The sequence below is a fragment of the Grampus griseus genome (assembly GCF_964374135.1).
Source record: "Grampus griseus genome assembly, chromosome: 16".
Taxonomy (NCBI): Eukaryota; Metazoa; Chordata; class Mammalia; order Artiodactyla; family Delphinidae; genus Grampus; species Grampus griseus.
The window spans coordinates 53,524,607-53,596,695 of NC_139010.1; the positions used below are offsets into that span (position 1 = coordinate 53,524,607).

General features: G+C 39.0%; 1 protein-coding gene across 2 annotated transcripts; it reads right to left on the reverse strand.

The window, feature by feature from the left end:
* Positions 1-614: 614 nt before the first annotated feature.
* LOC309834875 (protein FRA10AC1) lies at positions 615-40,611 on the reverse strand. 2 transcript variants are annotated; one of them, XM_082674055.1, is made up of 14 exons: positions 40,375-40,611; positions 40,202-40,271; positions 38,522-38,598; positions 37,089-37,184; positions 36,931-36,976; positions 33,338-33,414; positions 32,207-32,290; positions 31,530-31,614; positions 19,323-19,368; positions 17,159-17,272; positions 16,014-16,056; positions 14,077-14,207; positions 3,075-3,153; positions 615-784 (listed from the first exon to the last, which is right to left on the reverse strand). In XM_082674055.1, exons 3-14 carry the CDS (start codon positions 38,596-38,598, stop codon positions 742-744), a joined length of 921 nt encoding a protein of 306 aa, XP_082530181.1. In that variant the 5' UTR covers positions 40,202-40,271; positions 40,375-40,611; the 3' UTR covers positions 615-741. The 2 variants fall into 2 exon arrangements, with proteins under 2 accessions (XP_082530181.1, XP_082530182.1); XM_082674056.1 differs by having other exon boundaries at positions 40,569-40,587.
* Between the last annotated feature and the right edge of the window lie 31,478 nt (positions 40,612-72,089).

Genomic DNA, 72,089 nt, shown 5'->3' on the forward strand with positions numbered 1-72,089 from the left:
AAAAAAAAGTTACATTTTACAATATATCTCTGCATATAAATATATCCATATCTGTATGACTGTATCTGAGACAAGCTCTATGCACACAGTATTCAGTTAAATTATGTTACTGTATAATCTCTGCTAAGAGTCAAGTTTCATGAACACATCTGCTGTTTTAGACTACTGGAATCTCATTTGGCCCCCTGTGGTATTAATTTAGTTTATAATAAATTACCCATACACTGGGGAATCAAATTTGATTAATAACAAACTCCGTTAAGTGGTAGAGGTGAGATGGAAGCAAGAGAAATGTAAGGAAAAAAGGAAAAGGCAGCTAATGACAAACTAGGTACTCAAAAGAGGGGTACTCGAAGACATACTTAATCTACTTTGTAATTTTGTGAAACCCCAATAATCCTAAAAGTTTAAGCTGAGGCAAGGGAACATAAATGTGAATCAGTGGGGGAAAAAAAAACCCTACAAAAATATAGGCACAATGGATCTCTGTACTAGAGGATGTACTAGGTCCATACTTTAGGAGCTACAGATGGAACAGAGTTGTAGATAAACAACTGAAAAGATATACAGGGAAAAGTGCCTCCAATAAAACTGAAAAACTTCCAAAGCATCTGACATCCTGAGAGTAGCTGGATTTTTATTTCCAAAGACAAACCACTCAAGTTGCAACTTGTAGACAAAATTTTGTGAAGTTTCAAAGTACACTTTCACATTAAGGAATGTACGCATCCCTCTTCCATCTCACAGAAATAAACCTTGAAAATATTCATCAAATTCTTCTTCCCTATTTAAAAGAAAAAGTATACAATTTGATTAAAATCAACAATTAGAGAAGAAAATTACTAGGTGACACATTATATGAGATTAATAAAAATATTTTAATCCAACATATTTGCTGATTCTTTTGTATAGCAATATATTTCATGATTCAGGTATCAAATAATTCTTGGTTACCCCAAAGATGTTAAAAAAAATAAATAATAATGCAAAAAAAATAATAATTCTTGGCTTCTAAAATAATCATAACTATACCAAGACTGATTAAATTGAAAATGCTGTATATGTTGGCACGTCTCCCTAAATGTACTTATTACCTAAGATTTTACTTTGAAGTACTTTGTGAAATGTCATTGCTTCTCTTTACTTTTTGGTTAACTTTATAACTTACTCTGTTCATTCTCATTTCAAATTATAGCCTGATCAAAAAATGAATGAAAAAAACTATTTTAAGGAAAAATACAAGTCTTACTCCTAGGAATAGGGACAATCTGCTTAGGCTGCAGATTTTATTACTCTGAGAAGAGTAAATACGTATCTGTAGCAGTGAAGATTACGTCTAAAACAAAGAACAGAACTCTGAAAGGAGATATTACACTATAATGTGTTAAAATATTATGAAAATTGTAAAGTACTAAATAAACATTAGTGCTAGGAGCCACAGTAGTAATAGCACAGGTTTTCAAGTCAGTGTTTTTTAAGTCCTAGCTCTGTCAGTTATTTGCTGAGCAAGCAAGTTATTTAACTTCTCTGGGCTCAGTTTCCTTATCTGTAAAATAAAGAACATCACATTTCCTCATAGAGCTGTTCTAAAGATTAAATGTATGTACAATTGCTTTTCTCCCTTCTGGGAACAGAGAATCAAGCTGGACAAATTCTGTGCACCAGTCTCTTCAGAAAATGTTCTTTTAGATCAGAGATTCACAATGGGACTCCATCATTTGGCTTTAAATAATTGTGAATGCACAGAGCCACCACAACCATGTTCAAATTTTTAAAAAATTAATTCCAGAATCAGATAAAGTTGATTTAAAATTACCTACAATTTGTTATTCTCCTGGCTACTGTCCCTTTTTCCAAGCATGACAGCAAAATGCAGTAGAATTTTTTAAATTGTAGTAAGAACTTAAATATATGAAATTAGCTGAATTTCTGTGTGAACTTAGATGTCAGTACCTGATGTCAAGTTTTTATAAGGTCACAAAGAGCTTTGGATTATGAAACCCCTCTTAGGCTTTATTCATGTATCTTTACTGCCAAAAAGGTGAGTTGACTCCAAGACCTGTTCTGTCATTTTCAGCTCTTCAAGGGAAAGTTATATGGTCAAAGTTCAGTTGATAGTTTTACTAGGATAGTGATACCTTTTTTATAATCTGATCTATAATGACGACTCATTTGGGAATTCTTTACTTGGCTGACAAAAATAAAGGTTAAGGTCATAGAAAAAAACTAATCTTTTTAAAAAAAAAAAAAAAAAAAAAAAACACTCTTTCCAACACACCTGAATTCTATTACACTGAGAACATATTATATAATTAGCAATATGTTTTATAATCAGCTTAAATTAGCGAATTATGATTGATTCAACAGGTCTCTTATTATGAACCAATATGCCTAGAGTAACAAAATGGGACTAAAATTTATTGAGCACTTACTATATTGGTAGGTATTGTGCCAGACCAGGTGCTTTACATTCTTTATTCTATTAAATCTTCACAATAAACTCTATGTAGTAGGTATTATTTTATCCCCTTTCAACAGATAAAGCTCAAGTGGTGAACATCCCAGTATATGAGAAGAACTGATAATATTCCAGCCTATATGCAGATAGCTCTTCCAACCAATAGCAGAGAACAATGCATGTGTTGACTTGTGTATCTCTGGGGTGTAAGGTGGCTGTTGGCAAGAAAACGTTTACACCTGTATATATCTTCAAGGGGCTCCCCTGTATAGGTTTATGATAATAAGAATATCATGGATAGGCTGCTCTGGAAGCTAGTAAACAGTATCTCTCTGAAACAATAAAAGCAAAGACTAGGGGGTCATCTGTCAATGTGAGCTGAGGAAAGATTTACTCACCAAGAGGGAGCTGGACAAGTTGGCTGTTTATGGCCATAAACAATGGCTGGGAATACACTCTGACCTTAGCAGGCTAGGTGTTCCTTGGCTTTAAAAAGACATTCATGATGCTAAGTTTTTCATTAACTGTTATCAAAAATGGCTGTGGTCAGAGCTTCCTAGACTGATGTAGAAGGTATGCATTATCATTGTCTATTAATACTATTATCAGGACTTACTGTGATTTTTCATCTGTCTCTGGTAGTGGGCCCTTCCAAAGTTCAGATTCTGAAGTACTTCCTTCCTCATCAGAGCTTCCTGTTCATTTAAAAGAGATTTTTTAAATGTGCACATTACATTTAAAACACATTTTGAACTACCCACCAATGCAATTAAATAAATTCCAGATTTACCTGTGGTTTAGCTTCAACTTTTATGGCTCTCTGAAAATTTAATGCACTTTTCCAGACCAATAAATTCTTTTGAAAAATAATAAGCTGATATATACCAAAGAGCCTCAGCAAATAGACCAAGGATTTAAAGTCTCATGGGAAACTTCTATAAATTATACTGAGTTAAAGTAACAATTCCAATATTAACTCTATATTATAAAGGAATTATCTCTTGTAATACAGTTGTCTTTAATTTAGTTTCTTATTTTTATTGATCATACAAAAGACATGCAGGGTAAGATTTTTGTAGAGTATTTACATTAGGATCAAGACCTTAAGAACTGAACTAGTATATAGGACTAGCTAGTTAAATTATGAAAAAAAATTTGTCAGACTTAAAAAAAAATTAATGCTGATTACATTAACTAGAAGAAGTCCATTTCAACGAAGAAACAGATGTTCTCATACATTGTTAGGAGTAAATACCATTTTCTTGAGGAAAATCTGGCAATATAGATCACTTTAAAATACAGATACCCTTTGACCAGCAATGCTTTTAGGAATTTAATTATTTACTTAGAATAAACGAGCACTCAGATATATATACAAAGATGTCCATTGTATAACAACAGCAAAAGAAAACAAGTTAAATCCCCACCAATTAGGGATTAAGGCTTGGTTAAAAAATACTATACAGCTATTTAAAAAAACCCCATAGCACACCTGAATTACCATAGAAAAATGTGTATGCTATATCAAAATTTTTAAAAGTTACAGAAAGCAGGCATAGTATAATACAATTTGTATTAAAACATATCTACATATAGATATATATTATTATTTATATATGCGTGTGTGTGTATATAAATACATACACACACACACACACACACACACACACACAAGTTTGTAAGGACCAACCAAACTTAACAGTGATTATATTACCTATGGGCCTGGGATAGTTTTACTCTTTAAAAGCATTTCCAAATTTTTTTGTATTTTAAACAATAATCATGTATTACCTTTAAACATCAGTAAAAACAATAAATTTTATTTTTAAAACATAAAATAGACATGTTTCAAATGAATCACCCTATATTAGTCAACTAAAAATTATCAAATACTGAAACATGTATTATGAGACAATAAAATTATATGCCACAAAGTAATTATGTTAGCAAATAATTCCTCTCCAATAATGACCATTAGTCTGGAAAAGAAGTGACACAAATTTGGCCTGTCAATACAGAATGCACCTTAGTTAAACACAACACAAAAATAAAACAGTACTGATTTGCCATGATGGTTCTAGCCTTTTTTCCTGTTGGACTTTGATCCTTGAATCAACATGTTATGTCTGAACTTTGGTCCTAACTGAATCTATTCTAGCACAAATTCTAACAAAAACAGCAAAAAAATAAAAAAGGGAATGAGGGTTGTGCTTCTAATGATCTACACACAAAGATGATAAAATTATAAAGCTCTGGGAATAAGATTCCCACTCAACGACAGCCAGCACTGGAACTGCCAGTGTCCCAAACTGAATATGCGTAAAGACAAAAGTACTCTGTTTGGGACTTCCCTGATGGCACAGTGGTTAAGAATCCATCTGCAGGGCTTCCCTTGTGGCACAGTGGTTAAGAATCTGCCTGCCAATGCAGGGGACACGGGTTCGAGCCCTGGTCCGGGAAGATCCCACATGCCGCGGAGCGGCTGGGCCCGTGAGCCATGGCCGCTGAGCCTGCACGTCCGGAGCCTCTGCTCCGCAACGGGAGAGGCCACAACAGTGAGAGGCCCGCATACCGCAAAAAAAAAAAAAAAAGAATCCACCTGCAATGCTGGGGACACGGGTTCAAGCCCTGGTCCGGGAAGATCCCAAATGCCGCAGAGTAAGCCCGTGTGCCACAACTACTGAGCCTGCGCTCCAGAGCCCGTGAGCCACAACTACTGAGCCCGCATGCTGCAACTACTGAAGCCTGTGCACCTAGAGCCCATGCTCTGCAACAAGAGAAGCTCATCGCAATGAGAAGCACACAACGAAGAGTAGACTCCTGCTTGCCACAACTAGAGAAAGCCCGTGCGCAGCAACGAAGACCAAAGACCCAATGCAGCCAAAAAACAAAAACAAAACAAAAAAGTCTTCTGCTCTTATTTTTATGAAAATTCACTAACTGAGATAAAGAAAGCACAGAAAAACTAATTAGGCCTAGTAAAGTTATCACCATGGTGTTATCCTGTCAATGATGTCAGAGAACAAACCTACAAGGCCTTTGAAAGTGGGCAGCTAATTTCAAAAGGCCTTACAACCACCTGTTTTCTTGTTCCCTCTCAAGAGTACTGCCCACATGCCAGCTTTCCTACACCAGTTTTCTGATAACAGACGATCCAGTTTTACTAAAAAGTACAATTAGTTTAGAATAACATTATAAAATAACTCTCTTTGAAAGAGGACATGCTGAAAAAGTGATCAAACATCCTTAGAGAATCAAATCTACAAGACTGGATTATATGACCTTTAAGGTCCCTTACAACCCTATGAATCTATTAATATTTAACTACGAATCTATAATACCTAAATCCATGAGGTTGACAGTAACTACAAATCATTTTTTTGATAACTGCTACAATCTGCCAGAGGTGGAAAGGGTACTGCATTTAGAAAAATGGGCAACACAAAATGATGCTTGCATTTGTATCAGTGTCAAATCTACACAGTAATTATTGACAAGCGGGGATCAGAATTTAAGTCACTGACTCTGTACTGGAAGGGGAGCTTGGAGGTCCAGCCCTTATCCAATAAATGAACATCTTACTGTAATACTTCCAATAACAACTGGCTGTCCAATCTAAACACCTCACTACTTCCTGAAGCAGCCCATTCCTTTCTTCAGATAGTTCTAACTGACAAATTTTTCCTTAAATTAAGGCAAAAATCTGTCCTTGGGCTATTTTTATCCATAGACTCTAGTTATGCCAACCAGCCACCAAAAATAAGTCTCCTACATAGTAGCAGTCTTGAAAATATCTACAGTTTCCATGTCTACCTCCTTACCCCTTCCCTCTTCACTTTTTCCTAAGCTGAACATCTACGGTTCCTTCAACCTTCCTCCTATAACAACATTTCAAGTTCTGACAACACTTTGGTTCTTCTATTCTTGACCTGCTTTAAGTTTTCAATGTTCCTTTTAGAATGTAATGCAAACTGCATATAATTTTCCCTATATGCTTTGAATAATGCAAGTAGGTCCATCATCTTGGTTTTTCTGGATATTACATACCTAAATAACTTGGCCTACTGAAGAAGCGGCAAGTCGCCAATTATGAAAACAATGGACAGGTCAGACTTTTACAGACTTAACTTTTGATCTGACCCATTGTGAAGAACAAACACAAAATCTAATGTCTAGTATTTTCCTTTTCTCTGATATAACAATAATAGCTACAGATTATCAAAGATTACTTCATATAAGACACATGCTTTACATGTTTATTATTTCACTTGACTCTGATAATAATCCAATGAAGTCTCTTTATACCCATTTTACAGATAGAACTGAGACACAGATCAAATCATTTAATGTGGATTTGTGTAAAATATCTGCCCAAACTGAGGTATAAAGAGTAGACTAGGGGCTTCCCTGGTGGCGCAGTGGTTGAGAGTCCGCCTGCTGATGCAGGGGACACGGGTTCGTGCCCCGTACCGAGAGGATCCCACATGCCGCAGAGCGGCTGGGCCTGTGAGCCATGGCCGCTGAGCCTGCGCGTCCGGAGCCTGTGCTCCACAACGGGAGAGGCCACAACAGTGAGAGACCCGCATATCGCAAAAAAAAAAAAAAAAAAAAAAAGAGTAGACTAACTTTTGATTCACTGATGAACAGTTATTGATGATATAAGTAAAAGAGCAGACTCTGGAGTTATACACCTGTGTTTAATCGTAGCTCTGCCATTAACCAACTATTTGACCTTAGGCAATTTATGTAAATTCTCTGGTCTTGGTTCTCTTATCTGCAAAATGGGATATTATATGCCCATTACTACGATTAAATGAGGTATACAACTAAACCACTTGCGATTATGGCTGACAATCAACAAAAGCAAGTTAAAATTCTTTTTCCCCACAGAAATTGGGTTTTTCTTTATGGATCTGGTGTAAATAATCCATATGTTAAATGAGGGTAAAAGGGTAACTGAATATTATCCAAATGGAAATGAAATATATAATAGAAACAGCAGAATTTGAGTTGTAAAATTGTCAAGACCACCTAAGACAGGTCACTGACCACCTGAGAAGATATCTGGGTTTGGCAAACTATAACAAGGTACATGTCCCCTGCTTGAAATGGTTCTATTTCAAGAACCAATCTAAGCTAGAGATTCTTCAGGTTGGCTACAGTATTGTCCTCTCCCTACCACCAGAAGTTTGACCTAGCTGAAGAGGGTGAAGAGACTTAAGATTATTTCCGGGAAATGAGGGAGGTTTGAGAGGGCTGGGGGAAGAACAGTGGGAGGGAGAAGGAAGGAAGAGCAAATGAAAGAATTAATATAAACAAGTCAGTCAAGCCCTTTCCCCAAAAGATTTTTTAATAAAAATTGGAGAAGGGCAATGGTTTTTTTTAACATTAAATAGGCCTTCACACTTCTCACTGCAACATATAGTTGGAAATTGGCAAAAACTATAAAATTTCCCATTTTAACCTGTGTATGCTTTCTAAAACTATATATACTTACTACCCCATCCTCAGATAGCTTAAGTCTATCGTCTCATGCCTGGCTATGTTCTATAAACTGTCAGGAAACTTAACCTAATGTAGAAGAAGGAGCTACTGATAGATTAGGATTCACATGGAGAGAAAGGAAGTGTCAGTGCTTTAAGGACACTTCAAATATGTTGAAAACAAAATGGTATGAGTAAAGTAATTCATAAAGAATACGTTGTATTCCTAAAGTAGAGGAATACCTCCACTGATATCTCCCTCTTCATTAAATTTTTAAAGAGTAAATATCTTGAAAATTCTATTTCTCTAAAATTTCTGATTACTGAACACTTAAAAATTTTCCTTAAGAATTATATACTAAAATGCTAATAAAAGTTTAAATTGAATGGTGATTTAGAGCAATTACTAAATATTTTCCTGAGTTTGCCACATAAATATATATTACTTTAAAATCAGAAAAAAATTAACTCTTAAGTTTATAAATTTACAAGTAAGGCTAGAAGTCTCAAATCTCTAAATTTCTATAAATAAGTCCAGATATTATAACATAAATTAAGTATGTTACTGAACTACACTTTGTTAGACCCTATTTATTGCAAGTTCTTTAAGAAATTCTACATCATATTACTGTTGAGATACAAGGTTACTGTTTGTTATATCACAAATGGATACCCCCTTTTATGAATCCACAGTAGATTCTGCTCTCAAAACTGCCTGGAAAAACTGAACATCCTGCGAGTTCTCTTTAATATTGTATGGGTACAATTAATCATTCTACTGGTGGTTTCCTTTCTTTGGTTTGGTTGTTAGGAAGGACAGTGACAAATCTATGATCTACTTTTGCAATTATGCAACACTTTTTGGTAAATATTTGTCTGTATTAATTTTACCTCTAGCTTTACTTTCCTATTCTATCTTATTTTTCCATTATTTTGATTTCACCTTTAAAAAAATCTTATAGTATATATTTTTGTAAGTCATTGTGAATACTTTTTGGAATGTTGCAGGGAAAAAAACAATAAAATTTGTAGCAAATATTCAATGAAATCCAATCTGATGAAAACTACAGGACTTATTAAAAACTGACCAGTAACAACCGTTGCTAACATTTGCTTTCTATGTACAAACCATATATTTAATTTGATCGATCAAAATCACCAAATGACAAGAGATCACTTAGTCTTGTGCAATATAAGCAACATTTCTTAAATTTTAATCCACCTCCCCAATTCTTTTTCTATCCCAACTTCATCCCTCTTGTTCTCTTCCTTCACACTTCATGATGTGAAGTTAAAATGTTTATCCACTGTATTTACTGAAAAAAAAAAATTTATGCTCTTCTATACTTGACATAAGAAACTTTTAAATGTTCTAATATGGGGAAGAAATACACTTTTGCTCTTTTTTCTATGATTTTTCTCACACAGTACAAAAACAACAACAAAAATTTACATCAGAACAAGTTACAGTTTGTGGGAAACCTAAACTGTAAATAACTTGAATCTGTATACTTTTATTAAATAAAAACTTGATACTGTTGATAGAATTTTCTGATTTCACTGAGAGTGAATGTGATGAAAAACAAAAACAAAAAACCCAGCACTGTTTTGTCAAGAATCATCTTGCAGTGGTGTAACAGCTATAGCTATAACTGGAATTCTTCCCAATAGTCTAGTGTATAGACTTGCAGGAAAGCACTTCACTGTCTTCTAATCTTTCCTGTTCCTTAGACTTATCTCCCTAATTAAAATGTTAGATTCTTTTAGGGAGGGGTGTTTTATGCTCTTGTACAGCCTGGAATACCTAGCACAAAACATAAAAAATAATGAACACCTATAAAAAAAAAAAATCTCATGTTGCTAGGACAAAAAAACCCAAAAAAACCCAAAAAAACCCTCATAGATTAGCTGCAATACAAACAATATTTTATCTACAGATGTTCAACATCTGAAAGCAGTTTACAAATAAATGCCTATTCTTAATCTTTTAAGAAAAAAAAATTTTAAAAATCTTTTAACCTTTCTTAATCTTTTTTGAAGATCATATACAGGTGAGAATTTTCTGTAATTGAAAATCACACAAAAAATTATGTCATAAAACAAACATTTTCAATTCTACAATGGTTTACCCAGTGAGGGAAACAGAAAAAGTACTGAAGATCTATTAAAGTAATCTAAAAAAATCATCATTATACAATCTCCTGCAGTAAGACCTCAGGGGAAATATTTCTGAAGGCTGCTAACTCAAAAAAGAACAGAAAACAGATGGAGAGTAACAATTCCTCCAACCTCACTGGACAGGTCTCATAATTAGCCCAAGTTGTAGCATGAATGGCCCCTTAAGGCCAGACAAGAGGGTGTGAGTACTACAGGGTCAAGATTCCAAAGGAAGCCAAGGCCTGGACTGCAACAACTGCTTTATGTTGTTTCTTCACTCCTACTTATTTCCTAGTCATCAGAGAGCAAATAAAAACATAGCTAAACTTCCAATGGCAAAAGAAATGTATTCTTCTCTGTCATCTTCTCTGTCATGTAAGGAACAATGATACCTGCTTCCAAGTGTCTATAGCTTAAAAAAAGGACACAACTGGAACCAGAAGGAAGAAGTTGTACGTTTGGGCTAAATGTTAAGAGAAACCTGCTAGCAATTACAGCTGTCTGAAATGTAAAGGAGTATTTTGGATAATGGGTACCTTTTCCCTGGAGGTGTTGAAGCTAAAGCAGAACAAATACATGATAAAGAGCAGTGCATCTTAACCTTTATTGTACATATGAATCATTCTGGGAACTTAAAGTGCAACTCTGATTTAGGAGGTCTGGAGGGTCTGAAATTATGCATTTCTAACAAGCTCCCAAGTGATGACAATGCAAAGGACCATATTTTGAAAGGTGAAACCACAGAAAATCTTTTTGATCATGATTCCAGGGCTGATCTCTGATGTTCCTTTCAACATTGAGAAATTGGTTGATTTCACTGACTCACTCACCTAACATTTACTGAATGCCTACTATGTGGGGCAAGCACTGTGCTTAGGAACTGGGGATAGAGAATTAAACAAGTCACACAGTCCCTTCCTTCACAGAAAAATTATTCCAAGAGTGATATGTATTTCTAAAGGAGAGTGCAGGATGCTATCAGAATGTGCTAAGAGGGACCTAATCTTGCCTGGAGGAGTGGGGTGAAGGGTGTCAGAAAATGCCTACCCAAGGAACTGAGCTTGGGAGCAGGGTGGAGGTGGGAGGGGTAAGATCTTGAACTTCCTGCCAAGACAATTTACCTAAATACCCTGTTCTGTTCACACCTGCTAAAGCAGACTGGTCCTCAAAGTCAAGCTTTGATCTTTCTTACATTTCCTCTCTATCCATTCAGCTATCTAGCCATCCAATTATCCATCCATCCATCCACTTATTTAACATTTTGTATGATGGTAACCTAAGGCTATCGGGGTTCATGAGATCACACAGGGAGAACAGAGAGAATAAAGAGAAGCTCTGTAAGAGCCTTGAGCAATTCCAACAAGGGTAAGATGGAGGAGGAATTATAGTCAAGAGGCTGCGGAGAGGCTGAAAAGATAGGAAAAAGATCAAGAAAGTAATTGTTCTGAGGAATGCCAACAGTCCAAATGCAGCTGCGATATTAAGCATTTACTAATTACTATTCAAGTCTGGGCCAAATTAAGGTGGCCTGGCAAGAAAGTATCATATCAAGATCAACCTAATTCCAGATGATCGATCCCAGATGAGAAGATATTAAAGAGGTCTACATGGTTTTCCTAAAAGTTTGCTAAGATGTTGTCATTTTCTGCTTTATACCAAAGAAGCTGAAAAAAAGAACTATATCCTGTGCTCTCTGCTATGAAAGGTGCTCTGAATAAAGAGTATATAAGACACAGATGTCTCAATTCCACTCTGCTTTGGTTTTCTATCTCTGAAGTTGCCCTGAAACAATCTTCAAGTCTTTCATTTTCTTATTCTTTATTATTTATGCCTTACCTGTGCTAGTGGGGTGCTAGGGATAAAGCAATGAACACAGCAGACAGAATCCCTGTTCTCCTTGTGTTTTATGTAACTGTCATATGTGTAATGAAGGAAAAGTTCCAAGGTTGTGAAAGCATTATAAATGGGAGTCCTAATTTAGATTCATGGTCAGGAAAGGATCCCTGAGGAAGTGACATTTAAGCTTAAATCTGAAGGATGAGTTAGGATGGGACTGGAGGTTTTAGAGAGGAAGCAGCACCTATACAGTCCTTAAAGAGAAAGAAGTTTGGCATTTTCTAGAAACTGAAAGGCTATGTGGGTGGAGTGTGAATGTAAGGTGAAGAGTAGTGATAAACAAGCCTTGTATGCTGGATCATATAGAGCCTTTGGGCTTTGTCCAGATATTGGTTATATCCTAAGAACATAGGAAATCACTACTAGATGGAGAATGGATTAAGGAGAGGGAGGTGGGATGACAAGACAGTGTTAGAATCAGTACGGATAATATAGTAGTAGCCTAGATGAGAAAACATGGTAGTTTGAACTAGACTAGAGAGAACATGAGAAATACATACCCTGGGGGTAAAACTGATAGTATTTACATAAGTAACGAGAAAAAAAGAAGGCATCAAGGATAATTTCCCGATTTCCGATATTAGTTTTTAGGTTGACAGAGGTATCACCTACCGAAATATAGAACACTAAAGGAAAAACATCTATAAGGAAGATCACATGCATATATATATTATAATTTGAGGGGTGCAACCCCATCCCTAGTCATGAGTATCCAGCTACCTAATTATCTGTTTTGGAGGTACTGAATAAACTTTTATAAGGCAGGGATTAGTTCTTCTTTAATTTGGAATATGCAATGATTAACATAGTATCATACTATGATATAAATATATTATATAATAGTAAATGCTACAAAATCCTCAGATATAATACACTAAATATTTTACTGGCATATGAGGATAAATAAAAATTTTTAAAAACTCAAATGAGATTCTCACACTTAATTAAAATTTATTTTGAAATTTGAAACATGATTTAGAGACAAAAAAGGTATTCTGTTTCAAATACCGTTTCTCAATAAACAATAGAATATCAGTATTTTTCCTCTCAACATCTATCGATTTTACCAAGTCAAAAACTTGGCAATACATATACTTGAATGTATCATGACATGTTAGAAGAAAAAAGTGTATGTAAGAACATAACATATCTAATGATCTTCATAGCTGGAGCAAGGCAGCCCTCTCCTGTTCAAGTATTATGTTAACATAGGCTGGAATCTAATTCAATCTACCATTACCTACCTAATTTAAGTCCAATTCACTCTAAGTTATAGTCAATTTGACTCTACTTTATTATGGACTAAAAAAGCAACTAGCAGTAACCTTCGTAATAGCTAACTATGTACCAAGTACTATGCAAACTGCTTACATGCATTATCTCATTTCAACTTCTGAAAAATCCTATGACTTACTAGGTAAGATTATCATGACCATTTTACACATGAGAAAACTAAGGCTTAGCTTAAGGACTGCTGAGGAAGAAGTAGCAGTTGACTTGGATTTGAATTTAACAGTTATTTACTAATTGTATGTGCACAGCACCATGTTAGGTTCTGAGGACACATACATATCAACCTCTATCATTTCAAGAAGCTCATAAGCTAGTGAGAAAAATCACACAGACCATGATAATTGAAATCACAGTGTTACAATGTTAAACTGACTTATAGGTTATATACTGATTTACAGTGTTCAAAGTGCCTTTCACATCCTTATTTGATTCTCCACAATAAGCACCAGCAGTATAGAGAGCAGGTATTCGTATCACCACTATGTACACGAGGAAAGTGAAACTCAAGAAATTCAGTGGCTTGCTCAAGGTAACAAGTCTGTATGTAACAAATCCAGAAATTAGAATGCTGTTGCAATATTACACCATCTGCCAAAAATGAATCAAAACCAACCTTGTTACTGGAACTCCTGTAAGTTACTGTAAATTCATATCTAAATTCTCCAACCAGTTTCCTTTCAACTACTATAAAACAGAATTCTAAATGCATTTACTAATTAAATTCAACATTTGTGACATATGGCAGAAATATGTTCAGAAATATGAGTAAATATTTTAATTCCCTTTTACCTTTATCCTTTTTCTTATCCTTTTTCTTAGAGGACTCTTCTACAGAAGATAATCTGGATTTTTTATGTGATGATTCTTCACAATCTTTTCTGGCTTTATCCTTTCTTTTTTTTGACTTGACTTCTTTTCTCCTTTATGTTGAACAATATAAAGTTAACTTTTTCAACTGAATTTTACAAAAAATAAAAATCAATGGGTAAAAAAGTCAAATCAGTTAAAGTACTCCTTTTTAAAATGTAGTTTACATAATAAGGAACCCTTAAATGAGTCTGTAAATATTTTAGGTTAGTATATTAATTAAAACAATTCTGTAAGATTATGAAGCCTGAACACTCTGACACAAAGGATTATTTTTATAAGTTCTGTGTATAAACCTTAGTAAATGTAAATCACGGTTTTTACTCATTTCTTTTCTATATTCTATCATTTAGCCATTCTAAAAAAATTACAAAATCAAATCTCATTTTCCTCCACATAATTCATATCTACCTACACTTTGAAAAAACACATACAAGAAAAAACCACTCTAACAGTTCTCAACCACCAGTAAATAGAAAATTCTTCTCTTAAGAATAAAGGAATACAGCAAAGGTATAATAGAACGAGGATGGAAAAGCTTACTGTTAACTCATATATCTACTTTAGACCACTTATCCTTTTACTGCTGTAGCTTTATCTCTTCTAGGCCAAGTTTACAAGGTTGTCAGTGCCATAGCTGGCAAACAACTGATTTTAATTGGTTAAGAAAAGAAACACTAAATAGGAAAAGGTGATAATGCTGAAACTGGGACTGGGAAAGAGGATGAAGAGACAACAGAGTGGATTACTTTCAAGAAACTTGCTTATCAGACCTTTCAAATTAAGATACACCAAATACTACAATACTGTTTAAGACAGTAATAACTTCTTGCCTCTTGTAAGAATAATTTCAATCTTGAAATGAAGCTTGAAACTCAAGGTCAAATAAAACTTTGTTATCTTCCAGTATCATTGATAGAGAGGGGAAATCAATTAATCTAAAAACTTTGCTAATTTTAAGAATTTAAAATTTTTTATTTATTTTTAATAGCTAAAATACTAGATAAGGCTCATTTAGAACACAGCTGATTTTAAATTAATATTCTAATATATACATTTTATAAAGTTGCAGAATCTTACTGTTAAGACTTTCAAGTGTTACTCAGGACATGAAACTTGACCACTACAATCATGCCAGGTTACACAGATTTTGTCTGAACACCTGCAACGCCAGGGACTTCATTATGCTTGACTTAACATACGCCAGACACTGTGTCAAGCATTTTATATGCATTTTCATTTAATCCCCACAATAACCTTAGTATACTCATTTTTAGAGATAATAAAATTGAGTCTTACAGAGGTTGCATAGCTTGCCCAAGAAGACTAGCAAGTGGATTAGCTGAGAGGAATATATAGGAAAGCCTACTATCTATATATACTGCACAATGCAGAACAATGATACTCCTCCCCCATTCAGTATGGCAGACACAGTCTAGCTCATTCAATAGGAGCCTGACTTTAACATCTAAAATGAGTATAGAGGTATAATCCTTTGTAAGAATGACAAACTCTAATTAAAACAATGCTTAAATGAGACATAGGAATCACTTTATGAAGACCTGCTTTACAATATAGTTTCTAAGAATATTACAGTATCTGAACACTGATTCCAAACCAAAAATTCTAGCATCTATCTACCACCCTGCACAGGCCTTCACATTTAAAACCGCTTGACTAGAGTTAGGCATGATGAACTTCCAGTTCCCTGGTTTATGTGGTCATATGGTAATGGCGGATTTTATATACAACCAACTAATTAAACCATCAACCACTCAAGTCTACTTTAGACATCCAGTTCAGGTGACTACGTCCAAGAGTACTAAAATTAACAACCACATTTTAAAAGATCATATTACCTGTGATGAAAATTTAATTTAAAGGAACATTCTTGGCATAATCCTAAAAAAAAAAAAAAAAAGAGTAACAGCACAGAATTGCTAAATTTTAATAACTGCACTGCTACTTTACTTTTAATATCATAAATTGTCATTTTTCTTTACATTCCTTTACTGTAAGAGGGGAAACAAATAATCTGAAGAAAACAATCTGATTCTCTCCCACCTCAAAAAATGTATATATATAATAAAAATTGAATCAGAATGCTTGAGAAATTGAAAATATTCTGCCATTGCTTTAGAAAATGGTGCTGTCAAGTTATTCTAAAAGCAAACTGTTTCACAGGCAGAATTGTATCTCACATCAAAGACATCTAATAACAACAGTGTGGGTATAGTCATTTCCTCTGAAGTACTCTAAGTTTTCAAATGTAAAAGAACTTTCAAAAAAGTTCCTCTATTGTGGTCTCTTTTTTGCTTTAATCTCAGTTCACACTAGTTGACTCTTCCTCATAAGCACTTCCAGGAAGAACTCAGACACCAACCTTCATTGGTGTGTACCAAGTAGCATATGGGGAAATCCTTGATTTCTACCCAGAGTGGGCAGACACTCTAAGGGCACACGTATTTAGGAACCAGAGAAGGTTGTTAACATGAGGCAGAGAAGAAGCTGACACATAAAAGACTAGCTTAGGAGAAAAAAAAGAATAAGCAACAGATCCTAAAACATGTATATTAAGAGAAACTTCTGTATTCTGGGTTATAATCCTAAGCTTTTAAGACTAATATCAAGAAAAATCTGCCCTTCTAAAATTTTTTCTTTATTGACAGTCAATAAAGTCTACACCATAACAATATGGCTATCAGCTAATGCGAGATTTTATATTGCCTTTTCTGATACTTTGCATCTCACTCTGCACTGGTGACATTCTCAAATTAATGGAAAAAGGTCTTCACTTCACGAATTACTGGTTTACCTTTGGCATTAGAACTATTTCCCCTAATGTCACTCTTGCAACTTTCAGAAGCTCTGAGAAAAAAAGAGTTCCCAAGAAGATACATTAAAAATTTTTAATTGGATCTTCAATTAGCCTATATATTTTAAAATCTAAATTACTAGATAAACTTTGAAGAAATCAATCATACCCCACCTAAAGTCAACTTACTTAATTTAACAAGCGCATTTCTCTTTTCACCATGCTCAATATAACCAAAATTAACTTCCCAACTCTTTAAGCCTTCTTTTTTATCACAACATTTATTTCCACAGCAAAACTGGCCTGCAAATAAAGGAAGGAATATTAGCTATGATGGTTGGTGACAACATTTATCTATACAATCTGGTATTACCTCTGAAATTTACTCAACATACATACATAACATACATGACATACATATATAAATTCCTAGCTTTATAAAATAATCATTAAAAAACTGACCACAATAATTGTGGTATGTTCAACAATCAAATCAAATTGCTGAATGAACTGTTTAAAAAAAAAACAGTTCCAGAATTCTTTACCTGATAGATAGTTGACTATCTATCAAGTTGACCGTTTATATTAAGATACAGAGTTTTAGTGACTCTGTGTAAGGGAATCTTACACTTTGGAAGATGGAAGTACTAGAAAAGTGTACTCACTAATACCCTAAAAGAATAAGTATATTTTCCAAAGTACATGCACTTATAACTGGGACAATCTTTTTCAATATTTAATAATATTAAAATTGATAAAAATTGAAAATTTTAATATGGCATTTAAGTACCAGCATAAAATGACATTTAAAACACACTTTAACTAGCATTTCGAGATTAAGTAGAATGAGTAATCAAACCTGATGCTCTAAGTTTTAGAATCACTTGACACTAAAATCAATGCCTTATTATCATATCCATTGTATATTAAAACCTATGCAAAAAAGGACTGATATTGATGATCCAAGAGAGAAAAAAAAAATAAACTACTCAACAATTATTAACTTCAACAGAAAAAGACAAGATCAAACTTATTTGCACAAACTAAAAAAAAGCATTTATATCTCAATAATTTGCACAACAGGAACTGCCTTTTTTTCATAAAAAAGAAACTGTCAAAATGAATTTTGAAAATTACCAGTTCAAAGGCTGATAACTTTTCTAAATTGGCATTGTTTCACTCATTCCAAATAAATACTTCATTAAATCTGTATGTGTTTAGCAATGGCTCTATTGTTTAAAAAAGCACCAAGATTCAGTCAGAGCAAATAGCTTTCTTTCCCCTTCTCAATTAAAACTTTTTTCAATTACATGAATTTAGAGAAAGTCCATCAATTTTTTTTTAAAGGCTGCATTACTTACTGTCACTTGAAAATTCCATTCAATAGAAGTATAAAATTTTAAAATTGTGATAGACATTTCAACAGTTCTCATTGTCTTAGGTAAAAGCACAAACTAAAATGTAATGCTAAGAAAAGTTTAAAATAGCTTTAAAATTATTCTTTTTCCTTCTCCTCTATAGTACCTTTAGGGCTGATCTTAATTTATGGAAGATGTATATGAGCCATACTGACAGCATAAATGTTTAATCATTTAAAAATGAAACTTTTATTTTCAAAGATTTTTAAAAGTTTTTAGTTTAAAATTATTTCCTTAATGTTCCTATGTAGTTTTCAGAAGCATTAACACTTAAAATGCAATCACCAATAAAGAGCTAATTTTATAGCGTGAGACAGTATAAAGATTAACACTTAAATGCAATCACCAATAATACAAAGCTAATTTTATAGCATGAGACAGTACAGAAATATTAAATTTTCAGAAAAATTTTATGAATAGATTACAATGCATAGAAAAAGCATTTACTGATTGTCTACCAAATGCTTGTTCTTTTTCTGTAAGACTAAATATTTGGGCTCAAACTCAGTGACTCCCTAAGAACTAGCCTGTCTAAAAATTATTAGGTTCAAAGTAATATTTAATTTCTATCTGCAAAATGTGGATTTGACTGGAATACAGTAATACCAACACGTTATTCCAAAAATTAATAGAGAAAAATTCAAGTATTCATCTGTTGATAGTTTCCTTCCTAGGAAACTTTTAACTCTTTGAACATTTTCTACTTATCTGCAATTGAATATCCTAGAAGCAAAAATTCTAAACGTAAAAACCATTAAAGCATTATATTCTGAACTTTGTTAGCAATATATCATTAATACACCTTCTCTAATTTTACTTTGTATTTTGTAGATAATCACTTATTGTATACATTAGGAATAATCTTACCCAGTGACTTCAATAATATAACAAAATAACCTTATCCGATTAAAAACTAAAATAAAAAAAAGAATTACCTTTCCCTGAAATTACTTCTTTTTCTACTCGCCACCTAAATCCAAACTGACAAGAAAAAAAAAATACATTTATGCCAGAGTAAATTTAAACAATATTTAAATTGTAGATAAATCTTATCATGGAGACAACAATTAACATAATGACGCTTACTAATCTAAAAAGTAAATCTAATTCCCCTCATGATAGTTTTTTCTCTCCTTATAGGATTCCAGGTACTTAAAAGTACATCTGAACAATTACCAACTTCTCTGTTAAGGAATAATCCTCTTTACTTTTTAAAAAAGTTTATTTATTTATTTTTGGCTGTGTTGGGTCTTCATTGCTGTGTGCGGGCTTTCTCTAGTTGCTGCGAGCGGGGCCTACTCTTCATTGCGGTGCACAGGCTTCTCATTGCAGTGGCTTCTCTTGTTGCAGAGCATAGGCTATAGGTGCATGGGCTTCAGTAGTTGTGGCGTGTGGGCTCAGCAGTTGTGGCACACAGGCTTAGCTGCTCCGTGGCATGTGGGATCTTCCTGGTCCAGGGCTTGAACCTGTGTCCCCTGCATTGGCAGGTGGATTCTTAACCACTGCGCCACCAGGGAAGTCTGATCCTCTTTACTTTTAGACTTCTTATTAAAAGTTACAGGTGCCAGGAACAAGGTATGTAAATTAACAAAAAATATATACTGTTCTATGACACTGACAGAAAAAAAAGAAGTTCTAGTACAATAAAGAAGCAGTATACTATAATATGAGAGTACAGTCTTTGGAGTCAGATTGTTTGGGTTTATGTCTTAGCTCCATCGCTTCACAGCTATATAATACTGGACAAGTTATTTAATCTATTTGTGGCTCAGTTGCCTCATATAGAGATAATACGAGTACTACTGCTTTGGGTTAAGACATTTAAATGGAATAATACATATAAAGTACTTATAATAGTATCTGGTGTATAGTACACCAGGGGTTAGCACATAAAGGTCTACAGGCCTGCTGCCTATTTTTATAAATAAAGTTTTAATGGAACACAACCACAACCATTCATTTGTATATAGCTCTTTTCCCACTACAACAGAATAGTAATAAACAGGAATGGTACCAGTCTGGAGCCCTAAAGTGGAAAGTTGTTAAATTTCCCTCCAGATTCCTAAACGTAACTTTATAGTTGACCCTTGAACATGGGGTTTAGGGGCACTGACCACTACGCAGTTGAAAATCTGAGCATAAATTTACACTTAGCCCTCCAAATCCAGGGTTCCACATCTGCAAACTGAACCAACACAGACTGTGTAGTACTATAGTACGTATTTAGTGAAAGAATCCACACAGTTCAAACCCACGTTGTTCAAGGGTCAACTGTTATTTGCTTTTTGGCTAAAAATGATACAGTGTTAAAATGTTTTCTCCACTATCTTATAAGACTCACATTCATATGCTAAATTACTATTTTAGTAAATAGTTTAGTTTTCTATTCAATTTACCATATAGTTAAAAGCTCAGCTCTAGAATCATGCTGACCCAAGGCAAGCTCTATCATTTATTAACTAGCTGTGAGGTTGGGAAAGTTACTTAATTTCTCAGTCTATTTCCTTTTTATGAGTAAAATCCTAATCTCATAGGTTGTTGTAATTAAGAAAGATAATTCAGATGAAGCGTTCAATGCCTGGTTAATTTTGCTTATTTTTATTTTATTTTTTAATCGTCTATTATTTGAATTAGGCAATTCTGTATTTTAAACGCAAATGAGGGCTCGAAATATTTCAAAATATTCTAACTGAAAATAAAATAAAATCCCCCAGTCTAGGAAAAAAAGAAATAAAAAATTCAAAATAACTCTGTATTTAATTCTATTTTTAAGCCCATACATCTATGTGAGGATTGTTTGTCATCCAAGATGTTGGAATGTCTACTGAAGCACAGTCAAATGTGTACAGCAACAGTTCCCAAACTTTTTCTTTCATTCATTAATCTATTCAACAAATAATTATTAAGCAACTACTTACTGGCTTGGCACTCTGCTTAGAGTATAAAGTGATTATTAAAATAAGTGTCTGTCACCAAGAAGGTTATAATCTTATGGCGGATAAGAAATGTAACAACTACAATATGTCCTACTAGTTAAAGATTGCATAGAGGTTTTGCCTCAATGTTTTTCTATTCTTTCCTGACAAATATTCCTGTTGATACATTGGATTAAACACTTGAATTACTCAGGGTGTGGTGCTTAGCCTCCTTTTCTTCTCACTCTACCCTCTAGAACAAGGAGGTCACACATGCAAGCAATAAGAGAGAAGTATCCTGACTTCCTGACAACACAAAGTTCCATGACCATCCACCTGGACTTTTATGGGAAAGGAAAACAAACTTGTAGTTCATTTAAGCCACTGTTATTTGGAACTGCTTGCTGGTCCCTGTAGCTGAATCTTACCCTAACTGATACAATGATCCAACCAAATTCTCAATGATGAAAGGGAAAAAGCAACAAAGAAGGAAATACGGGTATGTAACAAAGGCTGGAATTCACTAAAAATGCCCTAAGTATCTACTATATATATTAGGCACTTAGCTAGGAGCTTGTTAATTAAAAATGAATAAAACACTGCCTTTGTGTAAGTAAAACTATGAGAAAATGCATAGTAGCAAGAAAGTCAACAGCATTACTCTTTCTCCAAAATACTATGCCAAAAAAAACAATCATTATCTTTGCCAAGAAGATCCCCCTGGTATGTGTGGAGCAAGATATGGGAAATCTCTCTACCTTTCCCTCTATTTTGCCGTGAACTTGAAACTGCTCTAAAAAACAGCCTGAAGAAAAAAGATGTCCCTCTCTCCATATTTCCTATTTCTCTAGGATCTATACTCAAAACCTGCAAGTCATATGTGATTTCTTACTTGCACTTACCCTGGTATCTAACTAACTCATCATGTTCTAATAGAAAACACAACTTGTTTCAAGATTATGCATTTTATTTATTTAAATTATTTATTATTTATTTTTGGCTGCATGGGGTCTTTGCTGCTGCACGCGGGCTTCTCTAGTTGTGTCGAGTGGGGGCTACTCTTCGTTGCGGTGCACGGGCTTCTCACTGCGGTGGCTTCTCTTGCTGCGGAACACGGGCTCTAGGCGCACGGGATTCAGTAGTTGTGGCTCATGGTTCAGTAGCTCCATGGCATGTGGGATCTTCCCAGACCTGGGATTGAACCCATGTCCTCTGCACTGGCAGGCGGATTCTTAACCACTGCGCCACCAGGGAAGTCCCTATGCACTATAAAGTATGATTTCCAGTAATATACTGTGTTTTTATAAATGGGGAATACAGGGCTTCCCTGGTGGCACAGTGGTTTAGAGTCCGCCTGCCGATGCAGGGGACATGGGTTCGTGCCCCGATCTGGGAAGATCCCACATGCTGCGGAGCGGCTGGGCCCGTGAGCCATGGCCGCTGAACCTGCGCGTCCGGAGCCTGTGCTCCGCAAGGGGAGAGGCCACAACAGTGAGAGGCCCGCGTACCGCAAAAACAAAAATGAAAACAAAATAAATGGGGAATACAAATATTTAACTATTTATTTATATCCACTTTCTTCCGTCAACTATAGTTATTTTTTGAGGGCAGACACCATGCTTTAACCCACAGCACCCAGCCCAGTCCTATATAAATACTGGAAGACAATCAACAAATGAACCAGGGTTGAAAAAGTTTTGTTATGTGCTCCTTGAAAGACTTATACTTCACCGCAACTTGCAGTATAATACCTTCAAGTAACTCCAACTGCTGTGATGCTTTTTGGATTCAATATGGTCAATAACTATTAGAGATGAGAGCTAGTTTACAAGAAACTGAGGAAGTTTTAGGGATACACCAAGTGCTGGGGTTTGTAAACAGGGTTATAAAAATGCACACTACTACTATCTATAAGAATATTGTGAAGCAACCCACATGTTAAAGGCACTAGTGAAAAATTATTAAACCAATTATGGTTCTGAGATTTAACTATTAAAATGAAAAGAAATCCTTTGGATAAACAAATCTAAGATAGCTTTTTAGGGACTTCCCTGGTGGCGCAGTGGTTAAGAATCCGCCTGCTGATGCAAGGGACACAGGTTGGAGGCCTGGTCCAGGAAGATCCCACATGCCACGGAGCAACTAAGCCCATGTGCACAACTACTGAGCCTGTGCTCTAGAGCCCGAGAGCCACAACTACTGAAGCCCACGCACCTAGAGCCTGTGCTCCGCAACAAGAGAAGCCACTGCAAGGAGAAGCCCACACACCGCAACAAAGAGTAGCTCCCACTCACCCCAACTAGAGAAAGCCTGTGAGCAGCAACGAAGACCCAACGCAGCCAAAAATAAATTAAATTTTTTAAAAAACTTTTAAAATAGGTTGTCTTAATACAATACAGATGTACACTATCCAAAACATACAGATTTATGCAACATTCCTTCCCCTCCCATTTCAAACTGAGATCATTTGTTTCTGGGTCAATTTATCTATCAGTAGCTAAAAATGTGAAAAATGAGATAGGAATAAAAATCATCCTAGAGGAGGCGATCAAAATGGCAGAGAGACATGGAGCTCACCTCCTCCCACAAATACAACAAAAATACATCTACTCGTAGAACAATTCTCAGAGAATACCTACTGAAAGCTTGAAGATCCTATACAACCAGAGCTGAAAGAAAGATCCCCACATAACTGGGGAAGACAAAGGGAACAGGGAGAAGAAGAGGAATTGGGATGAGACCTACGCCCCTGGTAGGGAGCTGTGAAAAAGGAAAGGTCCCCTCACCCTGGGAACCTCCTTCACCAGCTGGGAGGTCTGCTGGGACAGATAGGGAGCTTCAGAGGCTCGGGAGAAGAGCATGGGAGCTGGTCTGCAGCCCTGCAGGGTAAAGGAAGACCAGTATAGACGGTACCCGCCATGTCGCTGCACTTCCTAGCCAGAGACACGTGCCTGAAGTGCGCAGCAACTGGGTAGTGAAACTTGGGCTTCAGTGGACAGACCTGGGAAGAGGACTTGGCTTGGCTGCGTGGAGACAGCCTGAAGGGCCAGGAGTGTGGCTTGGGCCAAAACTGGGGGTGTGCACAGGACAGAGAGTGGTTCTGCCACAGCAGGCTCATTATCAGCATGCTTGCAATGGGGCATAGCTACGGCCACCGCGGGTTTTGCAAACTCTGTGGGTGCGCGCACGCGGAGGCAGGGCTGAAGTCTGAGCCAGTGACTGGAGCTCCCACAGTGCGCACACCTTCAGGAGGTTTTACATCAGTGGCTTTGTAAGCATGCATACGTGCCTAAGGGACCTCCAAGCCCATTACCAGTGCTCCCACAGAGGAACCAGCCACTGAAGGCAGGGCCAACAACACTGATCTTTGTGGGCGCATGCACCAGGTGGCAGGCAGCATCACAGTTGCACGTTCCAGTAGACAGCTCCTGGGGAAGAATACACAGCAGCTCCTTTCCCAGAGAGAGTGCTCCAGTCCCACCTACCTCACACTGCAGCTTAGAACCTGACCTGGGTAGGGGCTTCTACTCCTACAACTGGAGAGCAGACCCTGCCCCTGACAGGGCTGTGACAACCACAGAGCAAAGAGGAGGCCCTACTCAACATCCAGTGCAGGCTCTGATCACACCACCACCAAACACACTGCCATCAAGGGGACAAGGGCCAACACACCCTGAGAAAAGATATGGCAAGAATCCTACCAAAAACAACCCTTGCACCAAGAATACTGGATTCCCACAGTCTACACAGGGTCGCTCTGACATAAGAACAGCCACAGTAGATAACTGTTTCTCCTAAATTCATAGAGTCAAAGAAATATAAGTAAAATGAAAAAACAAAGGAACTATTTCCAATTAAAAGAACAAGAGAAATCCCCTGAAAGAACAATGAAACAGACTTCTCCAGTCTACCCAACCCCAAGCTCAAAAAGGAGGTAATAAAAATGCTGAAGGAATTAAGAAAGACTATTGATAGACATGCAGATCACCATAACAAGGAGCTAGAAACTATAAAGAGGAGCCAATCAAAATTAGACAACCCAACTGCCAAGATGAAAACCAAGCTAAAGGAAATAAATAGCAAACTAAATAAGGTAGAAGAATGAATAAGTGATCTGGAAGACAGAATAATGGAAATCACCCAATCAGAACAGCAGACAGAAAGACAAATGAAAGAAAAAAATGAAAGCAACATATGAGATTATGGGATAATATAAAGCATGCCAATCTATGCATAAAAGGAATCCCAGAAGAAGAAAGAGGAAAGGGAATCAAAAATTTATTCAAAGGAATTATGGCTGAAAACTTCCCAAACCTAAAGAAGGAAACAGATACCCAGATACAGGAAGCACAGAGGGTCCCAAACAGACCTACTCCAAGATATCATAATGAAAATGGCAAAAGTTAGAGAGCATTCTAAAGGCAGCAAGATAAAAACAAAGAGTCAGTTACAAGGGAACCGCCATAAGGGTATCAGTTGATTTCTCTACAGAAACTGTGCATGCCAGAAGGGAGTGGCAAGATACATTTAAAGTCCTGAAAGGGAAAAACCTGCAACCTATGATACCCTACTCAGCAAGATTATCATTAAGCATGGAAGGAGAGAGAAAGAATTTCTCAAAGAAAAAAATAAAAGAATACAGCAACACTAAACCTACTCTATAAGAAATACTGAAAGGTGTTCTCTAAATAGAAAAGAAACAGGAATCTATAAGAAATGGAAAATCACAATAGAAAAAGTAAATATATAAAAAGATTGAAGACTACTTAAATTAGGCAGTACATAGATTAAAGAAACAATCAAAAAATTCTGTGAAAGCGATTATAATTACAATGAACAGCAAAAAGATAAACATGAAGATGAGAAACAGGACATCGAAACTACAAAATGTGGAGGAGGGGAGTAAGAAAATGTAGATCTTTTAGAAAGTGTTTGAGCTGTTATGACCACCAGTCTAAAGCAAGTAGATAGAGTTATGGGTTAACATACTTGAAAATCAGGGTAACCACAAATCAAAAACATACAACAGATTCACAAAAACCAAAATGAAAGGAACTCAAGCATAATACAAAAGAAAACCATCAAAGCACAAAAGGAAAAACAAAAAGAAAGGAACAAAGAATACAAAATCAACAGGAAAACAAGGTTTAAAATGGCAATAAATACACTTATCAATAATTACTTTAAGTGTCAATGGACTAAAAACATCAATCAAAGGACACAGAGTGGCAGATTGGATAATAAAACAAGAACCTATAATATGCTGCCTACAGGAGACCCACTTTAGGGCTAAAGACACATATAGATTGAAAGTGAGGAGATGGAGAAAGATATTTCATGCAAATGGAAATGACAAGAAAGCGAGGGTAGCAATACTCATACCAGACTTTAAAACAAAGGCCATAAAGAAAGACGAAGAAGGACACTATATAATGATAAAAGGATCAATACAAGAAGAGGATATCACACTGGTTAACATATACACACACAGTACAGGAGCACCTAGATACATGAAACAAATACTAACAGACATAAAGGGAGAAACTGATGGGAATACAATAATAGTAGGAGACTTTTAACACCTCACTCACATCAATGGACAGATCTTCCAGACAGAACAGCAATAAGGCAACAGAGATCCCAAATGACACAACAAAACAGTTAGACTTAATTGAAATCTACAGGATACTACATCCAAATAAAGCAGAAAACACATACTTTTCAAGCACACATGGAACATTCTTTAGGACAGACCACATACTAGGACACAAAACAAGGCTCAACAAATTTAAGAGGATAGAAATTATTTCAAGCATCTTTTCTGACCACAACCACATGAAACTAGAAATCAAAGAGAAACGAGGAAAAAAACTATTACATGGAGACTAAACAACATGCTACTAAAAACCAATGGGTCAACAATGAAATCAAAGAGGAAATAAAAAATATCTCGGGACAACAACAATGAAAGCACAACCATACAAAATCTATGGGATGCAGCAAAAGCAGTACTTAGAGGGAAGTTCATAGCGATACAGGCCTTCCTCAAAAAACAAGAAAACTCACAAATAAAAAACCTAACCTACCACCTAAAAGAACTAGAAAAAGAAGAGCAAATAAAACCTGAAGTCATCAGAATGAAGGAAATAATAAAGATCAGAGAAGAAATAAATAAAATAAAGATTAAAAAACAACAGAAAAATCAATAATAGCAAGAGCTGGTTTTTTGAACAGATAAACAAAATCAACAAACTTGTGGCCAGGCTCACCAAGAAGAAAAGAGAGAGGACCCAAATAAATAAAATAAGAAATGAAAGGGAGAAATAATAACTGACACTACAGAAATACAAAAAATCATAAGATATTATGAACAGTTATATGCCAACAAAATGGACTACCTAGGAGAAATGGACAAGTTTCTAGAAATAGCCTGTAAAAACGGAATCAAGAAGAAACAGATGATTTGAACAGATCTATCACTAGAAGTGAAATAGAATCTGTAATTTAAAAAATTCTCTGCAAACAGAAGTCCAGGACTGGATGGCTTCATTGAGGAATTGCACCAAACATAGTGAGAAGAACTCAGACTGATCCTTCTCAAACTCTCCCAAAAGATTGAAGAGGAGGGAACACTCCCAAAGCCATCCTATGAAGCCACCATCACCCTGACACCAAAACCAGACAAAGACACTAACAAAAAAGAAAATTACAGGTCAATATCTTTGATGAATATAGATGCAAAAATCCTCAACAAATATTAGCAAACCGAATCCAACAACCCATAAAAAGGATCATACACCATAATTAAGTTGGGTTCATTCCAGGGTCACACGAATAGTTCAACATATGCAAATCAATCAATCTGATATATCACATCAACAAAAGACAAAAACCACATGATCATCTCAATAGATAAAAAGCATTTGGTACAATTCAATATCCATTCATGATTAAAATCTCTCACCAAAGTGGGTATAGAGGGAACATATCTCAACATAATGAAAGCCATTTGTGACAAACACATAGCCAACATAATACTAAATGGTGAAAAGCTGAAAGCCTTCCTGCTAAAATCTGGAACAAGACAAGGATGTCCACTCTCACCACTTCTACTCAACATAGTACTGGAAGTCCTAGCCACAACAGTCAGATGAAAAAAATAAAAGGTATCCAAAATGGAAGGGAAAAGGTAAAATTGTCATTATGTGCAGATGACATGATACCCTATATAGAAAACCCTAAAGATTCTGCACAAAAACTACTAAAACTGATATATGAATTCAGCAAGGTAGCAGAATACAACATTAATATACAGAAATCTGCTGTATTTCTTCATACTAACAATGAAATATCAGAAAGAGAAAGTAAAATAAATTCCCATTTAAAATCGCATCCAAAAAAAAAGAAAAATATCTAGGAATAAACCTAATCAAGGAGGTGAAAGACTTATATGCTGAGAACTATAAAACACTGATAAATGAAACAGAAGATGATTCAATGAAATTGGAGGATAGACCATGCTCTTGCACTGGAAGACTTAATATAGTTAAAATGGCCATACCACCCAAAGCAATCTACAGATTAATGTGATCCATATCAAATAACCCATGACATTTTTCACAGAACTAGAATAAATAATCCTTAAATTTATATGCAATCACAAAAGACCCAGAATTGCTAAAGTAATGCTGAGGAAAAAGAACAAAGCTGGAGGCATAACCCTTCCAGACTTCAGACAATACTATAAAGCCACAGCAATCAAAACTGCATGGTTCTGGCACAAAACAGACATACAGGTCAATGGAATAGAATAGAGCGCCCAGAGATAAACCCACACACTATGGTCAATTAATCTTCGACAAAGGAGGCAAAAATATACAATGGAGAAAAGACAGTCTCTTTAACAAGTGGTATTGGGAAAGCTGGACAGCCACATGTAAATCAATGAAGTTAGAACACACTCTAACACCACACACAAAAATAAACTAAAAATGGCTTAAAGTCTTTAATATAAGACATGACACCATAAAACTCCTTGAAGAGAACATAGGCAAAACATTCTCTGACATAAATCGTAGCAATATTTTCTTAGGTCAGTCTCACAAGGCAAAAGAAATAAAAGCAAAAATAAACAAATGGGACCTAATTAAACTTAAAAGCTTTTGCAGAGCAAAGGAAACCATAAACAAAATGAAAAGACAACCTATGGAATGGGAGAAAATATTTGCAAATGATGAGACCAACAAGGGCTTAATTTCCAAAATATACAAACAGCTCACACAGCTCAATATAAAAAACCCCAAAAAACTCAATCAAAAAATGGGCAGAAGACCTAAATAGACATTTCTCTAAAGTAGACATCCGGATGGCCAACAAGCATATGAAAAGATGCTCAACACTGCTAATTGTTAGAGAACTGCAAATCAAAACTACAATGAGGTATCACCTCACACCAGTCAGAATGGCTATTATCAAAAAGTATACAAATAATAAATGCTGGAGAGGTTGTGGAGAAAAGGGAACCCTCCTACACTGTTGCTGGGAATATAAATTGGTGCAGTCACTGTGGAAAAACAGTATGGAGTATGGAGGTTCCTCAAAAAACTAAAAATAAAGTTACTATATGATCCAGCAATCCCACCCCTGGGCATGTATCTGGAAAAGACGAAAACTCTAATTCAAAAAGATACACACACCCCAACGTTCATAGCAGCACTATTTACAATAGCCAAGACATGGAAGCAACCTAAGTGTCCATTGACAGATGAATGGATAAAAAAGATGTGGTATATATATACAATGGACTATTATTTAGCCATAAAAAAGAATGAAATAATGCCATTTGCAGCAACATCGATGGACCCAGAAAAGATCATACTAAGTAAAACAGAGAAAGACAAGTATATGATATCACTTATAGGTGGGTATCTAAAAATAGTACAAATGAACTTATTTATAAAACAGAAACAGACTCACAGACACAGAAAACAAATGTATGGTTACCAAAGGGGAATATGGGAGGGAGGGATAAATTATGAGTATGAGATTACAAATACACACTACCATATATAATATAAACAACAAGGATTTACTGGATAGCACAGGGAACTATATTTAATATCTTGTAATAACCTATGATGGAAAAGCATCAAAAAAAAGGAGAAAATATATATAACCAAATCACTTTGCTATACACCTGAAACACACAATATTGTAAATCAACTCTACTTCTATTTTTTAAAAAATCACTTTAACATTAACTAAAATAGGACTTCCCTGGTGGCACAGTGGTTAAGAATCCGCCTGCCAATGCAGGGGACATGGGTTCGATCCCTAGTCCAGGAAGATGCCACATGCTGCAGAGCAACTAAGCCCGTGCGCCACAACTACTGAGCCTGCACTCTACAGCCTGTGCGCCACAACTACTGAGCCCACATGCCACAACTACTGAAGCCCGCGCGCCCTAGAGCTTGCGCACCACAACTACTGAGGCCACACACTGTAACTACTGAAGCCCATGTGCTCTAGGGCCCATGTGCCGCAACTACTGAGCCTGCGTGCTGCAACTACTGAAGCCCGTGCGCCTAGAGCCCATGCTCTGCAACAAGAGAAGCCACCACAATGAGAGGCCTGTGCACTGCAACGAAGAGTAGCCCCCGCTCGCCACAACTAGAGAAAGCCTGCATGCAGCAACGAAGACCCAATGCAGACAAAAATAAATAAAATTAATTTAAAAAAAATTAAAGTAAGATGTAAAGCGGGAAGGGAAATTTGCCATTACTAATTGGCACTGATAAGAGCTATTTTTACTAGAATAGACATTTACATAACAGAAGATGTGCATCTGCCTCTTCATATGGTAATCCATTTGAAAAAAAAAGCCTATCAATTTCAAACATCATTTGTGAAAGAAGACATCATTCAAAGTGTCAAATCATAATCACTAGAGGCTCTGGATTAGAGTCAGGATAAAACAAGATTCAGTAGCCACCTGTGTTTCATTTTAGACTTTTCATGTCTCAGCTCACAAAGAGTCACCCTTGACTTCAGGGCCCTTTGTAAATTCCACAGCTATCGAGTTTAAATGGTCCAACTGATACTTCATAGATGGAGGACAACTTAGAATTGAATTATTCTTAAAAGAATAATACAGGGCACAATAGTATATTAAAAAGTAATACTATACGTGAATAAGAACCTTCTTCTATAAGTATCTGGAAGGCATACCTTATTTTCTTTGTATCTGGTGAGATCTGCTACGCAGTATTCCTTGAATAATTTATCATAGTATTTCTTTGCAAGTCTCTTCTCCCTAGATTCATTAAAAATATATAAATCTTACATATTTAGAAATTCAACCATTGTTTGCTACTTGGAGGCAATGTCAAATAAATAACGCATATGATATAAACATTAATGTTTTAAAAGAGGTCATTACTTACATGTGCATAGAATATCTGAATATTAACTATTAATAGTGGGTCTCTAGGGAGGGAAGCTGGAAGACTAATAGTCAAAGATGAGAAGGAGACTGACTCTTCACTTTTTACCCTCTGTAATGTTTGAATTTTTAAAACCATTTTCAGGTTTTACGTTTTCCCAAAATATTTTTAAAATTTAAAAAGAAGCGTACTACTAGACAACAAATCATACTGTAAAAATTTTATAAATTATTTTTTAAAGACAAAGTCAAGCAATAAGAAGTCAGTTAAAATTGTAAAAAATTACCAAAAGAATCAAACCAGATTCAATAATCTGAGGCACGGTTTTATGTTCTCGATTCAGAACTGCTCCATGCAGGGGCCAAATGCTTTGGACAGGTGACAAAACAAGAAAACACTCAGGGAGCAGGAGAGATAGGACTATAGCATTTGATGCATTATGTCTCACACGGGTACAATTACCAATTCATGTCCATTTCATCCTCCTCATTCCATAGGAATCTGTGATTTTCTCGTATAATATCCATGTCTACCTTGTCATTTTCCCTGAAATAAAACAATTTTAAATTCAATATGACAACAAAATTAGTCAAACTTAAGTTAAACAGTGTGTGAGATTTTTGAGCACCTGAGTAAAAATAAGATACACAAAGATAGTTTTATATGTACGTATGTATGTATATTTATAAAAAGTATTTCAGTATTTTCAAAAGGCAGTTATAAAGAGTGCTGCTACAGAAACAAATGGATAAGGAATCCACCCATCTCTAGAGCTGGTTCAATTATATAAAGGGTGCTAAATTACCAAAACTAGGATGAGAAATCTGAATGAACACTAAATGGATAAGGAAGATGAATGAAAATAAGTTTCAGAATCTAAAATAAGTAACACCATCCTATTGTGATCTAATTTTAAAAATATATAAAAAATTTTTTCACACCTCATTTTACTACATCTTCCTAGGAAGACTGAGTAAGGAAGAGAACTGAAGGAGATGATTTTTCAAGATGGTAACAGATTGGGGACAGAAGAAGGGATTGTTGAGAAATACAGGCTAAATTCAGAGGAGAGTTAAGTTTGGGGCTGATGAGCTGGTATGAAGTTTTTTAGGGCACTATCAACTCGGAAAATCGTTAAGTAAAGAGAAAAAAACCCACACAAAACCAAGAGGCTCTGACAGAAGAGCTTCAGATATAAGAAGGAATTTCATGGGTGGGAAATATTAGAGTGAGGTCTCTTGTTTGTCCTATCTTTTAAAAAGCAATCCCAAACCTGAGGTCTAAAGAGTTCATTATTTCAAAGATCCTTGTGGGGGGAAAAAAAAAATCACTGCATAATCAGGCACGTGAGTATTCCTCACACAATCCTGTTATTGCCAGAATCAGCAGGCTGCCTGAGGCCTGTTGCCAGAGAAATGGGGTTCATGATGAGTTGCTTAGCTAGAAGCTTCGAATGGCCTCTCCACCTTATAACAACAAAACTGGAATGGAAAGCAGGAGAACATGACAGAATCAGAAGATATAGTAGCTGTGAGTCTTCAAAGATACCCATACCTACCTCCCATTATGTAAAATAAACTTTATGACACTTACCCCAATCGCCTGAAGTCTTCTTTTTTGCCACCATAGTATAAAATATAGTCATTTACAAACTTTGTATGCCTTTGATACTGAAATGCAAAAAATTAAGGAGTTTATTTGTTCAGTAGTTGGGTGTCAATGACATATTAGTGAGTAGGGAAAAAAAACATAGTATGAGTCTATTTAGTTTTTTAAAAATATACAAATATATACTATACATGCTTATAAATTTAAAAAAGATCTAAAAGGGTAAATATTAAACTGTTAAGAGTGAACACAGTACAGTAGAGGGGCTTTCATTTCCTACTGAATACTCTATATTGTTTTGAACATTTTCAAGCAATAACTCTCTGGAGAGAAGGACAGCTTCCTATATACAGCCTCACACCACCACTCATTTTATAGTTTCAAATTATAGTTTCCTATAACTATATATTATAGTTATTCCTATAACTATAAATTATAGTTTTCTATAACTATAACAAATTATAGTTTCCAAAGTTAAAGGTGAGGAGTAGAATTTTTCTTCATTATAAAATATAATTTAGCTATTTCAATAACAATAAAGCCTCCAAAATAGAAGATGCAACTTTTATTATATTAAATCCTAACATGAGGCTTTCAAAAAGAAGTAAATATAAGAGATCACATGAAGCTACAGTCATGTTTTCAGTGCAATACAATGAGACACATGAGCATTTTACTTGTTTTAAAAAGCTCCATGGTACTCTCTCTAGAGCGGAACACACACATAACAGAACTGACATAATATTTTCTGTGACTACAGCCTATTATATTAAAGACAAACAGTTATTTAATTGATCACAATGTGTTTGAGCAGAATAGTGAATCAAAACATAATTCTGAAACGAGCAAGAAAGCAATTAACATTTCAGAAAAGAAAAAAGAGAAAAGCCAGATACCCAGAGATCTGGATTCTAGCTCTTGGTCTACCACAAACTGGTCATGTGACACTGGCAAGTCACTTAAATCTTTCAAGAGCTCAAGTCAGCAAACTTTTCCTGTAAATAGTAAATATGCAGGCCATACGGTCTGTTAAAACTACTCGCCTCTGCCACTTTAGCATGGAAGTAGGCACAGATAACACCTAAATGAATGAGCACAGCTGTGTTCCAATAAAACTTTTATTTACAAAAGCAGGTGATAGGTGGGACTTTGCTTCCTGGAAGATGCAGCAAAGATGTACAGTTGATCCCTGAACAGGGTGGATAGAACACCCACCCTCCTCATTGTCCAAAACCTGCACATAATGTATAATCAGCCCTCTGCATCTGTAGATTCAACCAACTGCAGATCATTAGTACTACAGTAAAATAAATACCCATATTTACACAAGTAATATAGTAAAATAAAAATCCTTGTATAAGTGGACCCTCACAGTTCAAACCCTGTGTTGTTCAAGGGTCAACTGCACTTCTCCCTATTCCTCCCACTGAGAACTAAAAACCTTGGAAATTATATATAAAACAAACATAAGAAGACTCTGAAAGGTAGAGAGAAGAAGGCAGATCAGCTACGGACCTCAGGACCCATGGTATGACATGGTGCTGAGTTCCCCACGTTTTCTTTTTGCTTAATAAATGCCAGACTTGGAGGTGAAGAAGCTGGATAGCTGGAAATACCAACAAGCACAGACAAAAGAAGTGCCAACAAAAGTCTGTTCCCTGTAACAAAATAATCAGGAGAGAGGCAGCCTAACAGGAAAGATAACTTTTAGGCAGTAACTACTCTATTCCAGCCAAACACTCCAGAAAATCTATGGCCCCACCTCCAGCCATGCAAGAAAAGGGGATCTAGACTTTCACCCTCACCAGGCTGTAACTAGATGCCCCAACACCCCCAACTGAGTGGTGTGATAGAAGGAGGAGCAGATGTTGAAATACTAAAGGAGCAGTGGCAGATGAGATCCATGGGAAAGCTAAGCTATTGGGTTAGGAGATAAGAGGAATAAATAAATTGGTGACAAGAGAACTTCTATAACTTAAAGAAAAGGATCAGGAACAATAAAGTGAAAGTGGTGACTACAGGATAGTGGGTATATCTAATTGACATCGTCTCCTTCTCCCTATCCTGACTGCAGTAATAAATACCCAAAAATACTTTCACTCTCCAATATTCCCAACAGTAATATGGATGGCCAGTGGTAGCGGCTTGTGTAATAAGCCACAGTCTTACCAAAAAGTTAAGCTGAGAGATGGCTATCACAGGGAAACAAGGTATAACTTAAAGACAGCCCCAATTCATGCCTGAAAGCTGAAGCCACAGTAGGCCTGAGACAGTCCACAAACAGACCTATTATTTTTTTTTCATTTTTATTTTTTCTAACATCTTTATTGGAATATAATTGCTTTACAATGCTGTGTTAGTTTCTCCTGTATAACAAAGTGAATAAGCTATATGTATACATATATCCCCATATTTCTTCCCTCTTGCATCTCCCTCCCGCCCTCCCTAACCCACTCCTCTAGGTGGTCACAAAGCCCCGAGCTGACCTCCCTGGACTGAGGCTGCTTCCCACTAGCTACCTATTTTACACTTGGTAGTGTATATTTGTCCATGACACTCTCTCACTTCGTTCCAGCTTACCCTTCCCCCTCCTCGTGTCCTCAAGTCCATTCTCTAGTCTGTGTCTTTATTCCTGTCCTGCCCCTACATTCATCAGAACCTTTTTTTTTTAGATTCCATATATATGTGTTAGCATACAGTATTTTTCTCTTTCTTACTTCACTCTGGATGACAGACTCTAGGTCCATCCACCTCACTACAAATAACTCAATTTCATTTCTTTTTATGGCTGAGTAATATTCCATTGTATATATGGGACACATCTTCTTTATCCATTCATCTGTCAATGGACACTTAGGTTGCTTCCATGTCCTGGCTATTGTAAATAGTGCTGCAATGAACATTGTGGTACATGACTTTTTGAACTATGGTTTTCTCAGGGCATATGCCCAGTAGTGGGATTGCTGGGTCATATGGTAATTCTATTTTTAGTTTTTTAAGGAACCTCCATGGTGGCTGTATTAATTTACATTCCCACCAACAGTGCAAGAGGGTTCCCTTTTCTCCACACTCTCTCCAGCATTTATTGTCTGTAGATTTTTTGATGATGGCCATTCTGACCAGTGCGAGGTGATACCTCATTGTGGTTTTGATTTGCATTTCTCTAATGATCAAACAGACCTATTATTAAACACAGTTTTACAAAGACATTAAATAGCCAAGAACCAGGTAGGAAAAGAGTAAGAGTTAAAATGAGACTGAAGATAATAGTATAAAAATGAGAAATATTGACAGCTTGACAAAAATGGATTGGAAAAAATATCTGCAAGTACATGGACTTTGTAAACCTATTTACAGAAGATTAGTAATATGTTTTTTATTATTTTTTGCCTCTAAATCTTTCTTGTATATTAGTAAAAGAGAATTGTACTCAGAAGTATATATGGCAAAATTCCATATGAATAAACACTTATCTTTAAATATAAAATTTATGTCTATCTGACTTCACAAGATTTTATGAAATAAAATAGATTTAAGAAGTTGTATTAGTCACAAAATCTAGAAATATAAAAGGATACAGCATCCATAGCTATGAGATGAAACCTTCTATTTCTTGCTTCTTCCCTGTTAAGAAAAATTTTATTTCAAGCAAATTCAAATGTCTATATTTAATTAATATAATCAAATCACCAACATCTCGAACCAAAAAAAAGTAATGTACATTGAAGTACCATACCTATCCAGCAATTCTGCTGCAACTTGCTTATGGACCACCTTTCCATGTTTTTCTTTCTGAAATGGCTTTTTGAGCAGTAAATCATCTTCAACTGTCCTGGTTTGTTAAGAAGAAAAATTATTAGAAGAGTTCATTTTTCTCAGTGTTTCCTATTTCTTTATTATTCTCATAATTGGAACACGTTTTAAAGAATTCAACTCTTAAAGACTCACTGATCTTCAATGAGATATTTTACATCTCCTTTAACAGCTTAATTAATATCTTGGCTTTATTTAATACCTATAAAATGGAGAAGACGAGACTAACAAATGCATGGGTTCTGGTGTCACACCACCTGGGGTCCTTGGTTCAAATTTTGGCTCTGTCATTCATTATCTTTATCTTAAATTACTTAATCTTTTTGTGCCACAATTTCCTTGTTTGCAAAGTAGAGATAACAAAGCTTTCAGTAACTGATAACGGAAGAAGAAGGGCTGATTATAGATGATATAGACTTTAGGTGATCAGCCCTAGTTACTTAAATAGATATAATCCTAGAGCACACAAGACTATCCAACTAGATTGGCTCAAATTCTATTCTTACAAAGTAATATTTTTGAATGAAAAACCTTGAAAATGTAAAGCATTTTAATTTCATTTTATTACATAAAAATGTAATTCATTATATAATTATTTCTATTCTTTTGGTTATCCATGAAGACTGAGTACCCAACAAAAATGTTCAACCCCAATTGGTATGCTTATATATTGTTTTCAGTGTCAAATAATAAACCAATTTTTATAAGTTTGGTTAATATGAATCAGTCAACCACTCCTAAGTTAATGGATAAAATCAAGTTTCTAAGCACTGAAGGCTGAAAACAATGCCCCTCCCTAAACACAGCTACTCCACCAAAATCTGGCCTCCTTTGTAAGGTTCAGGCTTTATCTGCTAAGAGTTCTTACCTCTTCCATTAAATAAAGACTTCCATGAACTCCTTCCTCTGGCCACTTAGTCTGCTCATTCACAAAATCCTAAGAATTGTGCGGCATCACAATCTCATCCTCCACAGTATCCTCATTTTGCAGTCAAGTACTAGCAAAGGGACAACCAACCAAGCCCCTTCTTAGCTATGACAGTTGCAAGTAGAGTCCTTGACAGTTGAATGAAAAATAGATGCAACAGAGAAATCTAAGAACTTTAACTGATTTCCTTTTTTTCCTTATGCGTCCCTTTCCATAAATCCCTTCACAGCATAAACATTACTTTCTTATCTTTTACATAACTGTTCTCAAATTTTTGAGTCAATCATTATAGTTTAATAAACAAAAATTCATTCAGTAGAGCATCGCTGTCTTCACATGTAAACACAATGCCAAAACTTTAAATATTATTTATACCTCATCTCAATTTAGAAAGGATCGGAAGCAGAGATCAATAAAAAATTACTTACTTTTTTTTCCTTTTGCTAGATTCTCCACAGTGTTCATCATCACTAAAATCAGAGTCATAGCCTCCATGACCATGCATCTGTAAAGGAGTATAGTCAGAAGTATAAATTGCCCACAGTTCAGGAAACAGAATAGTTCAAAAATAAGTTATCTTTAAAAGCCACAATAGTTTTAAAGGATTGTGCTGGGCATATCAGGGGTTATCTAGCCATCTAAAACTTTCAATCACTTTGAAGTAACAAACTTACCCTTCAGAAAATGAATCAATGTTTTTCACTTTAATTACCAACAAGGGAGATTACTCTTTGACCTTTCCATGTAAAACCAGGTCTAGAAGCTGCCATGTCACTGCATACAAGGTTCAGCAATGCTTTACTTTTATTTGATTCAGAGTAATAATGGTTGCTGGTATTTATCAACTTTGTTCCAGACATTATGCTAGGTTCTTTACAAACACTGCTTCTAATTCTGCAAGTTAGGAACTACTACCTTCATTTTAGAGATAAAGAAATCAAGGACAAAGTTAAGTAAATCAATTATACAGAGCAAATATGTAGCTAAGCAGATCTACTTGATTCTTAAGCCCATGATCTCAACTACTACAAACTGACTCTCTGGAATAGGCTAACATTTTGATTACTGTATTCCATTAGACTTAATGGATTTGTGAACAGTACGATCAACTGATAAAAATTTTCCTTAAAAAAAAAAATAAAAAAATAAAATAAATAAAAAAAATAAAAAAATTTTCCTATCTTCTTTCAAGATTTCCTTTTTCTTTGAAACAGTTTCTTCAAGGTAAACCACCTTGTCCTTTGTTCTAGATAACTTTATCTTGTTTCTATTCATTTTTAAATCAAAATTCTTAGAAATACTGAAAGATCTCAATTGTCACTCAGTTGTGTTAGAAAGCAGCTCCTGGTTTCAGCATTACATAGAATTTGGGATATACATTAATGGCGGATGGATGGATTATTTGACTATATCTGCTAAATAAGGTGGCTACATCAAACAATCTTTAAATCCTATGAGTCTGTGATCTTCATAATTCCATTTTCAAACTTACGTGTATGGGTGCATATCTCTCTTCCCTGCCCCACAGAATTCGAGAGAGGCGGGCCCCAGCCAAGGTTGAGGCGAAGGTTTAGGCCACTTTCAACTCTACTCTCACTAAGTCACACCTGAATCGCACACCTTTTTATCATGTCAACTCCTTGCTTCCGCTGTTTTATCACATCTGTTCAAACCATACCAGCCTCTCACACCTTGTCTTATGTCCTCACTTTCTTCACATTCTGACGGGGGACAACCACTGTGGGGAGCTTAGAGATAAGTTCTGGGGTCAGCCTGACAGAATGCAAACGCTGGCTCTGCACGTTTCATGTCTTTCTTTGGGCATGCTCCTTAACCTCTAGGAGCCTGTTTCCCCCTCCATAAAGGGAGGCTAATGAATGAAAGTACCGGTCTCACAGAACTGGGCATTAAATGAGTTACCGCGTATAAAGGGTTTTAGAACAACGTCTGGTACAGTACAACCCTCCCAATTTTAACTACTATTACCGTCATGATGTTCCTACACCCTGGGACACCACCTCCTACCCTTGTGCCCCCCGTCTCGTTTTTTTCTCGTCCATCCCATACCCATCTGAATTCAGTAGTTGCATTAAAAAGTTCTCACTCACTTCAGGCTACGAATCAACTGACAGGAACCAAGAGAAATTCGAGAAGGGAGACGCGGGGTGTCTTCTGAATCTGCCATCAAAAAAAAAAAACAAAAATCAACTAGTAGCATATGAGAAACAAGTTTCGAGATCTTTCTCCCCGACCCCAAGCACTCAAGGCCCTTCTCACACACCCCTTCCCCTCCTCTGCCAAGTGCTCCCGCTGAGTCGTTGTTCCCTCCTCTGCCCGCGTCTGCAGCGACAACCCACGGCCTGAGCGAGCTGCTGCGGCACCAGACCCGTCGCCCCGGCTGCGTAGCCTAACCACAGTCGCCGCCACTGCCAGAGCCACAACGGCCGCCGCCGCCCGCTCCCCGCCTCTCCCTACGGGTCCCAGCTCTGCGCTGCTTCCGGTCCGGCTCGGCCGCGCGTCTCACTTAAATGACACCGTTCCCGGGCGCGCCGACTTTGTGTTACAGCCAAAACAGCCCCGGGAAACGAAGGCCGCGGGAGAACAGGGCCGGAAGGGAAGGTGGAGGCTCCCAGCTTTACCAAAGTCGCCGCGCTCGGTTTTTTCCTGGGCCTTCTTCCATTACCCTCTGGGAAGCCCAACATTTAATCTCGTGTGGCACAGCTCATACTAAGCCCACGCCCCTCGTTTGAAATTTTATTTCGTTTTAGAAAAAACCCTGCCTGGATATCACTTGCCGTCCTCTTTCTAGTAACCTTAGAAACGCCTCCTCGGAGCAACCTTGCTGAGCGTCTCAGTCTCCGATCTGCCTCTCCTCCCTCTGCCCCACTCCTCCCAATAAAACAGTTCTCATAATTAGAACAGAAATAGCTTTCCATCGCTTCACCACCCACACAGTAGATGCCATTCCAAATGCAGTGCTGGTGGCAGAGGAGCTCATCGAAGATGCGAGGAGAGGCTGAAGAGGGAATAGGAGCGATTTCACAGGGTCGCGAATCCTCTGCAGACAAGTGACTTGGCACAGGTGAAAAGAGATCCACAATAGTTACTAAAAAAAAAAAAAAAGAAAGAAAGAAAAGAAAAAGAAAGAAGGAAAGAAAAAAATGCAGGCAGGAAAAGTTAAATTATTTTAAGCTCTGCCGGGTTCTCCCTGTGTTTTACCTTTTCTAAATTATGATGCCCCATTCTGCTTTACAGCCTAGTTACTGGGTTCGTGTCGTGTCTCCCTCCGGCTGATGCTATTCATCTTTGCTTCCTCCTCGGTACCCAACACGGTTCCCTGGAAATCAAAAGCGCTAATTAAGTATTTGTTGAATTGAACTGGCACGCCACTGACTTTCACAGTGGGCTCATTTTAGTGAAAACCTTAGCACGTAACACTCATTTTACATCTTTTGCACCAAACAGTAGATAAAAATATCTACCAGTTCAAGCCCTCCTTCTATCCCTGACAGTAAATTACAGATACAACCTGCTTTACCCAATGCAGTAAATATGATCTTTAAAAATCTGTAAGTTAAATTATTGTAAATTCAATTATTTCAAAATGCAATCAGATTAAACTTCAGTAAAAACGTTTATTAAAATATTTAAAGCAGTAGGAAGCCTCACGATTTAACATTATACTATATTGAATTATTTTGTCAAGCAGTTCCTTTTTTAGTAAATATCTAAAATATCTATTCTGTTCTTTTATTTATTATTGATAAAACCAAACACACTTGTACCTGGTATTCATTTCCTTTCTACCAATATGTGACCTTTAATAGCATTTTCTACCATTCTTAACATATTTTGTCTGTTGCTTCATTTTCCTCTTACAACAAGCCTGTGCTGCATGCAGTGTTATTAGCCCCATTTTGCACGTAAGAAATAGAAGCACAGAACTCAGAGCCACAGGCCTGGTGAGGGTCTAGAAACTGGGAATACTTGATTCTCTACAAGACCCTGTTTTCTCTTTGTGGCTCTCTCTCTGTCAAATTCTTTCTTTTTAAATTTACATATTTGTTTTTATTTTTGGCTGCATTGAGTCTTCGTTTGCTGCGTGCGGGCTTTCTCCAGTTGAGGCTAGCGGGGGCTACTCTTCCTTGCGGTGCACGGACTTCTCATTGCAGTGGCTTCTCTTGTTGCGGAGCACAGGCTCTAGGCACGTGGGCTTCAGTAGTTGTGGCACACGGGCTCAGTAGTTGTGGTTCGCGGGCTCAAGAGCACAGGCTCAGTAGTTGTGGCGCACGGGCTTCATTGCTCCGCGGCATGTGGGATCTTCCCGGGCAAGGGCTCGAACCCGTGTCCCCTGGCATTAGCAGGCAGATTCTTAACCACTGTGCCACCGGGAAGCCCCAAATTCTTTCTTTCTCTCTCTCTTTTTAACTCACCAACTGTGTGAGAAATAGCTTCTGGTTCTAACATTTTAAGAATTTCAGATCTGTTGCTACCAGATCATTCAGCCAAAGATTTGCATTTCTCCCTTTGAGGCAGCAGTTATTGAAAGAGAGAAAATAGAAAATATATGTTAGGGATAGATCACATGATCAGAACTAAAAACAATTAATACAGGATAGACAACCTACCTGATCAGGAAATATCAAGTTAGCAATTACAGCTCAACAACTATAAAAACTGCAAATATTTATTAGGGGCCTGCTCTGGACAGAGAACTGTCATAATCATCAGGGTTACAAATATGTAAAAGTCACTCCTTACTCTCAAAGTCTGACTAGTAAGAAAGAACGAATATATAGGAAAAAAAAACAATAAAATATTCTATCATATATGAAGTGCCTGGTAAATGGCATGAACCTATGGTTCCCAATCTATAAAATGTTCTATTTTAATGAATATGAAAATTTACATGGACACCAATGTTATATAACTCAAATAAAGCAACAAAATACTACGATAGGTATGTGGTGGGGGTGAGGGAAGTTGGTCCCCACTCCACGCCATCATCCTCCTCTCACACACACACCCTTATTCCCTGCCACCCTTCCCCCCACCCCCAGAAAAAAAATGCTGCTCTGGGAAACAGCATAATAAAGAACTCCACTTCAAAATCAGCCTGACCCACAATCAAGTTAGGTCTCTGTCACTTACTAGCTAGGAGATCATGGGCAAGTTTTTCATTGAGTAAGTTTTTATTTCCTCAACTATAAAATGGAGATAATAGTAATAACTATCTCATAGTGGGTTATGAGGTTTAAAACGAAACAATGCAGCTAAAATGCCTAGAATGATGCATAGTTCATAATAAGAATATAATAAATGCTACTTGAGGAAAGTAGCATTTCTTGAGGGAATTCTTGTGATTTAGTTTAAAAATTAACTTCTTCTGGAGTATGGCCTAGAAACAGATCCACACTTATATAATCCTATGATTAATGGCATAGGTTTAAGTATGGACTTCTCAATAAATAGTTCTGAGCCAATTTAATATTACGGTTAAAAAAAAAACAAAAAACCTCAATTGCTAACTTGATTCACACCATACATATTAGTCACCTTCAAAGAAAACACAGGAAAACCTCTTCATGATATTCCATGATCTCTTCATTAAGGCAGGAGAAATTCTCTCAGATAGGACACACAAAAGGCTAACCATAAAGGACAAAAATAAATTACCAACTTTGGTTCATTTAAAAGACTTTATTTAAAAATGAAAAGTTAAGGGGAATTCCCTGGTGGTCCAGTGGTTAGGACTCCATGCTTCCACTGCAGGGGACACGGGTTCGATGCCTGGTCAGGGAACTAAGATCCCACATGCCATGCATCGTGGCCAAAAAAAAAGAAAAAAATTTAAGTCACAGAGTGGGAGAAAATATTACAGTAGACACATTTATCAAATTGTCAGATTATATGAAGAACTTTAAAAATAAGTAAAAGGCAGAAACCCAATAGAAAAATTCACTAAAGACTTGAATAGGCAGTTCACAAAAAAGATGTCCAAATAGCCAATGCACATAAAACAAAGGGCTTGTCTTCACCAGTTATCAGAGAAATGAAAATTAAGAACACAATGCACACCATTACACACCTACGAGAATGGCTAACTGGAAAAGACAGACTTAGTGCTGATGGAGATGTCGTATGACTATAACTATTATATACTGCTGATGGGAGTGTAAATTGGTACAATCACCTTGAAAAAGGTGTTCAGCAGTATCTGCTAATGCTGAATGTGGGTATATTCTATGTCTCATATATTCCACTCCTCAGAATACCTTCAACAGAAAAGTGAACATATATTCATCAAAAGACCTGAATTAGAAAGCACTAGCACTATTTATAAGTCAAAAACTGGAAGCAACCCAAATGTTCAGCAGCATTAGAATAGTTAAATAAATTATGACTTATTCACACAATGGAATACTATACAGCAATAAAAACAGACAAACTACAACTACATGCATTAGCACAGATGAATCTCATCAATGTAAGGCTGAACAAAAGAAGCATTGTATATGCAAAAGAATACATATGACACAATCCTATTCATATAAAAGATAAAAGGAAAAGTAATCTATCTGTGACAAGTCAGGATAATGATTTCCCTGATGGGTATAGAGGAGGTGACTGGAAGGGGGCACGAGGCCGTGGCGGGACGGGGCTTCTGGGGAAATGTTTCTTGACCCTGGCATTCACTACATGAGTGGTTCATTTCTACCTATGATTTGTGTACTTTTATGTATGTATGCTGTGCTTCAATAAAGAATTTACATTTACAAAATTTAACGGTTCCTAGAGTTTTTATAACTTTGACTCTAATTGATCAATGGAAGTGTTGGTGATTAAAGCGATTTCAGGCATGGCACAATAAGTTAGGGAGTAGATAGGTGGGATTTCCTGGGGTCTCAGAATTCATGCCACATAAATGCTTGCATAGCCAAAGACAAATTTCCTGTAGGCACCAAGATGGAGGCAGACGGGGGCTCTGTAAGTGCTGAGAAAGACCCTAGTCAGCACCCAAAGGACTGACATTGCCCAGGCTTTGAACACTTGGCACGGTCAGCTGTACTTCCTGTACATTTATAAGCCAGGATCTGGCAGAAGGCAGCTCCACAACCTCTGTAGTACAGCTCAGCCCATGAACAGAGACACAATCTAATTGTTATCTTTTGCGATCTGGTCAGCGGTTGGTCACTCGCTTGTGTAAGTGCCTGGAAGAGGCAGCCAGAGCACGAACACTGTGGTTGGATGGACGTTGAGAAGCAAAGTAGAGAGACAGCAATATACCAGTTAGCCAAATGAACTGACTGTCATTTCTAGGCCTGCTCCCAGGAGGCGAGATCAGAGACAGGATGTCTATAAAACGCCTCTCTGAGGCAGTGGTGGAGAAGGAGCCTTGTGATTGAGAGATAGGGAGACACTTACCGGGTCAATGAGATGAGAAGCAGAGACCAGGAATACTAAATGTCACCGGAAAACTGATGCACTTATTTTTTGTCATATAATATCTGTGGGTATCAAGATTTCAGGCCTCATTCAGGAAACTGCAAAGTAGGGAGACATTATAATAATGAAAGATGTTGGCTGCTGTAACTCTGGATCCTTCTTCAAGGGCTGGCTGGGCCTATAATCATGGAAAAGACATAATTCCCCCCATTGAGGCTATAGAGGAGGAAAGAAAACCTCTATCTTTCTAAGTTCTTCTGGCTGGTCTAAGAATTAAATTGACATGAGACAGATTACCAGGAGAAAGTCAAATTTAATTACATATGTACAAGGTTTCATAAGAATACATATCACACGACTTCACAGTTTGTGAACACGAATTAACTGTGTAGAGAGTGTGTTGTATAGTCAAGTGAAACGTCCAGTGAAGTAGGTCTGTTGTGTATTTAAGGATACATATTATTATGTGGTCAGGCAACCAGATGTAAATAGTAAGCAATTTTCCTCAATGATCCCTGAATTAACATATTCTCTGAAACTAAAACCTCTTTGACTAGCTGTTCTGATACTGAAGGTGATAACTGATAGTTGGAAATGGAAACACTTAAACACAGAGGGATAAGCTAAATGACTGAATAGGCTCTGAGGAACAGTGGTAAACAGGAGATGGAGGGCCATATAAAAGCAACAGCACCCAAAGTAATACCGGGATCCATAAATGGAACTTTCTCAATGGCATACTTTATTGTCAGGAATTTTGTTCAATAGTATAGGAGGCATACAATAGAAATGCAATCCATTTTTCTAGAGAAGGTGGCAATCTGGATTTTTAGATTCAATATTCTGATTTTTAATATTGGCATCCAATTCAAGTTTAAAAATCAAAGCAAAACACCCTTTGGGCCAAAGCGCTTCTGTGAGCTGAATTCAGCCCATGGGATGCAGATTTCCAAGGGGTAATCCTTCGACCTCAGGACTGCACTTCGGCGGTGGTGGTTTGCAGCAGAGGTTCTGAGCCTGTTTGGGATGCATTCTTGAGAATAAAACAGACTCCTGGTAAGTCAGGCATGGACACTCATTCAAGGAAGGAATCAAAAGACTTAAATAAACACTCGGGAAAGGGGGCTTACAGCAAGGGGTAATCTGTAAGTCCCTGGAGAGGAATATCTATGCCAACTGAGAGGCCCAGGGTGTCACCCCGACTGGGGGCATGGAACTCACATCCCAGCACACAGTGACAATGCTGAATTTTGCCTGAGCCCTTTGCTCCTGGAAAACAGGGCCAATTAAAGGAATTTCCCAGATTTTGTGATCTGGAAGAGAGCTTATTGCAAAGAACCACTCTTTTCCATATGACTTAAATAAGCCTCAGATGCCCCCTGTTTAACCTATGACAAAGCTACACATAGACCCCCACAAATTCCCATTCTTTGCCTTATAAATGATGAACTGAACTGCTCATCCCCACTGATCAACTGGATCGAAATGCTTGTTAACCAAACTTTGGTTGAGCTGCTTTCCTCCCTCCAAGCCCCTGAACATTGGCCCATTATCAGCCTGAGCCAGCATACAGAGAACAGACTGGGCTCAGCATAAAATATTCTCTGATCTACAGTCTGATCGTGCCACACTTTCATTCAAATTTCCCACATTTGGTTCTTTCCAGCCCTGTGTGCCTCTCTATTAAAATAAGACCAAAAAGCAAACAAAAAAACCCTGTATTTGCATGACCCTGGAGACCCCTGCAGGTCCTCCCTGTTGCAATTGTCCTCCCTCCTTCCTTATCACAATAGTCCCTCTAGGCCCCCTTGCAAAATTTTTTTGAAAAACGTCTCTCCCAGCTAAGTCAAGATTTGTTTTTTGTTTGATCATGTCCTTATGCATCCTATATTAAATATTTTGCACAATTTCTGACAATAAAGTGTGCTGTTTAAAATACTATTTATGGGGCTTCCCTGGTGGCGCAGTGGTTGAGAGTCCGCCTGCCGATGCAGGGGACACGGGTTCGTGTCCCGGTCCGGGAAGATCCCACATGCCGCAGAGCGGCTGGGCCCGTGAGCCATGGCCGCTGAGCCTGTGCATCTGGAGCCTGTGCTCCGCAACAGGAGAGGCCACAACAGTGAGAGGCCTGCGTACCGCAAAAATAAATAAATAAATAAAAATAAAATATTGTTTATGAACAGAATTATTAGCTGGTGAATGATGCCCTCTCACAGCACAAGAATTAAGCAGCCACTGAAGTGACCCCAAGTCACTGGGCAGTGAGACGCTAGACGTCAGGAGTAAGGTCTCTAGTCTGTCTTGTCTTCCATGATACCACACTCAAGTTTTTCCTCATCTTCAGCCTATGCCTTCATAGGCTCTGATGTTCTGCAGGGTTGGGGCTGGGTGTTCTTCTCTCCCTACTCTGTCAGCCATTCCCATGGCTCAGAGGACCATCTACATGCTTATGTGCCCCCAGTTTATATCTTTTTAATGGCTTAATAATATTCATCATAGCTAGCTATCTATCTATCTATATCACATTTTGTTTATCCATTCATCTGTTGACAGACATGGGTCATTTTTACCTTTTGGCTACTGTGAGTAATAATGCTATGAACACTGGTATACAAATATCTGTTCGAGTCCCCTGCTTTCAATTCTTTTGATATATCCTAGGAGTAGAATTATTGGGTCATATGGGAGTTCTCTGCTTAATCTTTGAGAAACCACCAATCTGTTTGCCACAACAGCTACCATTTAATATTCCTACCTTCTCCACATCCTCACCAACACGTTATTTCCCCCCCCCCTTTTTTCTTTTCTCTTTTTATAGCCATCCTAATCGGTATGAAGTGGTATCTCATTGTAGTTTTGATTTGATTTCCCTAATGACTAATGATATTGAGCATCTTTTCATGTGCTTATTCACCATTTAATACCTTCTTTGGAGAACTGTCTATTTAAGTCCTTTGCTTAGTTTTGAATTGGGTTTTTTGTGTTTTTTTTGTTGAGTTTTAATTCTTTATAGATTCCAGATATTCATCTCTTTTCAGATAAACAATTTGCAGATATTTTCTCCATCCTATAAGTTGTCTTTTCACTTTCTTGAGAGTATTTTTTGATGCACAAAAGTTCTTGATTTTGATAAAATCCAATTTAAAAAGATAATTTTTTTAAAAGGCTAAAATCATGACTCTTGTACACATATAAAATTACTGCACATCAGAGATTTTTACTTAGCTAATTCATGAGGCAAGCAGCAAGATGTTACCCCCCCAGTTCAAAGGAGAATTTAGAGAACACACATATATAGGCAATCAGGAAAGTTAATATGAATTTACAAATGGATGCAAAACTGATCAATACCCACAGGGCAGTAATCAATTGCACCTCCACTAGACAAAATGCATTTGTGTCCCTATTGACGTGACTCATTTGTATTGCTATCAGTTTTATACAACTTAAAAAGTTGTATAAAATAGCTCAAAGACAATGAAAGTCTCATAACTTGATTGGGTGCTAGACAGGATACCTAGTAATCCATTTTCTTTTTTCAAAGTCTTCCATAAATTTTCCTGATGCCACCCCAGGCCACTCCCAGCATTATCCCGGCAGTGAGGTGAGCAAGCTGCTCTCCAACTGCCTCCAGTCTTTCAGCACTGGGATAGCTGCGGGGGGCAGTTAGTTCAGTTCAAGGACTAGTCATTAAGGGCCAGGTGGTGGAGGTGTAGCTATCCAGCCACTCCTGCTACAAACACTGAATATTTACTGTGAGCCAGCATTATGCTACAAGCACAGTGGGGAACAAGGCTGAATAGTCTCTGTCCTCTTGAGCTTTACTGTCCAAACAGGGACAGGAAGAACAAATGAATAAACAAGTAGGATAATTACAAACTGTGAAAAATGCAATGAAGGAAAACTGCTGCCATCACAGAGAATCACCCAGAGGGGCCTACGTAAGCGGGGTGGTCAGGACTGATCTCTCGGAAGAGAACATTGAAGCTGATACTTGAAAGATGAAGAGAAGCCAGCCATTCCGAGTGTGGAGTGTGGCAGGAAGCCAGCCAAGTAGCTGCTCTGCAGTCTGTCCTCACCCTCTGCACTTTTAGGACAGGTCTGCAGCAGCCGCAATTACTGTTTACCGCTGCCCTGGTGTGCAGGAGGCCGGAAAGGCCAAAGCCTGCCCTCCCAGCTGCCTTTGAGTCTCAGGTTCAAAAATTTTCAAGGGTAAGAGAAGGAGCCCTCCCAAACCAACTCACCCTCCTTCCTCTTTGGTCCCAGTTTTCCTCTAAATACCCGCTACCTGCTAAGTGAAGCCTGAAATGTCAACATGCAAACAACAGTTGAACCCAGAAAAAGAGAAAAACGGCTTTAACAATGCAAATGAGTGGGAGAATTAACACATTAGTGTGACTGTGTAAAATAATCAGCTCTTTTGCTGAACTGATTTGATCAGAAAGTTGCAAAACACAGGGATCTTCCAGGCAAGAGGAAAGTCCAAGGGTGGTGTGGGGCAATGCGGCACCAGGATCAATAGCACCTGCCTCACCTTTTTGTCCAGGGTCTGGGCAATAGGTCATCACTGTTCCAAAATCATGTCGTGCTGCTCCATGACTCTCACCAGGATGCTGGCACACGAAGGGCAAGGTTGGGAACCATCTGCCCAAGTTGGAGCGCTGCAAGTGAACGGGCTCCTAGGGACAGGCAGGAGAGGAAGGAGAAGGCAGAGGGCAGAGTTTGGGGCATTGATCTGGGTAGGAGAGGAAGCAGGAGATTGAGAACAGCAGACTAGGAGAGCCCACAGAGCCAGAGAAAAATGTTGTATCATAGCAACCGAGGGAAGTGTTTAAAGAAAGGAAGTGGCCCATTATGTCAATACAGAGGGACTGTTTCTCAGAATGTATGTGCCTCTGGGAATACCCACCTCAGAAGCACGTGGGGGGTTATTAAGAATTCAGACTCCTAGGCCTCAGCCACCCCTGGTTTGGAACCTCTGTCTCTGGAGCCAGGAATTGGCATTTTAATAGGTGCTTAGGGATGTATGTTCCAAGTCGTGTTTAAAGACGTGGGATGTAGAATTAGAGCTGGGTCTGATTCTGGTTCCCTCGCTTCAGCTGTTAGGCAAATTATTTAACCTCTATGAGCCCTAGCTTTTTAAAATCTGAAATAATACCTTCTACATAGAATTGATATAAGGACAATCTTCATATGAGATTTTATATATATATTATATATACGCAGTGCTTAGCACAATGCCTGGAGCACAGTTAAAAGTCAATCAATGTTAACTGCTATTATTACATAATAAAGAAAGGCCACTGGATTTGGGAAGAGGGTAATTTTAAATTTTCCAGAGAGTTTCAGTAGTGGAACTTGGGAAATTTCCGGGAATTAAAAAGGAAATACGTGGATAAGAAGTAGAAGCAGCAAGTGAAGATCAAGTTCAAGCTCAGAAAAATTTGCAGCAGGAGGAAAGACATTTGGCTTGTTAGTTAGAACTGGGTAATGTTGGTAGGAGAAAGGTTATTACTAAAATAGCAGTGATGCATATGGTCACTTTTTTTTTTTTTTTTTTTTTTTTTGCGGTACGCGGGCCTCTGTTGTGGCCTCTCCCGTTGCGGAGCACAGGCTCCAGACGCACAGGCTCAGCAGCCATGCCTCACGGGCCCAGCTGCTCCGTGGCATGTGGGATCTTCCCGGACCGGGGCACAAACCCGTGTCCCCTGCATTGGCAGGCAGACTCTCAACCACTGTGCCACCAGGGAAGCCCAGTCACCTTATTTTTGATAAAGGAGGCAAGAATATACAATGAAGAAAAGACAGCCTCTTCAATAAGTGGTGCTGGGAAAACTGGACAGCTACATGTAAAAGAATGAAATTAGAACACTCCCTAACACCATACACGAAAATAAACTCAAAATGGATTAAAGACCTAAATGTAACGCCAGACACTATAAAACTCTTAGAGGAAAACATAGGCAGAACACTCTATGACATAAATCACAGCAAGATCCTTTTCGACCCACCTCCTAGAGAAATGGAAATAAAAACAAAAATAAATGGGACCTAATGAAACTTAAAATCTTTTGCACAGTGAAGAAAACCATAAACAAGACGAAAAGACAACCTTCAGAATGGAAGAAAATATTTGCAAATGAAGCAACTGACAAAGGATTAATCTCCAAAATTTACAAGTAGCTCATGCAGCTCAATATCAAAAAAACAAACGACCCAATCCAAAAATGGGCAGAAGACCTAAACAGACATTTCTCCAAAGAAGACATACAGATTGCCAACAAACACATGAAAGAATGCTCAACATCACTAATCATTAGAGAAATGCAAATCAAAACTACAATGAGGTATCACCTCACACCGGTCAGAATGGCCATCATCAAAAAATCTACAAACAATAAATGGTGGAGAGGGTGTGGAGAAAAGGGAACCCTCTTGCACTGTTGGTGGGAATGTAAATTGATACAGCCACTATGGGGAACAGTATGGAGGTTCCTTAAAAAAGTAAAAATAGAACTACCATACGACCCAGCAATCCCACTACTGGGCATATACCCTGAGAAAACCATAATTCAAAAAGTGTCATGTACCACAATGTTCATTGCAGCTCTATTTACAATAGCCAGGACATGGAAGCAACCTAAGTGTCCATCAACAGATGAATGGATAAAGAAGATGTGGCACATACACACAATGAAATATTACTCAGCCATAAAAAGAAACGAAATTGAGTTCTTTGTAGTGAGGTGGATGGACCTAGAGTCTGTCATACAGAGTGAAGTAAGTCAGAAAGAGAAAAACAAATACTGTATGCTAACACATATATATGGAATCTAAAAAAAAAAAAAAAAAAAAAGGTTCTCATGAATCTAGGGGCAGGACAGGAATAAAGACGCAGACGTAGAGAATGGACTTGAGGACATGGGGAGGGGGAAGGGTACATTGGGATGAAGTGAGAGAGTGGCATTGACATATACACACTACCAAATGTAAAATAGATAGCTAGTGGGAAGCAGCCGCATAGCACAGGGAGACTAGCTCGGTGCTTTGTGACCACCTAGAGGGGTGGGATAGGGAGGGTGGGAGGGAGGGAGACGCAAGAGGGAGGGGATATGGGGATATATGTATATGTATAGCTGATTCACTTTGTTATAAAGCAGAAACCAGCACACCATTGTAAAGCAATTATACTCCAATAAAGATGTTAAAAAAATAATAAAATAAAATAAAATAGCAGTGATGGGAGGGGGCTTGAAGGATGGAGTAAGGGAAGTTTCAGTGGTGCAGATTGAAGACACTAGAAAAAAACAGATTAGGAGTAGGAGCTCAGTCCTGGAGAAGATGGGAAGGAGGTTCAGAGGACAGGTAGTGGGATGGATACAAGCTGGAGAAGCTAACCTATTTCCCCTGATATCTGAGGAAAGAATTAGAACAGGAGTTCACCAAGTGTGGACCCTGGTCCAGCAACCTCAGTACCACAGCAGTTTGTTAGAAATGCAGCTCTCCAGCTCTACCCCAGACCTACTGTGTCAGAAACTCAAGGAAGGGGGCAGCAATCTGTGTTTTAATAAGCCCTCCAGGCAATTCAATGCACCTAGAGTTTGAGAACAACTGAATCAGGCAATAGTTGGAGAGGCCGGGACCTTGGAGGCAAAGTCATGCAGTGCCTTAGACAAGGCCATCTTCTGAGTGTGAGGGTGGCAGGGGGAGTACGTGGAGGCTGAAGGCACAGAGAAGGAGGTCTGGGACACCTGTTAGAGGTGGACGCACGTGAGTCAGCTAGAGATACGTGCAAGTGTTGCCGAACTACAAGACGCCACAAAAAGTTTATGTCTTACAATAACAATGCATCTGAGTTCACTAGGAAAATAATGTAAAATATTCAAAAAGTCATATGTACTGAGATAGTTATGATATTGAAAGACTAAACAATTGCCCAACAATAACAGGGGAAGGGACCTCCCTGGTGGCACAGTGGTTAAGAATCCACCTGCCAATGCAAACAATAAATGGTGGACATGGGTTTGAGCCCTGGTCAGGGAAGATCCCACATGCTGCAGAGCAACTAAGCCCATGTGCCACAACTACTGAGCCTGTGCTCTAGAGCCCGCAAGCCACAACTACTGAGCACGCGCGCCACAACTACTGAAGCCCACGTGCCTGAAGCCCATGCTCCGCAACAAGAGAAGCCACCGCATTGAGAAGCACGTGCACTGCAACAGAGTAGTCCCCGCTCGCTGCAACTAGAGAAAGCCTGTGCGCAGCAGCGAAGACCCAACACAGCCAAAAGAAATAAAAATAAAAATGAAAAATAACAGGGGAAGAATTAGCAGAGTCCCAAGGCATCATTAACACCGTCTGAAGACTGAGACAGTGAGAGAAAACGTCTGTGATACATTGTTGGATTATTGCACAATGACAATTATGTTTTTTTAAAAAAGCACTCTTGGGGGAATGATTCGAAGTTTTAAATACATAGATTGCCAAAGGCCACTAAGACCAAGGATATGGCTATTGAGTTTGCCACCATGGAAAGGAGTGGCCATTGTTAGGTGTAGGTACTGGTGAGGGCTTCTGGATTAGCTGGGCTTTAGTCTGGAAGTTGACTGCCATGGGGTGGTGTAGGGGACCAGGGGCAGCTTCCTGGCAGTCGCAGTGGCTCAGAGCCAGGGCAGATAGGATGGAAACATTCAGGTTTATTCAGAGCTCTTGAGACCACAGACTTGTCTGGAACAGAGGAACGCTATGGAGAATAATAGGAGATGGCCTTGGAAAGCCAGCATGGTGACCTTTCCAAAACCAAAACCTGGGACCCGAGGCCTGCCAAGTTGATAGATGCCATTGGGATTGTGGGTCAGCATATTTGAATCTGGGCACTCCTGGGGTGTGTGAGACCAGGGCCATCACGTTGGATCAGTAATTCCAAGAGATCATTTACACTTGGAGACCTCAGTCCCCAGTCATCTTACAGAGAAGGAAAATGAAAGCCACACAGCTTTAATGCTGCAAAGGCCAAGGCTAAAGTGAGGGCTCCTGTTTTTTGTTTTTTTTGTTTGTTTGTTTGTTTTTTTGCGGTACGCGGGCCTCTCACTGTTGTGGCCTCTCCTATTGCGGAGCACAGGCTCTGGACGCGCAGGCTCAGCGGCCATGGCTCACGGGCCCAGCCGCTCCGCGGCATGTGGGATCTTCCCGGACCAGGGCACGAACCTGTGTCCCCAGCATCGGCAGGCAGACTCTCAACCACTGCGCCACCAGGGAAGCCCAGGGCTCCTGTTTTAATACCATGCTTCTTGGATGAAGGACCCCGAAACTTGGGCTGAGATGAGATGCACTAGGTAACAGGAACTCATGATAAATTGCCATGCAGGGAAGCAACAGGGTGAGTGGCATGTCAGAGGAAGGACACTGATGTGTGAACTGGACAGGAGGAGTCTGAAGGGAGGGGATTGTTGGGGAACCAGCAGCAACCTCTGGGCATGTGGCCAGTTAGGGCCTGGGCCCAATTACTGGCTGTGAAATGAGACAGGAAAGAACTATAGAGAGACATGGCATCCCTCACGCCACACTTTCCCCAATTTCCTTCTGTCTGTTCCTCAGAATTCACTTCTTTGCCTTCAAGGCTGATTTGTGGACACAGCTCAGCACAAACTTTAGCCCGCTTGTAGATCTTTTAGACATGTTTTCCTAGGCCATGCTCTACATTCTTCAGAGCCAGTGCTATACCCGCTGGGAACTGAAAGGAATCAGCCCCACTATAAACTATGAGTGGTTCTGAACTTATGGCTTTCTACAAATGATGTGGCATTTAAATAGGAAGCTGAGGAAGCAGAGAGGCTGAGTGTGTCTCACCCAAATACCACTCTTTCTGTCCCACTTCCAGCACCTCTGATATGCCCTCAAGCCTCCAGTGTCCTTTGCTCCCATCAGCACGAGACGAGAGGCATCACATTCAGACCATTTAGACTGAAAGGCACCTTGGGGGTCACCCAGGCTAAGCCCCCAGGGACCCAGGAACACAGGTGACCCAGGTGAAAAGAAGACCAGAACCCACGTCTCCTGATGCCTTCTCTGAACTACAACTTTCCTCTCCTCTCTCATTCCCCCTCCCTCAAATGCAACCTGAAATATAGTTCCAAAATTTTTTTAAAAGTCAGTTCAAAATTGTACTATATATATTTTTTCTGTATACATACATACATACATACATATATATATATATGTGTATATAACTGTACTATATACATATTCAAACACAGATTAGAGCCAATAGAAGGAGATAAAGGTCCAGTAAACACACAGAAATCAAATATCACCTTAAATACAGTAATTGAATAGCATCCTCTAAGTCAAATTACCTTAATGGGGGGGAACGAAGACCTTTTCCCTTTATGCTATGTCTGCCATCAGAAGTGATTGATCCCCGTGCTTTTCTTTATCATATTACCCTTCCTCCCTTTAGAACTGCATTGTGTTGTTCCTTGTTCTTGTCTCATTTTCTTTCAGGACCAAACCCGCTGAAAGGAAAAGACCTTATTGTATTTATCTTTGCGTGCCTCCTGGTTCTTGGTATTGTTGGAGCACAATTGTTTGTTCTTCATAAGGTTTTGGCACAGTGCTCATTCTTCGTAAATATTTGTGGAATGACAGGGCAACAAATGACTTGCATTCAATATTGTTGCAACATTTCCCTTCACCACTTAAAGGAGGAAAGTCCAATAGTGAAATGAATGTGCCACACCAACTGGTGAATTTAACAACGTGATTTCTAAAGAAAACCCCTGAGGAAGCTGTGGGCTCAGACCCACAGTTCTGAAATCTAAATCTCACAGATGAGTCTGAACAGTGGAATCAAGCCTTGGGAAACACATTAAAAATTCAACCCATGGCCATTTGGGCAGAATCAAATAAAATGTCCACTTGCCAATGTGACATTGACAGGTAACCAATTTCCCTTTCCATAATCAATGAGTCCTTTTGAGGCAAAAAAGAGAAAAAAGAAAAATCCTCAGGATTGTATTTACTTACACTATTTGTAAGGAAACTGCCTGCTTGCTTTCCTGTAAAAGAGGGGCAGAGCAGTTCCTAGACTCTTCTCAGATGCTTCAGCTAAAAATTTAAATAAGCACCAGTGCCAATAATTGGAAATGAGGAGAAAAATTATGCCAAATACTTGGCACCAGCTGCAGCAATAAGTAAGCACCTGCTTTATGCTTCATCTGCTGTCACCCCCTCCCTGCTTCATTTAGGCTGGTTTCTGGTTTTTTGGAGAATACATGCACCTAATTGCACAAGCACACAAACCTCTTTTTTCCCTTCTCTTTTTTTTTTTTTTTTGCTGTCATTAACTGGGGCAAACTGAATGGCAGGAAGATCCAGACAAGGACAGGGTAGTAAAGACACGTAAATTTCTAAAATCTAGAGCTTTGGGGAATGTTGGGGGCAGATGTAACCATAGTGATTAGCTCTGGTAGGAGAGTACCGATGTGCACTTCTGTACTGAACAGCAGATCACACCCTCCCAGGGAGACCCTGCAAATGAAGATGTGGATTTGATTTCTGGAAGCAAGATTCCTATTGGCTTCATCATGAACATTAGCTATGGCAACCAAAGCAAGTTCCCCTGCAGAGATGTAGGCTCGAAAAAACGATGCCATCAAATAGTTCTCGACTGTTAGTACAGGGCTAGTATGAGCATCAGATGAGATGTGAACGAGGTGACAGTGCTTTGAAAAGTTGAAGGGATTATGCAAATGCGAGGCAGGTATTAATATTAAAAATGTTTACTGAAATCCATCTAATAGAAACTGGATAGGAAGCGTATTCATCCCCTGGAAGTGAATTAGCACTTTTCAGAACCTTGAGTGCACATTTCCTCGCTCCCCTTTTATCTTGTCTGAAAACGCTGGCTAATGATGCCTACATCAGAGGTGACTGGGAGGCTTAAATGAGACTAAATGAGATAATGTATGTGAAGCACCTTGTTCCACGCCGCTTCTATAAAAGACGCTTAATAAATGTGAATTGATTTCAAGGGGGAAAATCAAGCACATTATCCTGAGAATTCCTTGTACTTGCAGCCCACCAGTACATGCTTCACATTAAATAATGCATTTCCAAGACAGAAAAATGGAAAGGTCACCCTCAACAGTACATAATCAGTGAAGCTGATTGCTTCTTACACATAGAAAACAGACATGAAACAAAGACATCCATCCTTGCATTCGTAGGGGTCAAAGTCACAATTCCTTTCTTCCCATACTGATTACCTGTTCAGGGGAAATATTAAAGCTGCTTTTGAATTCCCTCTAACACAGCTAGATGCCCGCAAAGGAGAGATTCTGGGAATGGAGTAAGAACTTCCACTCACAGTCAAGAAGCTCCTTGGGGGCAGAAACATCTCTATCGGTTCCCTGCCACATTCCAGTGCCGACAAGCGTGCCCGGCACATAACAAGCACTCAGTCTACGTTTATCGAATGAGTTCAGCACATGGGCGATATGAAGAAGAAAATGAGATATCACATTAAAGGAGTTTTGTTTCATCAATTTAATTGGCATGTGTTGCTTCATCTGCCTTTGGTGCAAAATGAGCCACATTTGTTTCAGTGCTCAAACCATAACGATTCTAAAGTTTCGTCTTGTTGATCAGGAGAGTCTATTCTACTCTTACTAGTGTACTTGTCCCGTTAATAAGAGCAAGAACTCTGGGAGAACGGAGTCCAAAGTGGTTAACCTATTAATTGTTAATTAGTTAATACTGCCTGACAGAAGAAGAAAACAGAAAGTCTGGTCAGTCTACCAAGGGGCTCTGCTGTCTGCTGTTTGCCCTGCTTTACATTAGCGTAAAAGAAGTAAAGTTCAGTTGTCTAGAGTGAGCCTCTGTATATTTTGGATATTGCTACAGTACCAAGACAGCCAACCATTGACAGTCCTAAGAGATGCTTAGGGAGTGTCAGGAGATAATGTCTCTTTCTCTGCGCCCACCTTGCAACCTCTGCACCAAACAGGCCTGTGCTTCTGGTGTTACAGCGCCCAGAATTTTCAGTTTACACACACTCACACACACAGAGTCACCCTGTCTCTAAGGCATGTCCACGGTACCTGGTGGCTGGATCAGCAGGCCCAGCATCAGCCTTATAATGTTCCCAGAACCCTTTCCTTGATTTTCTTCTCCCTGGAGAGCTTAAAAACTCTGAGCTCAGGTTTGAGGAGATAACATTTGAACAGAACCTCAAGGCTGGGATGGAGAAGAGGAGGTGGGCATGCTAGAAAAACAAACAGTATCACCAAAGATAGTAGGTTTTTTCCCCCCAGGTTTCTGGCAAATTGAATGCATAGGTCTCAAAAGTCAATGGTAGGGCTTCCCTGGTGGCGCAGTGATTGAGAGTCTGCCTGCCGATGCAGGGGACGCAAGTCCGTGCCCCGGTCCGGGAAGATCCCACATGCCGCAGAGTGGCTGGGCCCGTGAGCCATGGCCGCTGAGCCTCCGCGTCCGGAGAGGTCACAACAGTGAGAGGCCCACGTAAAAACTAAATAAATTAAAAAAAAAAAAAGTCAATGGTAAGGGAAAGGGGAATAAAATAAAAATGGGTTTTGGGCACACATAGGGAGGGGCAATGAGTGGATGGGTCAGGACCTGGAGCAGGGGGATGTTCTTTCTTGGGCATCACATCTTATCCAATCCATAGTCCTCACGGGGAAGTCTCCTTCTGTCACAACTCATGGCTTGACAAGGGTACCATACTTGGCCTGGCATTCAAAGTATTATTCCCCATTCACACTATCATCATTTTCCCCTAGTGGCTCATCATAGTGGAGAACAATCCAGTAGCCAGGCTTGAAATCTGTGAGTCCTACATATATGACGGTTCCCCGGTGAGGGGGCTGCCCAGGCACCTACACCTCACAGTGCTGACCTTGGGGATGGCATCAGCCTGGGCCTTCTCCTCGGTGAGGTGCTGGGCAATCTTGGCCTCAAGCAACCTTCATTCATTTGGACATGGAATTCATGCAGGAGTAGGGAGCTGGGGATGTCATAGAAAGGCCGGGCCATTTGGAGGGGTCTAAAATTGGGAGACATAGGGGAATACAGAGGGGTCAACATTTTTAAAAGCTGTCATTCTTTCCATGGGATATAAAGATACCCTGGAAAGGTGCAATTTGTACCACCTTTTAGACTTGGGGCAAGGAACCAGAACCTACCACCAACACTTCTGTGTTCTGCAGAGCAGTGGTAGCCTCAGGGAGGCCTTAGAGAGCTACAAAAGCACACTGGGAATAGACAGTCTTCCAAACTGGTAGGGTAGCATCTCCTAGACTGGTCTATCGTGTAATATGGACTAATTAGTTCTATGATAGGAATAGGTTAAAGGTATTATAGGAGCCCTTGGAAAGATACTCAAGCCAGTCTAGGACAATCAGAAAAATAATTGTGGTCATGAGAGTGAACTCCCCAAAATCTTACCTATCTTGAATGATAAGGAGTACATTCATTTGTCCGTCTGGCCAAGGAGAATGTGACTGGCCACGATCAGCTTAGACCAATCCTTTCGTTTGTCCTCTTCCCTGGCCATAAAATAGGACCACCAAGTGAGTGAAAAAAATTCCCAATGTCTAGGCCCACCCCAGTGATTCTAGACCCATCTGGGCTGAAGAAACAATGAATGAGAAGGCCTGGAGAACAGGGTGAGTTTATGGAGGTATTCATAGTTCTACATGCCCGGAACACAGAATAGGGAAGTAAAAGCCTCAGGTGACACACTTGGGACACCACTGCTCAGTGGGACATGGAAGTGGTGGTGTAGCTTCTAATTCCCTGTCCTCAAGTCTAAAATGTGGTAGATGTCCCTGCAGCTATATCATAGCAGATGCTATTAAACAAGAGAATCTTAAAGAAATCTTTGAGAAAATGTACAATGGTTAAGGGTTCATGGTCTGCAGCAGCACAAGATGAGCTCAATTTTATCATCTAACACCTGGGACCAAGCCAGGGAGCCAGACCTGCACCTTTGGAGGGAATCAAGTACATTACGAAGGTACCACCCTTGGATTATCTTGTCCTTACCCACTATTGTCTCTCTATTACAGTCCTGAAAACCATCACGCCCACGTTACCTTGCAAATTTCAGGAAATGCCGAAGCTTAGGGAAAGTGCTCAGGAGAAGAGACAGTTTCTTTCCTAGTTGCAAAGTCTAATAATCTGCAGTCATGTTCTTGGGCTCTACCAAGAATGTATCATACCAAGAACTTATCCAGGTTCTACCACTCATTTGCTATGTGCTATTAGGCAAGTTACTTCACTTGTCTAAAACTCAGTTTCATCTGTAAAATGGGGGTAATGATGAGTTGCTATGGCAGACGCTATGTGTTCACCATGCCTTGTTTCCTTTTTCTCCTGGTCATATGCGTAGTGGACATTTCCCAACCTCCCTTGCAGTTAGGTAGGGCCATGTGACTGAGCTCTGGCCAATGGAATGTGGGCAGAAGTGATGTGTGCCACATACAGGCCTCGACCTTAAGAATCCTCCCACGGGCTTCCCTGGTGGCACAGTGGTTAAGAATCTGCCTGCCAACGCAGGGGGCACGGGTTCGAGCCCTGGTCTGGGAAGATCCCACATGCCGCGGAGTGACTAAGCCCATGTGCCACAACTACTGAGCCTGTGCTCTAGAGCCTGGAAGCCACAACTACTGAGCCCCTGTGCCTCAACTACTGAAGCCCGCGTGCCTAGAGCCCGTGCTCTGCAACAAGAGAAGCCATCACAGTGAGAAGCCCGCTTACAGCAACAAAGAGTAGCCTCTGCTCGCAGCAACTAGAGAAAGCCTGCACACAGCAACGAAGTCCCAACACAGCCAAAAAAATAATTAAAAAAAAAAAAAGAACCCTCCCATGGGATCCTCCCCACGAGCACTCTCTCCCTCTCCCCTCACCTGCTGGAGGATATAGAGTCCAGTAAAGAACTTCAAGGTCCTGGGGAGGATGGGGATGTGAGTAAGCAATCAGCCTTTACCTTATTAAGTTACTGAGATTTGGGGATTGTTTGTTATGGCAGTTGGCCTACCCTGACTAATACAGCAATCGTGAGGATCAAACAAGATAATTTATGTCTAAGCAGAGTGTCAGGAACATAGTAAATGTTTAGTAATTAATAGCTATTTATTACTGTGTGATATCTGCCCTACTTTATGTACATAGACTTTTCCCTTCCCATCTTTCCAATGCTACTTCTTCCCTTTCATCCAGTGACCAGGGTATCTCTGTATGTTTACCCCTGCTTTGTCTTTAAGCCTGAGCACAGTGTTAATGGGCTGCTTCTCTCTGGACCTTGTTTTACTAATAGCATTTCCTTGCAAAAAATATGGGGATAGAGGGGATGTTTCTATTGACATGATAATGGTTCTGAAATGAGTCAGAAGCATGAGACAGCCCAGTTGGCACCGTTCATCACACCTCCATTTTTGCCTTCCTTGCCTTTCCTGAAGGCTGCAGGGCTGAGTGTTAAATTCATTTGAGAACTGACTCGGATGAGCAGCACAATCTGCTCCACTGGAGAAAACATTTCATAAAAACTGTTCCTGCCGAGTTTCCATGAAACTTCCAAATTTTAAGTAGAAACTAGAGAACCAGATGGGTGGCAAAAGGAATATAAGTTAGTGAGGGAGCAATTGCTCATATGCTAAGGTTAAAATCAATAGCCGTATGACTAGGTGGCCACCTAATTGGCATGATTTGAGGAGTTCTAGGGGCTCCTCCTATGGTCCCCAAACATCTCCTCCATTGCATGTTGGCAATGCCTGAAAAGTTGTTCATAGCGACGCTTCACAATCACACGTCACTTTACGTGATCTCTCTTAACACTCACAATTCTTTTGCAAGGTAGGGTTATAAATATGGACCTCAAGACTGTGAAATCAAGTAATCGGCACAAGATTACACAGGTGGTAAAGGGCAAAGCAAGGACTTATCATGTGTCCTAAACTTCAGGATTCTTTCCACTATACCACAGTTGCCTCTGCCATCATTAAAACTTCATTTCTTTGGGTTAAATGAATCTCCTAAGAAATGGATCGTTCAAATGAAATCTTACCTGAATCTTAGTGTATAAATGGAGTTGTTCTGGCTGATGTGTATTTATGGGGAGGAGAGGCAGAGAGAGGGAAAGTTTAGGGAAGTAGATGCAAAGCCCAAGAACTACAGTCCAAAAGCCACTAGGTTAAAGCTTCCACCCCCTATTTCAATACAACTGGCCTTGGAGGAACCTCTCGCTGTCATTCATACCTTGTATCCTATCAGATATTTCCCACCACCTGAGACAAAGAACTAGAATAACAAGTCCAGATTAAAGGGCTCTGTCAGTACATGGCAAGGTGGGAAGGAGAGAAGGAGTAAATAAAAGATGAAAACCATTTGGCTTCAGGTTTGCTCTGTCTATTGAGGGAATCAAATTCTTCTGTAACTAATAGATTATTATGCTTCCTTAACCTTAGTGCTTTAAAACTGCTAATATGGAAACAGAGAAAACCTAGAAATAAAAAAGCAAATTACAATCCAAGAAGGCCTTCTATTACCTTGAAGTATGATCTTTATATTCTAGAAATACTAGAATTCCTTGCACTTATAGTCTTCAAAAAGTCAAAAATATAACTCTTATACAAGTATAGAATGAACACATGTTGGAGATTTATTCAATTCATTAGCAAAGGGTGGTAAAACTGATTCCAAAGAGAATTAGAGGAATTGGAATTATACAGGCATTGGAGAAAGGATATTGGCATGAGATGGTTGGATTAGACAAAAAATTGATTATCCTACAAGCAATAGAGCCATAACTTGAGGATTATGTTTTCTACCTTTCATAATTCATTTACATCTCTACAGGATACAAGTCTATAGGTTCTGGTGTAACTTCAAAGTGGCCTTTGGCCAATAGTGAACAGAAACTCAAGCAAAGGCCCACTACTCAGCCTAGATCATTCAGTAATTCTCGGCAGGCCTGTAAAGAGTGTTTCACTATGACACTGAGAAGACAGACTGCCCTCCCTTTGCTGTCTTTCCAAGTTTTGAGTCCTAGTGGCTCAAGTTGGGCTCAAGCAGGTCAAATTTTTCTAGTTCAAATTCTGATTTGCCTTTGAATGTCTGAGTGTGTTCAAAAACCAAGGAAAGAAAAAGAAGTGTAATTAACATTTGCATTCGTCAGCTAGGGTTGCATAACAAAATATTCCAAATAGGGTGGCTTAACAACAGAAATTTGTCTTCTCACAGTTCTGGAGACTGTGAGAAGTCCGAGATCAAGGGATCAACAGATTTGGTTTCTCCTAAACCTCTCTCCTTGGCTTGTAGTTGGCCACTATGTCCTCAAATTGTCTTTTCTCTGTTAACGGACCCCTAGTGTCTCTTCCTTTTGTTATAAGACACAAGTCATACTGGATTAGGACCCAACCCTTATGACCTCATTTATGCTTAATTCCCTCTTTAAAGGCCTATTTCCAAATATAGTCATATTGAAGGTTGGGCTTTAACATCTGAATTTGGAGGGCAGGGGGTACAATTCAGTCTATATGACATTTATTTAGCAGTTTCTCTGTGTTAAGACTTTCAAATATACAAACTTCTTGAGTGTTAACTCCAACCTGAAGAAGTGGGTGCATTTTACAGACGTGGTCTGGGAGGTTAAATAACTGCCCAAGATCACCCAGGTAGCAAGTGGCAAGGCTGTCGTCTGACTCTGGGAAGACGATGCTATAGGACGTCAGGAGCTAAAGGTGGGCCATTTCCAGAGGATCTTGTTAAGGTTACACAGCCTCTATAACTTCCTGATATTTGCTCTTTATTATAATCTTCTGATGCTTGAAATGAAAGATCCTATGGTCTTGTCTTCCAGGGAAGCATCGTCTGGAGAAGCCATGGAGACTGAGTTCCAGCCACAGCCAGCACTGTGAAAGTCAGAATTTCAGGGACCAGAGACAGTGGGGGAAACTAACCACCATACTTCCCAAATTCCTGGGAGCTGCAACACGCAAGGGAAGAAGATAGAGCCAGCTGGCCTGTGACTAGGATTGGTAGGAGAAAAGGCTGCGTGGATCCTGATACGTTGAGAGAGACCGTCTGAGACTCATTCCTTCACTCTGTTCTTCATGCCCTCCCTCACTGTTTTACTCCATTCATATTAATTGGGCTCCTTCTGTGACCAGCACTACCAGATGCTGAAGGATTTACAATTCCTCCCAAGGATCCCTTTCTTGATTCTCCCTAAAGACCCCTTTTTTAGGAACAATAATATCTCCCATCTCCACTCCTGCAAAAAAATTGCCCTTACTAAGAAATGATCAATTAATTTTTTCATTTTCCTAGGTTCAAATCCTAGCTCTGCCGTTGGCTAGGTTTATGACCTATTCATTTCACCTCTCTAGCCTCAATTTTCTTACCTGAAAAAAATAGGCATATCAATAATACCTACCTCATAGAGTTGTTGTGAAAAATAAATGACATATGATGTATCTATATGAGATGATGGATGTTCACTAAACCTATGGTGGTAATAGTTTCATGATGTATGTAAGTCAAATCATTATGTTGTATGCCTTAAAGTTATGCAGTGCTGTATGTCAAGTATACCTCAATAAAACTGGAAATGAAAATAAAAGAAAAAAGAAATGATATAATGTAATATAGATATAAAGGTTCTAAGCACAATGCCCAATACCCAAACACGGCCCAGTGAAGGTGATCAGAGTATGTAACCCCAAAATATGCCACTTTTTTTAGCATTGTTTTGAGCTGAGAGCAATTTTCTCTCTGCCCTGTCCCTTCCTACCTGAAAGCAGAGTATAAATTTCCCTTTGTAAAGGTAAAATAAATTTCCATTTCTAAATGTGTCTCTGTCTCTAGTACCATGAAAAGAACTACTAGGGAGAAAATTCTTATCACCTGAGAGGACCCTTATCTGCATAACAAACCTTACTAAACAACTTTTATCTACCACACATGCCCTAGTCACCTCCCAGAACTTACCCCCCACCAGAGGCCCCAAACCCCTTTTTACTTTGTTTAGCCTCTTCTCCATACTTTATTAAGCCCCAATTCTTACACCTCCTTGAGTCACGTTTCTTTGTGAACGCCTGTGCATAAGTATGTAATTAAATACTTTTTTTCACTCATATTAAACTGCCTTTTGTCAGTTTAATTTGCACCGTCCAGGTACTGAACCTAAGAGAGTAGAGAAGTTTATCTTTCCCTACAGAGGCATGAAAACTTTTTCTTCTTGCAACTTTTTTTTGGCATTATTCTCCTTGTTGCCTTGTTTTCCCTAGAAACTATTTCTTAGAACCTTGGCCATTTTTGTGAGAATTTGGAAGCAAAAGAGTGAAGAGCTTTCCCAGGTCTTTGGGAGCAGAGGGCCTGCAGTGAGACACTCTCTACTGCTGCAGCCATCTGACATCCACAGGAAAGCTGGGCCCCTGGGGAGGCTGCTAGGATAGATTAAGGCAGAGTTGGAGCCCCTTGTTTAGTTTAAACTTTCCTGACACCTTAGTCTGGATTCTATTGCTGCTATTGCTGCCCCACCAGCCTGAATGTCCCCTAACTCATCCTTCACCTCACTTGTTTCCTCTTGTTTAATTCTTGTCTCCTCCCCTAGACCGTGTGATGTTTGAGGGCAGGAGCTCTTTGGGTGCCATGCTGTGCCTCATATGGAGAACACACTTCATACACACTTATTGAATGAGTCAGCTGAGACAAATATGCTGAGTAAGAAATAAGATTCCTAAAAAAAAAAAAAAAAAAGAAATAAGATTCCTTTGTCCATAGTAAAAAAGAAAAAAATCCAGTGTTTACTTAGTTCTAATCTGAGCAATATAATTACAGTCAAATGTCAGATGATGGATACTCCACTTAAGCCTATGTCCATCACAGCTCACTTCAATGTTGGTTCGGAAGAGGAACAAAAGGGGGAAAGTGTTGTTTTCCTGAAAAAAACTTGAACAATCATCTCAGCGGGTTGATGCTCTCATTTGAGAGTCCCTCTGACATCTGGCTCTATTCTAGGAGGGGGACAGAAGGAAGTACCATCTCTGGGCTGTGATTCACCCTCAGACTAGAATTAGGGTACCTATTACCCAGGCCTGGGGGTGAGGGATATAGTCTGGGTCAGGCAGGCTGCCATTCTAGTCTCTTCTCCCCCATCCTCAGGCCTGATGTTTCCTCTCATCCCCCTCCCTCAGTCATTCTGACAGCTTCAGGAGGTGGAGGCTCTTATAAAGGTACCTTGAATAGCAGGAGACAGATCAGAATGATAATAACTTTCTATGCTAAACATATCTTACAGTATCTCATTTCCTCTTCATAGCAATCCTGTGAGGTGGGTACTAGTATTATCTCCATTCTACAGATGAGGAAAACAGAGGATGACGAAGTATAAAAACTTTCCCAAGGTCACTTAGATGGTAAGTGGCAAAGCCAGGACTTGAGTTGTAGCCACAACACTAGACTGCATCCTACTGGATTGGGATGACCAAGGAATCCCCCAGGTTTCCCCAGAGAGCCTCCAGAGCCAGGGCTGGGTCAGCCTCGGTCACTTCTGTGCCTCATACAATATATATAAACAAACAATGTCATACAGACATTTTACATAATAGTTGCCTCACACAGACAAGGCCTCAAGAACTGTCTATAATTTCATATACATCAAAAGTAAGAAATTACAGGATAAACATTTGGAAACTGATAGAAGTCAATTTGAAGCCAAGCTGTACGGTCTTGGGCAAGTTGTTTAATCACTGTGAGCTTCTGGCTCCTCAGAGTAAGGATGATAATGCCTCACTTGCAAGCCAGGTAAGATGATCAGTTGAGCACCTGGCCCATAGGAGGCCCAGCAAGTACTGATTCCTCCATCTTCCTCGATCCACTGCTGGGAGCAGTAGGGGCAGTGCAAATGTGAGGCCAAGAGCAGGGCTGGCGTCAAAGCCCAGTGCTTTTCCACTGTTGATGCCCATCCTGCCCTGGACCAGCAGGGCACTAATCCTATGGTCAAAACCAGTTCCGTCATTCCCTTGTCATTTTCTGGGGTCAAATTCCAACCTTCTTGGGTCATCATTTCTACTGAAACGAATGAGTGTAATAAAGGCCACAAGTCACGGATAGCAATGGAAAGCTCGTAGTTCTTCCAGAATGAGAATATAAAGCCAAACAAAACGGAGCCTTTCTAAAGGGATAAGACAAAAACAACAAGCCTGAAATCCAACATCATGAAGTTCAAGTTTCCAGCAAGAGCAGTCTAGTTACATGTTTTTCCTTTTAATTTCAGAGTCACAAAGCAAAACAAACAAACAAAAAAGGCAGTTAATAGTCTCCTTGAAAGGATGAAGGAGTGTCTCTTTTAAGAAAAAAAAAGACTGATAATAACTATCTCGGGAATAATTCACGCATAAAATAGAAGAAGAAGGAAGGTGAGTAATCATATTTTCAAATTTATATTCTAATAAACAAGTCTCACTCTGGGGCAACGCCTCTTAGAGCCACCGCTTTCTGGACCAATTATGTTCACCTTGACCGTGACTTAGAATTATGCTTGTTTTATTCCCTAACAACCTTTTTTTTTTTAAGCCAGTAAGAAGGTTGGCCTACCATGGTCTTGCCTACATTTTTGTTGTTTGACTCTGAAAAATTCAAATATATTTCCAGAGAAAATGCTAAATGGCTAAAATCATACTTTATCAAAAACAGTCTGGGATCATTTGCTTCTGTATACCTTTTTTTTTTTTTTTTTGCTATGCGATGCAACATGCGGGATCTTAGTTCCCTGATCAGGAATCGAACCCATGCCCACTGCAGTGGAAGCATGGAGTCTTAACCGCTGGACCAACAGGGAAGTCCCTTCTGAATACTTTTTTTTAATTGAGGTATAGGGCTTCCCTGGTGGCGCAGTGGTTGAGAGTCCGCCTGCCGATGCAGGGGACACGGGTTCGTGCCCCGGTTCGGGAAGATCCCACATGCCGCGGAGCGGCTGGGTCTGGAGCCTGTGCTCCGCAACGGGAGAGGCCACAACAGTGAGAGGCCCGCGTACCGAAAAAAAAAAAAAAAAATTGAGGTATAATTGACATATAACGTTGTATGGTTTCTGGTATACAACATAATGATTCCATGTTTGTAAATATTGCAAAATGATCGCCACAATAAGCCTAGTTAACATCCATCACTCTACATAGTTACAAAAATTTTTTTCCTGTGATGAAAACTTACAAGATCTACTTTCAAATATGCAACACTGTATTATTAACTATAGTCAGTAGAGTCAATAAAGTATGCTTCTGTATACTTTGGATTTAAGCTTTGCCATATGCATTTCAGTTAACTACAGTACATGTATCTGCCATACACAAAATGAGAAAAACAAAGGCTTTCCAAGCCTTGATTTTTACGAGGTATTTCTCCTTTCTGAGGAGAGGAATTAGGAAGTTATAGAATGTTAGTGCTATAAAGATGGAGAAACTGAGGCCTAAAGAAATGAAACGCCTTGTCTAAGGCCACACAGCCTCTCCAGAGTTCTTGCCGGAGGATATCTGTCAGTTTGTTTTGGATTCTGTGTGAAGAGCATTCAGCTTCCCCGAGTTAATGGATTATTGATTAATGTTCAGAAAAATGCACAAAGAAGTTTTTTATGTTCCCCACTATGAGAACTTCTTTTATTCTTCCTCAGTGGGAACGCTCAGAGCATGCTGGCCTGGACAATCCTTCGTTGTGTGTGGAGGTCCCAAGAGTTTCAGGATGTTAGCATTTCCAGTCCAACAACTGCAGCCAGGGTGAGAACAGAAATGCTCTTATCCATTTCCAAACACTTCCCAGGAAGGCAGTACTGCCCTTAGTCGATATCCACTGGGGTGTTCTAAGACCAAAATAGTGAAAAGTCCTCCCTCCCTACCCTGCTCTCCCCAGTGTCTTCTGTAATATTCTCCTCACTAAATAATCATTCCTTCCTTTTCAGGTTTTCTGAGCATCCAGGAATAGCCACGAGTGATGTTATCCATTCGCCAGCTACAGGCATATGGCACAAAGTGAAGCAGCAGGCAACTAAGCCCCAGGTTTTCAGACCTCCTCAGGGCACCCAAATAGCTATTACCTACTATGTTTGGATGTTCAAGAACCTGCTCAACACTCTCCTTGCCTTTCTACTAATCTAGCCTCTAATAGGATTTCTGGCAGGGGCAGTTGACATGGACAGGATCCGTTGAGATCATCCAGGGCAAGAGCTTCCTTTGAAAACCAGAACCTAGTTCTCAAGAGCTGTGCCCAATGTCATACAACTCATCCATGACAGAACCAGATCTTAGCCCATTTCTCTTCCTTCCATGTCCCAGAGACAAACTTTCCATACGCCACAGCTCTTCCAAGGATCAACCCTGGTTACATGACCAGGCTAGCACAAAGGCTCAATACACATCACCTCACTGGGGTTCTGCACTTACACACCTCTTGCCTGCCAGGGTGTGAATAAGCTGAGATCATCTTTGTTTCAAGAAACCACTCTGAAGCAAGGAAACAGTGCTGTGGAGTGATTAGCAGCATGGAATGCCTCAGTTTAAAGCCAGATTAATCTCTTAATCTTGAGCAAGCTGCCTAGCCTCTGTGTCTCAGTTTCCTCATTTATAAATTGGGAGTCCATAATAACCAAACAATGTATTAGTTAAGATTAGATGGAGTAATGGTTCTAAAGCACCTACAACAGTGACTGGCACATTATAAACACCTGTTAAGTGTCAGTCGTCATCATCCTCATTAACACTAGATCATCATCATCATTATCCTTATCATCACCAACATCTTCATCATCAATTACATCCTTTTTCCTCACCTGAAAATTTAACCAGGGAAAGAAAGCATGGCTGGTTCAATTTCTCCCACCATCATGAGCCAGAAGGGGCTCTTCCTTTGGGGACATAAGCAATGTTCTCCAATCCACAGCTAATTCAGTTTCTTCTCAATATTGAAGACAGTTGTGAAAATGTGTAAACTCAGCTTACTTACTTTTGGGAATAAAAATTAAGCAAATCAGGGCTTCCCTGGTGGTGCAGTGGTTGAGAGTCTGCCTGGCGATGCAGGGGACACGGGTTTGTGCCCCGGTCCGGGAAGATCCCACATGCCGTGGAGCAGCTGGGCCCGTGAGCCATGGCCGCTGAGCCTGCGCGCCCGGAGCCTGTGCTCCGCGATGGAAGAGGCCACAACAGTGAGAGGCCCGCGTACCGCAAAAAAAAAAAAAAAAAAAAAAATTAAGCAAATCAAAGTTCTTTTTTTTTAGAGTAAAGAAAAGTACCAGCCCACAGCTCTATCTTTTCTCTTTTATAAGGCCATTTTAGCTGTTTTTCCTACTGAATAATCATTCATTCAAGGAAATAGAAAGATAAATAAATCGTGGGTCCTGCCTTCAAGGAGGCTTTCATAAGCAGTACAACTTGCTGCCTTTCATCCTGTTTACCTAGGTTCCACTCTGTGATGGGCTTGGAATCTTGGTAAACTAATAGTGCCAGGGCTGAAATTCTCCTGGAATCACTGACCTTCCTACTCCCTTCCTTGCAGACCACCACTCCTAATGGGCGGTTACCCAGGCTTCCATGCTGTTCCCAGTGCTCTTAGAGCACAGTCAGTTGCTTCCTATTGAGGAGTGGCTGGAAGGATGTACTCAGCACGTCTTTTTATTTTCTTTATTCTAAAGGTTTGACATCCGGGCCCTTGCTGACTTTGGAAGGACTGCCCCTCCCAGGGTTAGCCAATTCCTAGAGAGAGTAAATGACTCACCTGTGAACATCTCTCTCACATATAAACCAACCAGTGCAGAGCCCATATCTCCAACCACCTCCTCTGCTGGGCTCTCACATTCCCGACCACTAATCATCTCAGAGGCAGGTACCAGATCATTAGGGACAGCTCCAGTGCCCCAAAGCCCACTGAGATTATTCAACTAGTGCAATAAAGTCTCTTGTCCACATTTTTTCTTTACTCCCTCTGCCTCCTGACCAACCCTAGTGCTTCCCCACATGGCCCCCCTGCGTGGTGTGCCATGCCTCCTGTTTTATACTCCAGGAAACTATCACAACTTATTCCTTCATGACAGTTATTTCCATGTCTGCATGTCTTATCACACCTGATTAAAACAAATCTTGGGCACCCTTACAACAAAGGGAGATAAAACAGAGGAGGAAGAATCAGAGACAAGAGCCAGTTGGGGAGGGAGGATGGAATTTAACTCAGTAAATGAGATTAGGATAGGATAATAACCCCACATACTTATTTGATAACTTACTCATATCAAATGCTTTCATTGACACAATTTCACCCGACCTTGTCAAAAGCCTGTGAGGTTAGCATTATTAATCTCATTTTACACAAAGAAATTGAGACCCAGAGAGGTTAAGTGATTCGAACAAGATCCCACAGCCAGTGGTGGCAATACTGAGATTTGAACTCAGATCTATCAGATTCTACAATCTGGGTCACTATTCAGTTTTTCTGAATAGGTTGGCCCTACTGTGTGCTTAAAAGCTTAAATTTGGGAATCAGACAAAT

Bases quoted from the DNA above. Each gene is read 5' to 3' on its own strand.
- LOC309834875 (XM_082674055.1), bottom strand. From the start codon at position 38,598: ATGCATGGTCATGGAGGCTATGACTCTGATTTTAGTGATGATGAACAC. The intron at 31,615-32,206 runs GTAATTGTACCC...TAATGAATCTAG, and splicing joins GATGAAATGGACATGAATTG to GGAGAAGAGACTTGCAAAGA. The intron at 785-3,074 runs GTAAGTCCTGAT...TCTTTTAAATAG, and splicing joins GAGACAGATGAAAAATCACA to GGAAGAAGAATTTGATGAAT.